At 38.2% G+C, this 72,089-nt stretch overlaps 3 protein-coding genes across 3 annotated transcripts; 1 reads left to right on the forward strand and 2 right to left on the reverse strand.

Moving 5' to 3' along the window:
• Positions 1-202: 202 nt before the first annotated feature.
• On the forward strand, positions 203-1,462 carry LOC138875016 (uncharacterized). Its single transcript, XM_070153821.1, has one exon. The coding sequence runs from the start codon at positions 203-205 to the stop codon at positions 1,460-1,462; it is 1,260 nt and encodes a 419-aa protein (XP_070009922.1).
• Positions 1,463-16,320: 14,858 nt separating this feature from the next.
• Positions 16,321-19,336, reverse strand: LOC104249242 (uncharacterized). Its single transcript, XM_070153822.1, has 3 exons — positions 18,733-19,336; positions 16,898-16,982; positions 16,321-16,363 (listed from the first exon to the last, which is right to left on the reverse strand). The coding sequence occupies exons 1-3, from the start codon at positions 19,334-19,336 to the stop codon at positions 16,321-16,323; spliced, it is 732 nt and encodes a 243-aa protein (XP_070009923.1).
• Positions 19,337-35,198: 15,862 nt separating this feature from the next.
• Positions 35,199-35,597, reverse strand: LOC138875017 (uncharacterized). Its single transcript, XM_070153823.1, has one exon. It carries the CDS (start codon positions 35,595-35,597, stop codon positions 35,199-35,201), a length of 399 nt encoding a protein of 132 aa, XP_070009924.1.
• Positions 35,598-72,089: the final 36,492 nt, after the last annotated feature.

Below are 72,089 nucleotides of genomic sequence, written 5' to 3' on the forward strand. Positions count from 1 at the left end.
TCTTACACACCAAAACTTCCCTAGACCTCGACCAAATTTTGACCGCGGACCTCCTAAACAATACACAACCATTGCTAAACCTATTGACCAGTTGTACGAGAGACTCAAAGCTGCTGGTTATGTCACACCCATCCCTGCTGCAACCCTTTAGAACCCTTCTCAGTAGGTTAACCCAAACAAATCTTGTGCATACCATTCTAGCATGAAAGGATACACCATTGACGAATGTAGTTCTTTGAAGGATAAGATCCAGGCTTTAATTGACAACAAGATTATTGTAGCGAAGGAACCCACTCCAAATGTCCGTAATAATCCTCTGCCAGACCACAAGGGTGGAGGTGTTCACATGATTGAAATAGAGGATGATTGGGATCCCGAGGGATCAATCGGGTTGATCGTAGAGGGTGATGACCCAAAGAAGCCAATAGTTACTCTTAATCCGATTGTAGTCCAGATGCAGCCCTCGGGGGACACTGTGGTAATTATGTCCGTGCTACTTGAGTTTGAAACAATGCCATCTGCAAAGACACCAGCGCTAATTGAGGTCGAATTTGTGTCTCCAGCAAATGCACCTACACCATTTGAAATTGTAGTTTTATCGCCCAAGGTACACACTCCATTCGGAGTAAAGATACACACGCCAATCCTAGTGCCGATGTCGACTATGACACTATTCCATACAAAGGCTATACCATGGGACTATACAACCGAGGCAAGGAGGAAAGGCAAGGTTAGGTTCGAGGAAACTGTTGCCGCACAGGGTATGACGAGAACTGGTAGGGTCTATACCCCGAAACACCTAGGTGAGTTAACCAAGCAGGCCTCTAACCGGTTACCCATCATTGAGACAGGTCCAGAGAATCTTTGGAGAAAGATACAAGCCAAGGAATACTCGGTCATCGACCAGTTGAATAAAACACCAGCGCAAATTTCCATCCTTGCTTTGCTACAAAATTTTGAGGCACACAAGAACGCTCTATTGAGGGTGCTGAGTAAAGCGTACGTGCCAAGAAACATCACTGGTAGGGAAATGGCCAACATGGTAGGACAGGTATTGGAAAGTCATAAAATTACTTTTCATGAGGATGAGCTGCCACCTGAAGGGTTGGGTCACAACAAAGCACTGCACATCACTGTGCAATGCGAGGACTACTTTATCACCAAGATCTTGATCGACGGGGGTTCTAGTCTCAACATTTGTCCGCTGGTAACACTCAAGAAGTTGGGCAAGGGACTGCACGAGATAAAGGATGGAGCCATAAATGTGAAAGCCTTCGACGGTTCCCAAAGGTCCACTATTGGGGAGATTAGTTTGTGTTTACAAATGGGGCCAACCTGGTTCGATGTTGATTTCCAAGTGATAGACGTGCCAACATCTTACAATCTGCTGTTTGGACGGCCATGGATTCATGTTGTTGGGGCCGTAGCATCAACACTACATCAGGCGGTAAAATTTGAATGAAATCACCAGGAGGTGATCATTCACGGTGACGGTAGCAACCCTATATATGGTTGCCAGATCATTCCGTCAATCGAGGGAAGAAGGAAGCTAGGTGGAGAGACTTACCATCACATCGAACGGGTAAATGTTGTTGACAAAGACAAATGGTGGGGTAACAAGATCGAGAGTATACTGAATTGGAGTGGGTACAAACCTGGCAAAGGACTCAGAAAGAATCTCCAAGGAATCGCTAAGCCCATAAAAATAAAAAAACACGGCACCACTTTCGGTCTAGGATATGAGTACACTTGGGAAGGATTCAACAACTGGTCGTCACCATGGCTCGGTCCTTACTATCTGCTAGAGCAGCCAATACCACATTTAGAGCAGACTTTCTAATCGGTCGATGTTATCTATGAGTCAGAAGAAGAGGAAGCACTGGCAGCGGTGAAGAACTTGTTCCTAGAAGACAATAACATAGACTGTTGTGTTGTTCTCGAGGAGGAAGGAGAGGAAGGCCCTTCTATACAGGGTGTAAGCAGAGGGGCACAACTCAATAACTGGACCATCAGGACGACCAGAGCCCGACGAGCCTTGGGGGAGCAAGGCTAAAACAAGCACTGTCTTATTTACTAAAAGATTTTTATTTCTCGCATGTTTTCAATTCCTGCAATAAGATCTCTAATGTTCAAAACGATTATGCAATTTATCAAAGTATTTTGACTTTTTTTATGAATCAACACTCATTATTATTTTTCTCTCATTACTTTACTTACACAACATTACTATTCCTTATCTTAATGAACCAATGACTGTGACATGCAACGAAACAACGCAACAAATGGACATAGATTCAGAGGAAGATGACATACCAAAAGAGATTGTTAAGGAGGTTGAGAATTTTAAGAACAGACCTAAGTCCAGCCTGGATGAGACTAAGATTGTCAACTTGGGAGATGCAGAAAACATCAAAGAAACACAATCAACATCCACTTATCGCCATCAGAAAAGAAGGAATACACAGAATTTCTAAGAGAATATGAGGACATATTCGCCTGGTCGTATGATGACATGACTGGCCTGAGTACGTCTATTGTGGCTCACAAATTGCCAACCGATCCGACATGTCCGCCGGTAAAGCAAAAACTCAGAAAATTCAAGCCTGATATGAGTCTAAAATCAAGGAAAAAGTCACCAAGCAGGTCAAAGCTAAGGTTCTCAGGGTAGTAGAATACCCTACATGGTTAGCCAACATCATGCCAGTACCAAAGAAGGATGGGAAGGTCCGAGTCTATGTCGACTACCGCGATCCCAACCGGAACAGTCCAAAAGACGACTTCCATTTACCAAATATACACATCCTGATCGACAATTGCGCCAAACAGGAGTTGCAGTCATTTGTAGATTATTTCACTAGGTATCATCAGATTTGGATTGATGAAGAAGATGATGAGAAAATGGCTTTCATTACGCCATGGGGAATGTATTGTTACAAGATGGTTCCGTTTGGGTTAAAGAATGCAGGGGCCACCTACATGATGGCCATGACCACCATTTTCCATGATATGATACACAAGGAGATTGAGGTGTACGTAGATGATGTTATCATCAAATCCAAGAAGGCTACTGATCACATGGAAGATTTGAGGAAGTTTTTCAATAGATTGTGAAGGTACAACCTGAAACAGAATCCCAGAAAATGTGCATTTGGGGTTCCTGCCGGAAAACTACTCGGGTTTATAGTGAGTCGCCGGGGAATAGAACTGGATCCATCAAAGGTCAAAGCTATTCAAGAGTTGCCACCGCCAAAGAACAAGAATGATGTAATGAGTTTATTGGGGAAACTTAACTATATCAGCCGGTTCATAGCACAATCTACAGTTATCTGTGAGCCAATCTTTAAGAGGTTAAAGAAGGACACTGCTACCAAATGGACTGATTACTGCCAAAATACCTTCAACAAAATCAGGAATACCTGTCAACACCACCAATCTTAGTCCCGCCTGAGCCAGGTAGACCCTTATTACTCTACCTTGCAGTATTGAATGGAGCTTTCGGTTGCGTTCTGGGGCAGCATGATGAAACAAGGAGGAAGGACCAGGCCATCTATTATCTCAGCAAGAAGTTCACCCCGTACGAGGGGCCCGATATTCTCTATTAGAATGCGCCTGTTGTGCTTTGACTTGGGTAACTCAGAAGCTAAGGCACTACTTCTGTGCCTATACTGCATATCTCATATCAAGGATAGATCCTCTGAAGTACATCTTTCAGAAGCCCATGCCCACCGGAAAGCTAGCCAAGTGGCAAATCTTGTTGAGTGAATTTGACATTGTCTACGTAACTCAAAAGGCAATCAAGGGACAGGCACTAGCAGATCACCTTGCTGAGAACCCCGTGGATGGATAATACGAACCCCTGAAAATGTATTTTCCTAACGAAGAGGTATCATTCATAGGAGAAGATATTGCAAAATCCTATGACAGTTGGAGAATGTTTTTCGACGGAGCAGCAAACTTCAAGGGAGTTGGCATAGGAGCAGTCCTCATATCAGAAACCGGTCAGCATTATCTGGTGTCTGCCAAACTCAGGTTACCGTACACCAACAACATGGCCGAGTATGAAGCCTGCATCCTAGGGCTCAAGATGGCTATTGACATGAACATTCAAGAGTTTCTAGTGATTGGAGATTCAGACTTGCTTATACACCAGGTATGAGAAGAATGGGCAAATGAGAACTCCAAGATACTTCCGTATCTGCATCATGTACAGGAATTGAGAAAGAGGTTCGCGAAGACGGAGTTCTAACATGATCTCAAAGTCCAGAATGAGTTCGCCGATGCATTGGCTACCCTATCATCCATGATACAACATCCAGAGAAAAACTTCATTGATCCCATTCTAGTAATGATCCATGATCAACCAGCTTATTGCACCTATGTTGAAGAAGAAGCAGATGGAAAACCTTGGTTTCATGATATCAAAGAATATTTAGCAAAAGGCGAATACCCAGAACTTGCAAATCCTACTCAGAAACGCACACTTCGGAGGCTGTCCAATAATTTCTTTCATAGTGGAGGAATCTTGTATAGGAGGACTCCTGATTTGGGACTATTAAGGTGTGTCGACGCAAAGGAAGCATCCAGGCTACTAGAAGAAATTCACGCTGGGACCTGTGGTCCGCATATGAATGGTTTTGTCTTAGCAAAGAAGATACTCCGAGCTGGTTACTTTTGGATGACTATGGAGACGGACTGCATCCAGTATGTCTGGAAATGCCATCGTTGCCAGATACATGAATACATGATAAAGGTACCTCCAAATGAGCTTAATGCAACAAGCTCACCATGGTCGTTCGCCGCTTGGGGGATGGATGTTATTGGACCAATCGAGCCCATCGCTTCCAATGGACACAAATTTATCTTGGTAGCAATCGACTATTTCACCAAATGGGTCGAAGAAACATCTTTCAAAGTAGTAACCAAGAAAGTTGTGGCAGACTTTGTCTGCGACCGCATCGTTTGCCGATTCGGGATTCCAGATTCAATCATTACTGATAATGGATCCAACCTCAACAATGACTTGATGAAATCTATGTGTGAAACCTTCAAGATCCGACACAAGAATTCTATATCCTACAGACCTCAAATAAACGGGGTCGTAGAGGCCACCAACAAGAATATCAAGAAGATACTAAGGAAAATAGTAGAAAAGCATAAGCAGTGGCACGAGAAGTTGTCATTCGCTCTATTGGGATATCGCACCACAGTCCGCACATCAACTAGAGCAACCCTCTATATGCTGGTTTATGGTACAAAGGCAGTCATTCCTGCCGAAATAGAAATTCCTTCCCTAAGGATCATACAAGAAGCTGAGCTCGACGACACAGAATGGGTAAAAAGTTGTTATGAGCAACTAGCCCTTATAGATGGAAAGAGAATGAACGCAGTTTACCATGGTCAACTCTATCTGAACAGAATGTCCAGAGGCTTCAGCAAAAGAGCCAAGCCGAGACAGTTCACACCAGGGCAGCTGGTGTTAATTAAAAATTTTCCTAGTCAAGATGAAGCCAAAGGGAAGTTCTCTCCCAACTGGCAGGGTCCATACATGGTTCACTGGGTTCTGATAGGAGGAGCCCTCATACTCGCAGAAATAGACAGAGAAGTCTGGCCAAAGCCAATCAATTCAGATGCAGTCAATCGCTACTATGTGTAATCTTTATGCTTTCTTATATGATATAAATTGAATTACGCCTGACCTGATTCCCATTTAAGAGGGGATACGTAGGCAGCCCTATGGGTTCGGTCACAATTCAATAAAATTTTCATTTCCCCCAGCAATTGGAAACTGGGGCAGAATTTTGAGGAGGACCCTTAAAATTCCGAAGGGATTTCAGCCAATCATCGCAAGCAACAGTCAGAAACATCAACCCATTAAACTGGGGCAAAATTTTGAGGAGGACCCTCAAAATTCCGTAGCAAGAGAGGTTGCAATGTCTTGAACCACGTCACAGTCATCGGTTTATCTAAAAGTTGTTTCTTAATTTTATACTTATATCATATTTCACAAAATCATGCATGTTTATTACTGAAATTGCCCTGTTTAGCAACACTACCCCAATGATACATACAGTATCACCAGATAAAAGCCGAGCAGATCAAGAAGAGCTAACAAGGATACGAACTAACCTCCCCCCTTTACAAAACTTATGATTTTTCTTTGGATGCAGGCACTTAGATTACGAAAGCATCAGACATGCTATACACTCACGAGACAAACACTGCTAAGGAATACAATTCTCAAAATTATTGCACTTACCAACATTTGCTATCTACGCATGCTGGTGATATTTCGTGTTGCACAATGTCCCCAGCAGTCACAATATCGCAACCTACTATCAGCTAAGAAAGCTCTATTACCGTTTGCTACCTTATTTCTTGCATAAGGCTACCATTCTGCCTTCCGAGACTAAACGCCGTCTCCATCTGCATTTTCTGCATTGTATAAGGCTACCATTCTGGCTTCCGAGACTAAACACTGTCTCCATCTACATTTGCATGGCTGAAAGATCGCCTCCTTATCTTCATTTTGCATGGCTGAAAGATCGCCACCTCTATATTCGCATGGCTGAAAGATCGACACCTCTACATTTGCATGGCTGAAAGATCGCCACCTCTACATTTGCATGGCTGAAAGATCGCTACCTCTACATTTGCATGGCTGAAAGATCGCCACCTACTACATCTCATGGGCTGAAAGATTGCCAAATTATCCAAAGGTGTCATTGTTCGGAGGCACCATTTTCATAGCCCGAGAATGCCATGTCATGGCCTGAGGACCCCTTTAATCTTTTGCATATCATTATTCAAAGGCATCATGGTTCGGAGACATCATCCTCATAGCCCGATAACATCATTTCATGGCCTACGAATCCTTTATTATACGCTTCATGGCCCAGGACATCATGGTCTAAGGACGTCATTCTAACCGTCCGAAGACAATCCTCACGGTCCGACGGGAAATGGCATCACGTTTAAATTAATGCACAATATATGCTTGTATTGCTTATTCGCAGGTAAATCGGCAAGCAACGACCATCTCGGCAGGAGCGGTTCCGCTCCATTTCCTGCAGCCATAGCAAACCTAAACATTTCCATAAACCTACCACACACCCGACCCTAGATATTGCGTTCGTTCTTGAAAAGTCTCCATCAGCATACTCCGCCGACGGATACAGAACTATATATGGCCTGATTCCTGTAAGACCAGGGATATGTAGGCAGCTTCGAAGCCAGGGCGCGGCCTAAACCTCCTCGAACCGTTTTGTTCGGTCAAAATTAGCCATCATATCTTTACCCGATAACTCTTTCATCCTTCCCAGGTAAATAGGGGCAGCTGTTGATACCCAATTTTTTCTTGTATATTTAATATGCAAAATAATTTCAAAATAGAATATGTATGCATATATAAGTATGTCCAAATATTTTATTATTTTTCCTTAATTTTTAATGATATTTAAATCGATTTATTGCCCTATTTATCCATAAAACCCCAATAATTATTCCCAAAATTATCATTTTGGTGATTTATTTATTGGATTCTCATATTTATGCTAAAATATAGGTAAATTTATTTTTTGCATACTTTTACAAAGTCATTTAGTATTTTTAAAGTTAAATTGTATATAATTACAACATTGGCCTCTTTTAAGATAAATTACATTTATATTCATAAAAATTAGGTCTGGTATTTCTAAATAGTTAATTATGTGTTATAAATTATTTTGGTACCTTTAATTTATTTTCAAAAATTAATTTATTATTTTTTATAAATTAAATAGGGAAAATTGGCTATTTAAATGTTAGCCCAATTTCATTTTGATTATGGCCCAATTCTGAACCCAATTAAACTCAATTGAAACCATTTGAACCCCCGACCCAATTCCAATTTAATCCGACCCAAACCTATCTTCATAACCCGCCCACTCGCCCGTTTTGATTCAGGCCGTTGATCATTTAGATCAACGGCCAACAACCATCCTTGCCTTTTTTAATTCAAACGACCCCTAGCCCTAGCATCATTTCCAAATTCTGCCGCCTCTGAATCCCTTTCTCTCTCAACTCTCTCTCAAATCCTCTCAAACCCTAGCCGTCGCCATCAACTACAACTCTAATACCTCCCCAAATCTATGGTTCCCAAAGTCATCGGAGACCTATATCCACCTGTCATAGCTTCTACGTGCTCGATTATTATGGTCTCGAGGCTAGATCTCGGAAGAGTTTGGTCCAAGCTTATTCGATTGCAGTTCATGACTGTTCTTCGGTCATCTCCGACTTTTTCTCCGGCTAGCCATGGCTATTCGAGTCAGACTCTTGACTCTCCTGCTTAGATCGTTGGTTTTCAAAGCCTTTCTCACCACTTGGGGTTCTTCTGAAACCTTAGCCTTTCAGGTTCCTTCAATTTCTTTTTAGATCTGTTTGAGATCTATGTTTGCTCTGAACTTCTCAGTGTTTTTCTCAAATTTTCTTTTAAAACTCTGCTTTCAAAACCCCTTGTCTTTTCGATTAGGATTTCTGTTAAGTTATTTCAAAATGTTTCTCTGATTCTTTGACATGTTTGGTTATATTTGCTTATATCGTTCTTCTACCTGAGTTTGCATGTTAAAACCCCTAATTTCTTTTAAATGTTTATTAAACGAATGTTTGTTTTCCTGAGTTTTGTCCGATTTGTTTGCTTATTCTCTTTTAAAATTCTCCTATTGTTGAAAATCCCAGGGTTTGGGTCTGAGACTGTTCGTTTAAGTGCATGACTCGATTTGAAGTTCTTTATTTCGAAATCTTTTGCTCCCTTTGTGTGATTCTTGTGATTGCTGGGTTTTTATCTTCTCTAAACCTCAAATATGCTCGAAACCCTAATTTTTCTAAAGGGGTTTTCCTCACCTGCTACTGTGAGACCTTCACATGCTTTTGATATTCTATGTTTTCTTCACTTCTTGACCTACTGGACTGCCATGCTTCGAACGTTGCTATCTACTGAATCTTTGTGCTACTGTTGAGTGCTATTTCTTCTTGCCAACAGGACTAGCCTTGCATGTATAATGTTTATGCACCCTATTTATATGATGAGTCTTCTTCTCTAACTAATTTTCAAACTCGTGACTAAGTTTAAACTTTTCCTTTGTGAGATTCTGATTTCACTCGCCTATTAAGGTTAATTGATTTCTTTTCCTATTTTGCCTTACTGATTCCTTTCAAAAATTAGAGTATCTCTGTACCTGGACTCGAATTGCTTACTTGTTATTTTACTACTTCTTTTATGGCAACTTTCAGCCTACTTTTTAATTGAATGTTTTCCTTATTTCGAACCTGTCACTTCCCGTTAAGCAAGTGACCCCTTAATTAAGGGCAATCACTTCTATAATTGATTCTGAATCATGATTGTTTCCATGTTTGTAGCTTATTACCTCTTTCTTACTCGTTTTCAAAAAAAACTATAAATACCCGTTACTTCTTCTCTTTCAAAACACGAACACTTTTAGTTCTGAACTCACACCTACACTCTAACACTCTCTCTTGCTTTACTATTACTTGTGCTACTGCCTGTTTAGCAGGCTAAAAGCCAAGGCTATATTTCGAAGTCCTGCTAGTTTTCTTTACTGCACTTTGCTTCTTTAACTTGTATGTTCTAATTATGTTTTTCAGCACCAACAACAACATGCTTACTTACTGATTTTGCATTCTTGTCTGCCTACTGCTTGTATTTAATTCAGTACCATTATTTAGCATGTTGTAATTTCCTTTCTCCTATTCTGAATCAATGTATTATGAATCCCAAACCTCTACCCCAATGTGATACTTGTGGTTAGTTTGGGGCATGACAGCATTGAATATTGATGAGCATGACCCAAACTTGATCCTCCTAGGATCATAACCTCCATGTTACCCTTATATGTTGTGTGTTCTGGTTGATTTACAAGCATGACATCACTCCCTATTGCTATGCATGCCCAAAATTAACTCATGCCTAAGTATATAAGCCCCCTTAAAATTGGTTCCCAAACCCCTGCCCCTTTGTGTGAAGTTATCAATTCTTTGAAGTGTTAATGGTTGACTCTCATCACCCTTTCCCTCTTATTTATTCCCTCAGTTCTTAGAACTCAGTTTCTGCACCTTTCACTCTCTTTTTGGACTTAAGTTCTGCCCCCCTCATGTGAGCCTTGCCTTGGGACCTATGAGCTCCCTCTGAACTTGGACACATGAGGGCTGGTATATTCATACTGCACTTGTCCCTATTCTGGTTATGAAACTTGGGTGTGAGCACTGCCCGGGGTCCTATTGAGGCCCTTAGGCAACTCTGACACACTCAAGGCTGAGAAAGGTTTTGGATCAATGGTAGTTTCAGTTGGTTTATCTCATAACTCAGAGAGGAAGTCAAGAATCAGGCTTCCTCTGGTTGTAACTTTTCTTTTTACTTTTTCTGATGTAATTTATTATTCCTGGTTTGTAATAATTTGTAATGAACATTTGGGGCTGGCTAGTGAAAAAAAAAGGTTGGGAAATTATGCATGCTCAAAGGTAGAAAACATGCATATATGACTACATTCTCTACTTGTTCAAATCGCATTTAGAAAACATGCCTATAAGACTGCTCCAATTCTGCATATTCACGTTACATTTAGAAAACATATCTATATGTTTTAAGGCCCAATTGGTTATAACCCAGTAGCATGCTGAAATCAGTAACGCATAGAAATCTTGCCTATAGGGGTTCTTAAACAAATTTGAGTCGTTCCATTCACATTCAATGTTAGATATCATGCCCATGTGGATTAGAGTCAGTAATAGTAGATACCATCATCTGCAGAATTTAGAACTAGTCTAATTTAAATTCGTGTATTCAGAACCTCTGTTTTATAATTCCCTTATTTCCAACAAGGTTTAGCAAACTTGCTTATAGGATTGCAAGCAGTACGTTTTGAGTTACACTGTTTCACCACCTTCTGAATTAAGTAGATATCATGACTATAGTACCCTGTCTAAACACTTAGGCTAGTCTAGAGTAATAACTGTAAAATTGAATCCGCCTTTGTTAATTGTTACAACCAGCAGGCTGGCCTGATTCGGACTTCTTATCTGAGTTATGTAATAAACTAATCTTCCTCAACAATTAACTTCCCTCGTCTTTATGTGCTTTAAATCAGATCTAAAAAGTATGTGCAAGTCATGCTAGTTATGTGCTTTTGTTTTGAGGAAGTATACATGAGTCTTTTGTCTGTTTACATGCTTCCTCTTTATATGCCATATTATCTATTTTTTTATGTCGCCTTAGATTTTTATCCTTTGAAACCAATCAGCCTAATATCCCCTCCCTTAAGAATAGTAGTCCTAAGTGCCTCGGGGACTGATAAGAATGGGACGGGTAATAGCATGCAAGTAATCGAGACCAATCCGCGCTGTAATACCTTAACGGGGTGGGAAGGATAAATATGGATATGATGCCGGTACGCTAATGCCACGTGTAACCCCTCTTTTGAGGAGTGATTACCGGGTATTACATTGATGTGATCCATATTTTTTGTAAACCTAGGACCCCCTTTCTTTATTTCCCCTTCTTTTTTTTAAGCATTGTAACTCCTTATTTAAAATCAGCTCTTTTAATTGCTTTTTCAAACTCTGTTTACTTTCAAACTATTGTGTATTGAAATCCCCTCTTATTTGAGCCTTATATGCTTATATGTTAATTGCACCCCAAATTCACAATAACTGTCTGGCCGGAAACCATACTAGTGGATCCTGAGGGGTGCCTAACACCTTCCCCTTGGGATAATTTCAAGCCCTTACCCAATCTCTGATTACCCAAACAAACTTATAATTGAATCTCTATTGGTATCGTAATGCACCTTAATCATTAGGTGGCGACTCTTCAAATGCAAAAACCCAGTTCCTTAAAGGAACGAGTTGTCCTTCCAAATGTCATAAACCCGATTTCGCGAAAAAAGGGGCGCAAAAAATCTATGAATACATTTGCAGTTGCTCCAGTGGCCATGAGTAACTTTTAAAATTTGGAAATCACCCTGTGTTTATGCAACTTTTCGATGATGCCAAAAGAGGGAAAAGATATTGTGTTTTATATTCTGAATAGTGATGTTATAACCTAATGAACCTGGTCCTTGATGATGAGTAAAATTTTCTAACTTTGCATTGATGTTGAGCTAAGTTCTGGCAGGGCCTAAGTTTATGAAAAGCACAGAGTTTGTCATCATCAAAAAAGGGGAATTTGTTGGCCCAAGGAAAGGTTAGTTTTGAAGACTGACAAAGAAACTAAGACATAAACCAGGTCCATCCTAGTAGAGCACAAATATGGACAGACTTAAGCATGTAAGATGCACGTGAAGGAGATAAACTTAATCTCCTGATCCTGTTCGAAAAGGTTGCATATTGGATAGGAGAAGGACTCCTTACTCAAAGAGAACACGGTTTAAGAAAGGGAAGGAGTTAGAGGTTGAGATAAACTAGAACTCTTCCACCAAGGAAGAGTAGCATGAGAATTCTAGTTAATCTCTATTTACTAACTCTATAAATATCAGTGTTGATTTCTTTTACATGTAACACACATAAGCAGAAGTTAAACGTGAATTGAGAGCAAAATAGCAAGGAAATTTTGCAAGAAGTTTGTGTGTGATTCAAGTGTGCAAACCTGAAGCTACTTGAACCAGATAGAAGAACTAGTTCCAAGTGTTTGTCTTTTATTCTAGTTCAATTGTAGTAAGTGTTTTCATATTGTACCTTTCAGCTTTATCTAGAAGCAATTGTATTAGGTACTCAGAGTTTTCAAGTTAGAGTTAACTTGAAGTTGTCACAACAGTTGAGGCTATGTGCTACAACGGGATTAGTGTTAGTCCTAGGTTTACAAAAGAGTTTTTGTAAATGCAGTTTTTGGCTCAGTAATTTTAGTGAAGAGTTTGGGAAAATCCTACTGGAAGGTAGGTCGTGGTTTTTTCACTTTTTGAGCCATGTATTTTCCACGTAAAGTACTTATGTTCTTTACTTTCCGCATTTACCATTTCTTCAATAGTAGGTTAAGGAACACGTAGAAGAACCAGGTTCTTCCATAAATAGCTTAAGCAAAAAATTGGTCACCACACAAATCACCACCCCTTCCTCTTGTGTGGTATTAAAGTATAAAACATCAACACGACTTGGACACAAGTAAGACATAGTTCCATACGCATCTGGGTTTTCCTTACTGAATCATTCAGCACGGACATGGGAATGACATTGAAATGTCCCAACTACTTCATAAGCTTATGTTTCATACTGCTAATAATAAATAAATCAAATAAACTTCCTTCGCTAAATATTCTTATTCAGCCTTTTGTTAAGATTATCCAACGTTTTTATCGGTACATATATGAGTCATTACATCTTAGCTCTTGAAATTATATACATATATAAATGATTCATCTAATTAAATACACTGCTATTTTACTTCTTCGAGAGAAATATGATTTCAGTCTGAAACTACATTAATATATTTCAGCTAAGTGCCATGTCCTTGTTCTCAAAGTTTTCCGTCCACGTGTTCACGTCAGTCATTTACCCCAAGTATATAATTCTTTTTCTTTTTTTGATAAAAACAATGTTAAAGCTACAAAAAAAGAAACGAAACTCAATTGTCCCACGTATATATTTCTGCTTCATAGCTATTAACTTGTCGATCATAAGCAGGTGCTCGTCTGCATTGCCTTATTCAGAGTTCTATGTCAGTTCTCGTAAATAGACTTTTTTGTAAGTAGATGACCTAACACATGATGCCTAGATGTTGATTGCTTTAAGGAGCATATATGCCAAAGAGGAGATCTGTATGTCATTTTGTAGCACAAGAGGTCAAAGATATGAAGCAGAAGTACATCATAATGTTTCATTAACCACTCTTAACACATGCTAGTTGTGAGGGAATTAAAAACTTTTCTGTATATATAAGACGACGGAACCTTGAGTAGTTATAAGTGAGGAATTATCAAATACATAACCAAATGTAATATCAAGAAAAAACCTATTATATAATATAGTAAAATCAAGAAATAAGGCGTACTATCACCAATGTAGAAAATAGCAGGTCATCGAAACGTAAACATAAATACCTACCAGTTAGTGAATGTATCACTCCCCAGTTGGCCAGATCTGAGATACCTCCCTGCAGCAAATTGTATCTGAAATTTTGTGGAGAGTCAGTTCATTACCCCAAATCAGCTCATGGATACCAACAGTTACCGAAAGAGAAAATATAATACCAACCCCAAAGCATCTCCTCAACTGACCCAGTTTTCCTCTCACTATGCCCTATTAACATAGTCAGCAAGATTGGAATTTGGTAAAATTTTCTTCATAATAGATTAATGAGGTAACAACTAACAACCCCCCCCCCCCCCCCCGCCCAAAAAAAAATCAAACACACGACGGGAAAAAGTAAAAACAATAAACATCATAAAAAGGAGAACAGGTTAAGGGAGGCAAAAAGCAACCCTGAGCCTTAAATTGCCTATGAGGCGAAGAAACTATAATAAAAGTTTCTATGTGAGCTTCACCAGATGGCCAAATAGACTACCCCTTGAACAACAACAAAAACATACCCATTGTGACCTCACAAGTCGGGTTTGGGGAGGGTGAGATGTACGCAGACCTTATCACTACCTTATTCCTACCTTGTGTGAGTTAGAAAGATTGTTTCTGATAAATACTCTGCTCAAGAAAAGCATTTTAAAACAAGTTTGAAAACTTCAAGAGTAAAATAGCTAAGATGAAAATATTGAAGGAAAGAAATATATTGATAGCAAAAATAGTAAATACAACCAAAGTAAAAGAAACAACAATAGTAAAAGAATTGAAGAATAAGATAAAATAATAATAATAATAATAATAATAATAATAATAATAATAATAATCTGATAAGGAGAAGAGGAAGCAGATAAGGTGCTTTAACTACCCACAGAGAGGAGAGAATCGCTCGACTATCTACTAACCTTTTATCATAATCCTCAACCTCCATGCTTTCCTATCTAAGGTCATGTTCTCGGTGAGCTAAAGATAAACTATATCATGTCTAATCACGTCTCCCCAATTCTTCTCCGGTCTACCTCTACCACTGCCAACTTCCCGCACCTTCTCACTGGGTCATCTGTGCTTCTCTTCACATGCCTAAACCATCTCAGCCTCCGTTTCCCATCTTGTCCACCACGAGGGCCACTCCCACCTTGCCCGATATTTATTCTTTCCTAATCTTATTCTCCTAGTATGCCCATACATCCATTTAAATATCCTCATTTTCGCTACTTTCATCTTATGAACGTGTAAGTTCTTGACAGGATAACACTCTACCCCATATAACATAGTTGATCTGAACTTACCTTTAAGTCTTGGTGATACATTTTTATCACATAGGACCCCGGATGTGAGTCTTTATTTCATCCACTCCACTCCAATTCGATGTGTGACATCATCATGATCTCCCCATTTTCTTGAATTATTGACCCAAGATACTTGAAGCTTCCTCACTCGAGGATGACTTGTGTATCAATTCTCACTGTACCACATTCGCCTCATGTGATGCATCACTAAACTTGCACTTATGTACTCTGTTTTAGTCATGCTCAACCTGAAACCTCTAGGCTCTAGGGTCAGTCTCCAAACCTCCAGTCTATTGTTAACTCCGTCGCGTGTCTTGTCAATCAATACTATGTCATCTGCAAATAACATACACCATGGTACCTCCCTTAAATATGTGGTGTCAATTCATCCATCACAAGGCAAATGAAAACGGGCTAAACACTGATCCCTAGTGAATAGACTATCCCTTTAACAAATAGAAGAAAAATCCTAAAATAAATCCTATTCCTGCGTATCTTCAAATAGTTGAAACAACATTAATATTTATGTTCATGACAATCATACATCCATTTGTAGGAAACAGATAGATTCTAGTTTACCTTCTTATCCAGAAGAACAAAGGACTAAACCCTAGCCACATCATTGAAATAAAGATATAAAAGAAACTCCAGCCCTGCACATTTCCCAAATGTGTAAAGAATGATATCTCTTAACATAATGATTCTCGGAGTTAAAGTTAGATACTCACCACATAGATGCATTAATTTATAAAGAAAATCTTCAGTTTCATGCACATTTGTGACATTTAACTCCTACATAAGTGAATCGTATGGAAGCACCTAGAAAGAATGCTTATTAGACACAACTTAGATAACATAGAGTATCAGCTAGAAGAAGTATTTTACAGGAACAACAATGTCAAATTATCGAAAGGTATCTGAGAGAGAGTAGGACAATACAAAAAAGTACTAAAAACGAAGATAAAAGATCAAAAACTTAACAATTATTTGAGGCAGTTATACCAGCAACAATGACATCTCTGAAATAATATGACATACAGAGATGACTGATCAAAAATATAAATATGATATGCACAGATTTTTGGCATTTGAGTGAAGTAGGCATAAACCAAGTATCAATGTTGCAATTCATTAATCATAGGTTGTCAACTCTACGATCTCAGCGACAATAAAATGTTAGAGTGGGTTGAGGTACTACTCATATCATACAACAAAGGGGAGGAGAAAGAAATGAAGTAATAGAGAAATTAGTCAAACTCAAAAAGGCTTAAGCAAACAATTTCAAGAGCATTCACTCAACTAGAGGTCAATTAACTGATGATAAATATATTGGAATCATCATCCAGGTTAGCTAAAAGCAACCAAAAATCAAGGGTTTTGACAAACAAGCACCAAAAAGCTTTGATGAGCCACTTGTCCCTTTTACTTATATTGTGACAAGTTGATATCAACGAATGAAGCAAAGGGATAAAAAGGATGGATCAACAGTTATCATAATCCCCCAAGAAAGCATTCTGATTTGGAGAAGTTGACTACACTTGAATGAAGTGTACCTTGCTTGTCTCAGCCAGGGTAAGCATGGAAGCTTCAGCTTGAGAACTTGTATAGGCACCAATTCAGGAAGACGGATAGCAATACCTATAAAACCAAACAAATTCACAAAAGATAAAGAGCCAAATGACAAATCTATAACACATGCAACAACAATTTAAGAGTATATAATTTCTACAAAATTGAATTGCTGAAACACAACCTGCAAGTCGACAGGGTTTATGGGTTTAAATTGAACAAATGGCATAGAAAAGGTAACTTGAGAGGAGCCTATAGGTTCAGTTACTTCAGTACATTAAGCAAATGAGACCACAAATTTTACTTTTTTTTAACTAACCGAAAACTCCTGTGGGCTAGCTGCTTCATGGTTCATAACTCGATGGACAATGGGTCTGCCCTATATCCTTTGCTAGTTAAATACCAGGCAGCAGGGTTCAAACTCTTCACGTGTACCAAACCCATGCATTATGTGTTGTGCTCTTACCATTGGACTGAAACACTAGGGGCACCAGACTGCAACTTTTTTAGAAGTCCAATACTTTATGTTGAATCAATGGATGAGCTTTTGAAGATCTGTAACGTCAATGCAAGTCAAAAACCATCTGAACTCAAACACTGATACAAACTTGTCTTCAATAAATTGAAAGGAACAGTAATATCAACAACTAGAAAACCATTTTTTCATATCCATAATGATATTCTGGCATGCCTATATGCTCCCAGTGTCACATTACCCAATATTAAATTTTACATTGTCAGCAAATAAAACAAGTTCTGCTAAAAAGAATAATGAGCGTCATGCTCTACAGGACATTATGAGTTCTAAAGATGGAATTTAGCAAACTGCAAAACAACTTTTTTTCTTGTTCTTTCTCTCTTTTTTATCCCGGGCTATGGGGGGATTTTTGCTGGAATCTTGGATAGAAGGACACTGCATAAGCTGTTTAGTCATCTCCTTAAAAGTCGTCACTAGAAATAGCCAATATTTCTAGTATCATAAGTATATCAATAGTTGTCAAGAGTTCTCTTGACTTTCCTTTCTATATAAAAGGATTACTCGGGTAGCCAAAAAGTTATTCCCTGTAGATGATTGTCTGTCACTTTGTGCAGAAGCTGACATGAAACTATAATGCTATATATGAGATCCTTATTTATGGAAGCTCATAAAATGTGCCTGAAAAGTTTAGCTCGCTTATCTGTAGTATGAAGGTTATTAGCTTGCTACTATAAGTGCTAAAGATAAAAGTCAGATTAATATTAGGCTCTACTGGCCATTCAAGCACAAAAAATCAAATTCTGAAGATCTAAATATCAGCATAGCTGAAATACTGAGATATAGTGCCAGAGTGAATAGTAAAAAGTCAAACATAATGGATATCCTCTCCTAGTCCTGTCTTCTTTTTATCTCTCAAGATCTTTTTTTTTGAAAATGGTAACTTTTCTATATTTCATATGTAGCAAAAACAATACTTAGGTAGTACTGAAACGATATATACAAGAGACTTTATCACTAACACTCTATACATTGAGTCTAAAATATCAATAATGATATTAGTATCATTTGTGTACATCAGATTACACCAAAAACGTAACAGCAAAATAAAGTTTAACTTGATCTTCTGCACTCCACTCTCCACATTCTCAAAACATCTGGAGTTTCTCTCTTTCCAAATTGTCCACCAAACATAAGCAGGTATAATTCTCCATCTAGTCCTGACCTTTGCATGTAGTCCTGCTTCCTCCCAACTTTTAAGAGTATCTATAACTTTCCCAAGCATGGTCCAGGAGATGACTTTGAGGTTAAGAATAATTCTCTATAGGTGAGAAATTGTCTTACAATGGAGGAAGAGATGATTAACTATTTCTGTTGTTTCCCTACACAAAAAACATTTAGAACATAAGATGAGGCCTCTTTTCATCATATTATCTTGTGTAAGGACATCTTCCTTAGCCAATAGCCACACAAAGCAAGCAACTTTGTAAGGAATTTTCGTTTTCCAGATGTGTTTCCATGTCCAATCAGCTATCTGCTGGTTGCAATGATTCATCCTTTTGTAAGATACGTTGACCTTGAATATACCCTTACTGCTACCTTGCCACCTTAGAACATCAACATCTTCTTCTAATCCACTAAATTGTTCTAGTACACAGAAGAAATCCACCACTCTTTGTGCTTCCCGATCATTGATATGTCTTCTAAAAATGATGTTCCATCCTTGAGGTGTCCACATCTTTGCTATAGTCCTTTGCTGATGTAGAGCCAAATTGAAGACTTCTGGAAAAGCCACATCCAATCTGCCAACTCCATGCCAATTTTCCTTGCAAAAGCTAGTCTTATTTCCATCATATACTTTGATTTTGGAGGAATCCCTCAATTCACTCCACAGTGATCTAATGGATCTCCATAGACTAACCCCATATGGTGTGACCTCCTTAGTCATCCATTTGTATTTCTGTCCATATTTTGCTTTAATAATGTTTCCCCAAAGGAGCTGATCTTCCTTGTTGAGCCTCCACAACTATTTCATTCTAAGAGTTTTGCTCTGAATCTTCAAGTTCCTGATCCCTAGGCCTCCAAATTTCTTGCCAACAGTAAGTGCTTTCCATTTCACTAAGTGGTAACCCTTCCTTTCTTTGTTCCCATTCCATAAAAGGTTCTTCCTGATGCTATCCAACCTATTAATGACCCCTATTGGAATGGAGAACAATGACATCATATATGTTGGAAGTGCATCAAGAACTAAGTTAATAAGAGTCACTCTGCAACCTAAGGATAGATATTGGGTTTTTCACCTAGCCAGTTTCTGTTCACACTTCTCTAACACATTGTTCCATATCCCAATTGACTTAGATTTAGCTCCCAAAGGCATTCCAATATATATTGTTGGTAAACCCCCACTTCACCACCCAAAACAACAACTAACAGGTCTATATTTGTGACTTCATTTATAGGGTACAAAAGCCTCTTCTTACAGTTGATATGCAAGCTAGAGATTCCTTCAAAAAGAACTAGAATCACCCTGAGGTGTTTCAGTTGATCTTCTACATCATCACAGAATATGAGTGTATCATCAGCATATTGCAAATGAGTCACTTCGAAACTATCATTGCCCTTCCTAGCTACATCAAAACCTTTTATCCACCCAAACGGATTGGCTGTTTTAATCATATTGTTGAGACCTTCCATAACAATCACAAACAAAAAAGGTGATAAAGGATCACCTTGTCTTAGTCCCCTTTCTGCTTTGAAGAATCCTGTTGGAGAGCCATTTACCAGAACTAAAAACCTGGTTGTTGACATGCAGAATTTAATCTAGTTTATCCATTTCTGGCAAAAAACCAATCTTTCTAGCATACACAGTAGGAAATTCCAGTTGACATGGTCATAAGCCTTTTCAATATCAAGTTTGCACAAGATACTAGGTTTCTTTTGTTTCAGCCTAGAATCCACTACTTAATTGGCTACCATTACAGCATCTGTTATCTGTTTACCTTTGATAAAAGCAATTTGTTGATATTCCACCAATTGTGAAATTACCTTTTTGAATATCTCTATCAGAACTTTGAAAACAGTTTGTAGATGCAACCTATCAAGCTGATAGGTCTGAAATCCTTTAGTTACTTAGCACCTTCCTTCTTTGGAATGAGAGCAATCAGTGTTGCATTAAAGATTCTTTCAAAAACTTCTTTGTCATTAAAGTCTTGAAAAGCATTCATGATGTCAGATTTCACTATCTCCCAGCTTTTGATGAAGAATCCCATAATGAAACCATCTGGGCTAGGGGCTTTATCTATTGCACATAGCTTCAAGCACCTTAGCACTTCTTCCTCTTCAAAATTACCCTGTAGAGCTTCCTTATCCTCCACAGTTAAGACTGGGCAATTGTTATAGTAGCATGCATGTCTCCATTGAGTAGTTTCTTTGTACAGCTTCTGATAAAAATCAACAATTTCCTCTTCTATTCTAGTTGGCTCCTATGTTAATTCTCCTTGTACCATCAATTGATCAATATTATTGAATCTTTTATGTGCATTTGCTACTTTGTGAAAAAACTTAGTGTTTTTGACTCTTTCTTTAAGCCATAGTGCCCTAGATTTCTATCTCCATGAGATTTCCTCATTTTTTATCAATTGCTCATACTCCATGAAAAGAGTTGCCTTCTTGATAGTTTCTTCCTCTGTTAAAATTCTGTCTCCGAGCACCTCATCCAGTTCAGCCAATTGACTTAGTAGTTTCTTCCTTTGCTGTCCTAAATTCCCTGCCTCACTTCACTTTTGCTCCACTCTTGGAGTTTTGATTTGAGAGCTTTTAATTTACAGGCCAATATAAAGTCAGGCTTGCCTGAGAAATTGAAAGAGCTCCACCATTCTTTAACTCTGTCATTGAAGCCAGCTGTTCCTAGCCACCAATTCTCAAATTTAAAATAATTTTTGTTTTTATTCCAAATTCCCCTTGAAGAGTTACTGGAGTATGATAAGATGCTAATCTTTGTAGTGGAATCTGTTTTATATTACTAAAAACTATCATCCCACTCCTCAGAAATCAGAAACCTATCTATTCTGGAAGCCTTGTCTTGATTATCCCCTTTCAACCAAGTGAAGTTACCATCTTCTAATCGTAGATCAATTAGGCTCGTGTCTTCAATGAAATCAGAAAATTCCACCATACCCCTTGTTCTCCTCCTACAATTCCTTTTTTCTGAAATGAATCTGGTGACATTAAAATCTCCACAAATAGACCCATTGTGATATCTCCCTTTCTGTAACTTGAATGGGTTGTTGTTGCTGAATGAGAAGAGGTTCTACCTCTTCCACTTCCCAATTCTCTATTTCTTTGATTGTATTTTGTTGATCTAATTCCAAAGATAGTTCTTGAATTCCCCTGGTCTCATATTCTCTCTCCTCCTTATCTTCTGCTACCCTAATTAAGTCTAGAGAAGGTCCCCCAAGAAAAGCTTCTATTAAGGCCTTGTTTATCTATGCACTTTTTCCATTAAAATCTGCACTTTGGGATTTTGCATACGCCAACTTTTGGGTGGAGTCAGATTAGATCTTGTGAGTTGGAATCTTTCAATTAATTAAAAATGACTTGGGGTGTAAAGTCTGGCCCAAAGGAGTTATTAAAGTCAGCCACTTTATTGGGCTTAGCTTGCTGGCCCTTTTTATGACCTTCATTAAAACCTAACACATGCCTCTCACGTGGACCTTTTTAAAAAATATTTTCACCTATCATAGAAGTACTACCCACGTGCTTTCTTGCTGTAAAATCCCTATAAAGAGGGGATTTTTGTACTTCATTGCAGTTGGTAGCCCTATTTGCCCGATAGATAAAGGTAGTACCTGGTTCTTGCACAGAATCTTCTTCTCCGATGCCCCCCTCTGCTAATTCCGGCGAGATTTCATATCTTGACTTGCTTTCCAGTCATCTTGGAATGTGATGGGTGATTCCGTTACAAGAGATGGATATATCTCTTCGGGAGATTCCTCCCATTGTTCCTTACCAAAATTCTGGATCACTTCAAGTGATTTTTTTAGCTCTGTTTCTTCTTCAGTGGCCACTCATCCTCCATAGGATTCACTTAGTTTTTGAAAATTTCTCTGCGACCACAGATGAAGGGGAATCCCTACTGCTTTGAGCCACGTTTCTTTGATTTCAATAGAATGCGGGGTACATCCTGCCATGGGATTCCACCATTCTAATTGCAACCTAAGCTTTTTCCATAACCACTGCCCTTGTAAGGTCCTTTCAGCCATGTATCTATTAGGGAATTGAAATAAGAACAAATCCCCACATATCTCATATATGTTTACCCCAATAACATTCTTCCAAGCTGAGGTTGACCACCTTCTAAGGTCAGCAAGTGTTGGTTTTTCTTTCACCTCTTCTTCAAAGCACCCCACTAGTCATCTCTTCAAAGGCCCATTGTCTTGTACCTTGACAAATTCAAGAATGTCAATATTTCCACTGTTGCAAGTCACCACTGCTTCCTGAAGACTCCTATTATGCCATTTGCTATCTTGTACAACCTTCTTATAGGGATAATTTATCTCAGTTAATCTTGGGGGAGCTACCACTGTCACTTCTTTTGAGTCTTTAATGAAGTTGTTGATCTTAAATGCTATATCTCATTCCAGCCTGCATTAAAGACTGGTTCAGGAATAATAAGTATTGATCTTCCTGCACCATTTAATGACAGAATACTCATGTATCTCCCATACACATTAAATTTTTTGGTGCATAAGTACTCTGTGGCCTGCTATGATATTTTCCAACTCATAACCACTCTATTCTAGTCCTTTGAGGCCTCTTTAAGTACAAAACAAATCATCTTTCTGCTCATAGTCGATCTGCTCATCATCTTTCGACATCTCTCAACCCATTCAAACCACTCTGTGTTTCTAGAAGACCACCTGATAATATCAAAAGATTTGAACCCAGTATTGGAGTAAATCTTGTTCTCCCCCATACAACAAGCTTGGGAAAAGGTCAATGTAGAAAGCAACCACAGAATATGATTCCTTGAACAAAGAAAAATAGAGAGGAAGAGAGGGAAATAGATTGTATCAGGAAAAAATAGAGGAAGAGGGAAGGGAAGGGTAGAGAAAAAGAGATATCTCCCGTGGAAGAAGGCCGAAGAAGGAGAGATTCTCCCTCCTAGAAGGGAGGAGAAAGAAAGGTCTCGAAAAGAGTGCCTGAGAGCATTTTTTTATAAATAATGCTTTGGAGTATTCTCTTCTCCCTTAATTCTATGCTTTTCTCAAGTCTCCTCTAAAGATACCCACCATCTTCCCATGCAAGGCAAGTCGTTTGCTCCTAGGTTCATAGGCTATTAGCATGAGTATGCTAGCTAACTTATATTTTTACGAGTTATCACGAGTAAGTCGACATCATCCTTCAGAAGGAACAAATAAAAGCTAAGAATGTCTTTCTTATGATACGAGATGAGGAAGTGCAACTTGCCTCTACACCATAGGCTTTAAGAAAAGTCAAACCTTGTATCTTTTTCTATTAGAAGTTGGTTGATGTAAGTAAACCTTTTTGCTAATAAAGGTCAATGGCTATTGAACACTGGCATTACATGTCATCTAAAAATTCTCTACAATGCGAAGGGAAGGCAGCTTGCCTGTGGCTATGTGGACATATTGGGTTTTGACATACCAAACTCTGACATGTCAAAACCCATTATGTCCAGCTGTTTGTGGATAGAGGGCATTGAAAGTCGATATAAATCATTATCAGTCTCAATTCCATTTTTTAACACTTCATGATCTTCAAATTATTAACCAAAAAAGAACAAACCTACATCATTTATTAAAACGTGCCAAAAAAAGGATCTAATGTACTTACCGTAATATGAGGTGAAAATGAAGAATAATTATATGATCATATAATTGCATCAGAAATAACGTTATTGAAAAAACAAACATAAAAATCAGATCAAGCCAATGGAAGATCCTTTGAACACAACCCCTCCCCACAAAAAAAGGAAGCAGTAAATGCCTTGTTAAAAGCTCTACAACATATAGATGATCTGAGATGAAAGAGACAATCGAAATAATGTTAAAAACAAAACAATGCTTACCTTTGTGGACACTCCATATTCCATGAGCAAACAAGCGAAGCAAATCAAGGTACGGTGAATTGTGGATTCCTTCAAGTTGCATATAGGTCCAATATAAAAGTTAAATTATCCAAAAATATGAGAGGGGTCCTCAAACATAACAATGATTGCCTACATAATGTACCAATATTTAATTATATCCAGCACAAATGTAATTTTTGAGGAGGTAAGGTTACCTATGTCCCCTTCCTGTATGTACGCTTTTTTAGTCCCTTAATGAACAAGGTAGGGGTCAATGCCTAACCCCCATCACCATGGGAGGTGAAAGCCTGGGTAAGTGGAGTTTAATTTCTTTTTAAAAAAACATAGTGTACCAATATTCTTATGAAGTGAACATAAATATGAAGAGAGATATAGTGACTCAAATTATGAATAAGAATCTCAATCTGTAAGAAGAACTAATTTGGAACAAGTGTTTCTATCATACTTTTCTTAATCTCATGACTTACATTTATATCCTTTTTTATTTTCCTTCTAACAAAATCTACTCCCACAATATGAATATATAATGCATGATTTCAGTTGAATCTTGTGATTTAATACTGTGCCATAATGAATTTTCAAGTCAAAACTATGGTGTGATAAAGTTTTCAGCGCAAACAATTTCAAGTCGTGTAACCTGACTTCCCAAAAATATTTTTTTTCCACTTCCAATTTTTCATCTAATCTCAGAAGGAACTGCAAAGAGAGGTTTCAAACACTTTTTTCTTTTGCAAGCTTGATGAGAACACGAAATTGTTGCCTCTTCATCTGTTGCACCTACTATGCTTTCTCCTGAATAATGAACCGAAATACCAATGTCTTCCGAATTTCAGGCTATTTTAGTTCTCTTCTTCTATCGTGCATATCCTGATTTCTTTCTCTTCTTTTTTAAATTCCAAAGGTTATTTGGTACTTCCATGCATATACAATACTTAACATTTGCAGCTATATATTCTTCCAGCGATTAAAGACATGAAGGTAGACCATACAAGTTTGTTTCAAAATTGGTTTTGACAGGTGAAAATTGATACCGACATGTAAATCGCAAGTCCATTTGACAACCTTTTTGACAAGTATGCTTTATACAAAAACTACAAGAGTTCAAATTGGCAAGAAATCAAAAGGCTTGAGCAAACAAACTCTCTTATTGGTCCTCCCATAGTACTGTCATCAGCTACAACAACAACAACATCTCAATTCAAGCAAGTTGGGGTCAGCTATGTTGCTTCATTTAAGCTCGCCTAAGTCCAATATTATAAACGTTTAGCTTCTTTAACGCTAGAAGTTTTCCACACTTCCTACAGACATATAAGTTTCTGACAAGGCTAACAAATGATGGACCTAAACTACACCTAACTTTTTTTACAACAGAGAAATCTTCGAGTGTCAATAACGCATGGTTCGAAACTCGGTGTGTAATGGGTCCACTCTTTATTTATTTTTCACTTAAATTTTAGGCTTTTGTATGATGTGTGCCTAACTCATATCATGTGTTGTACTCTTACATAAGACCAAAGCGCTGGGGCACCTAAACTATAATTAGACTAAAACTTAATCTCCACTAATTAGTATCGCCACACAAATATAAAGCTGCAGGACTAGATAAAGAGATCATAGACTATACACGTAAGATTAATGCGACACGGAACCCACCAACATTATGAGAGAGAAAAAAGGTCAACATGCTTCATCGGTAACCAAATAAATAACAGAAAAATAAGCATAAGAGTTTATGAACATCAATGTACCCAGGGATGTGGCCTAGAGGTTAATGAAGTGGCTTGAGAACCATGAGGTCTCAGGTTCAGATATAGAGCAAAAATACTAGGTGGTTTCTTCTTATTTATTCAAACATTTGGTGGATAAAGTTACCTTGTATATGTGAAGGTAGCAGCTACCCGTGAAATTAGTCGAGGCTGGTCCATACTCCACACAATTATTAAAAAAAGAGAGATTATGAAAACAATTAAGTAAAATTGAGGAATTGGAACCTGAAGAACATTGGGAAGGTAAAGAATCTGGTAGAAGGCGAAGAGAAAGGGATAAGAAGTGGCTTCCACAATAACATGCGACAGTGCAGAACTCTTGAGTGCTGATGATATATGCCTGTGTCACAAAGTGATCGATTTGCTCCGCTTGCTTTTGTTATATATCCACCAACTTTCACCATTTTAATTTCTCAGGAAAAAACACACAATTATAATATTCTAGATTACACCACTAAATTGGGTTCAAACTTCAATATCATTTACAAAGATAGAAATTTACTAGTATAAAATATACATATTTTATGTATATTATATATTAATTAAACAAAAAATATGTAACAAATGGCCAAACTTCTTACTGTATAATATGAACTAGAACTAATTTACAGATTCGGATAATAATTCAACACTAACTACTGAAATACAATGAGAAATATAAGGATTAGAGATTAAGAAGGGGAGATGAGAAGCTTAGACTCAAAGCAAAGAGATGAGAGGAACAGACATTTTCGTCTTCAACAATAGGCATAATCCCTTCTCTCTAACTGGTAGTCCTTAACAAATTTCTAAATGGACCTGGATCCCAAATAAAACTCTCCAAACCTTTGTTTATTAAATATTTTGATTTGGCCATCAGTATTTGACAATGACCTGTTTGCTCATTAAATATTACTGTATTTAGTATTGAATTACCTGTGAAATATTGAAACAATTGTTCGATGAGTATACATTTCAAGCGAACAATGATTTCTACTAGCAACAAAAACAAATTTTAATCTTTTCTCTGGGTGAACTTCATTCATATACACATGCAACTAACTTCCATACTTCCTTTTTTAACTTGAAGTGCTTTAAATACCTCATTCTCGACTTCAACCGAATATTGTCCAAACTCATTTGCTAAGAAGAAGTGTATATTTTTCATACATGCATGCATGTTATTATCATAATAAGTGGAGTATACGAAATTTAATACTCCACACCTGATAACTTCATAAGCTTATGTTTCATACTGCCAGTAATCAATAAATAAAATAAACTTCCTTTGCTAAATATTTTTATTCAGCCTTTTGTTAAGATTATCCAATGTTTTTATCGGTATATATAGGAGTCATTACATCTTAGCTCATGACATTATATACATATATAAATGATTCATCTAATTAAATACACTGCTATTTTACTTCTTCGAGAGAAGTATGATTTCAGTCTGAAACTACATTAATACATTTCAGCTAAGTGCCATGTCCTTGTTCTCAAAGTTTTCCATCCACGTGTTCACGTCAGTCATTTACCCCAAGTATATAATTCTTTTTGTTTTTTTTTGATAAAAAAACAATGTCAAAGCTACAAAAAAAAGAAATGAAACTCAATTGTCCCACGTATATATTTCTGCTTCATAGCTATTAACTTGTCGATCATAAGCAGTTGCTCGTCTGCATTGCCTTATTCAGAGTTCTATGTCAGTTCTCGTAAATAGACTTTTTTGTAAGTAGATGACCTAACACATGATGCCTAGATATTTATTGCTTTAAGGAGCATATATGCCAAAGAGGAGATCTGTATGTCATTTTGTAGCACAAGAGGTCAAAGATATGAAGCAGAAGTACATCAAAAAGTTTCATTAATTAACCACTCTTAACACATTCTAGTTGTGAGGGAATTAAAAACTTTTCTGTATCTATAAGACCACGGAACCTTGAGTAGCTATAAGTGAGGAATGATCAAATACATAACCAAATGTCAAATCAAGAAAAAACCTACTATATAATATAGTAAAACCACTCTTAACACATTCTAGTAGAACTTACCTTTAAGTCTTGGTGATACATTCTTATCACATAGGACCCCGGATGTGAGTCTTCATTTCATTCACTCCACTCCAATTCGATGTGTGACATCATCATGATCTCCCCATTTTCTTGAGTTATTAACCCAAGATACTTGAAGCTTCCTCTCTTGAGGATGACTTCTATATCAATTCTCAATCTTCCACATTCGCCTCATGATATGCATCACTAAACATGCACTTATGTACTTTGTTTTAGTCCTGCTCAACTTGAAACCTTTAGGCACTAGGGTCATTCTCCAAACCACCCGTCTATTGTTAACTTTGCCGCGTGTCTCGTCAATCAATACTATGTCATATGCAAATAACATACACCATGGTACCTCCCTTAAATATGTCTTGTCAATTCATCCATCACAAGGCAAATTAAAATGGGTTAAACGTTGATCCCTAGTTAATAGACTATCCCTTGAACAAATAGAAGAAAAATCCTAAAATAAATCCTATTCCTGTGTATCTTCAAATAGTTGAAACAACATTAATATTTATGTTCATGACAATCATACATCCATTTGTAGGAAACAGATAGATTCTAGTTCACCTTCTTATCCAGAAGAACAAAGAACTAAACCCTAGCCACATCAATTAAACGAAGCTCTAAAAGAGACTCTAGTGCTGCACATTTCCCAAACGTGGAAAGAATGATATCTCTTATCATAATGATTCTCGGAGTTAAAGTTAGATACTCACCACATAGATGTATTAATTTATAAAGAAAATAATTAATTTCATGCATATTTTTGACATTTAACTCCTGCATAAGTGAATCGTATGGAAGCACCTGGAAAGAATGCTTATTAGCCGCAACTCAGATAACACAGAGTATCAGCTAGAAGAAGTATTTTATAGGAACAGCAATGTCAAATTATAAAAAGGTGTCTGAGAAAGAGTAGGACAGTACAAAAAAGTACTATAAACGAAGATAAAAGATCAAAAACTTAACAATCATTCGAGGCAGTTATACCAGCAACAATGACATCTATCAAATTATATGATATATAGAGATGACTGATCAAAAAGATAAATATGATATGCATAGATTTTTGCCATTTGAGTGAAGTAGGCTATCACATCCCTCAAAATAGGCTAAGTGTATCTTAACACATGCTAGTGGTGAGGGAATTAAAAACTTTTTTGTATCTATAAGACCACGGAACCTTGAGTAGCTATAAGTGAGGAATGATCAAATACATAACCAAATGTCAGATCAAGAAAAAACCTATTATATAATATAGTAAAATCAAGAAATAAGGCGTAATATCACCAATGTAGAAAATAGTAGCTGGTCATCGAAACGTAAACATAAATACCTACCAGTTAGTGAATGTATCACTCCCTAGTCGGCCAGATATGATATACCTCCCTGCAGCAAATTGTATCTGAAATTTTGTGGAGAGTCAGTTCATTACCCCAAATCAGCTCATGGCTACCAACAGTTACTGAAAGAGAAAATATAATACCAACCCCAAAGCATCTCCTTAACTGACTCAGTTTTCCTCTCACTATGCCATATTAACATAGTCAGCAAGATTAGAATTTGGTAAAATTTTCTTCACAATAGATTAATGAGGTAACAACTAACACCCCCCCCCCCCCAAAAAAAAAAAAAAAACGAAACACACGACGGGAAAAAGAAAAAACAATAAACATCATAAAAAGGAGAACAGGTTAAGGGAGGCAAAAAGCAACCTTGAGCCTTAAATTGCCTATGAGGCGAAGAAACTATACTAAAAGTTTCTATGTGAGCTTCACCAGATGTCCAAATAGACTACCCCTAAAACAACAACAAAAACATACCCATTGTGACCTCACAAGTGGGGTTTGGGGAGGGTGGGATGTACGCAGACCTTATCCCTACCTTATTCCTACCTTGTGTGAGTCAGAGAGATTCTTTCTGATAGATACTCAGCTCAAGAAAAGCATTTTAAAACAAGTTTGAAAACTTCAAGAGTAAAATAGCTAAGATGAAAATATTGAAGGAAAGAAATATATAGATAGCAAAAATATTAAATACAACCAAAGTAAAAGAAACAACAATAGTAATAGAATTTAATAATAAGATAATAATAAAATAATAATAATAATAATAATAATAATAATAATAATAATAATAATAATAATAATAATAATAATAATAATAATCTGATAAGGAGAAGAGGAAGCAGATAAGGTGCTTAAACTACCCACAGAGAGGAGAGAATCGCTCGACTATCTAACCTTTTATCCTAATCCTCAACCTCCATGTTTTCCTATCTAAGGTCATGTCCTCGGTGAGCTAAAGATAAACTATATCATGTCTAATCACGTCTCCCAATTCTAATCCGGTCTACCTTTACCACTGCCAACTTCCCGCACCTTCTCACTGGGGCATATGTGCTTCTCTTCACATGCCTAAACCATCTCAGCCTCTGTTTCCCATGTTGTCCACCACGAGGGCCACTCCCACCTTGCCCGATATTTCTTCTTTCCTAATCTTATTCTCCTAGTATGCCCATACATCCATTTAAATATCCTCATTTTTGCTACTTTCATCTTATGAACGTGTAAGTTCTTGACCGGACAACACTCTACCCCATATAACAGAGTTGATTAGAACTTACCTTTAAGTCTTGGTGATACATTCTTATCACATAGGACCCCGGATGTGAGTCTTCATTTCATCCACTCCACTCTAATTCGATGTGTGATATCATCATGATCTCCCCATTTTCTTGAATTATTGACCCAAGATACTTGAAGCTTACTCTCTTGAGGATGACTTGTGTATCAATTCTCACTCTTCCACATTCGCCTCATGTGATGCATCACTAAACTTGTACTTATGTACTCTATTTTAGTCATGCTCAACCTGAAGCCTTTAGGCTCTAGTGTCAGTCTCCAAACCTCCAGTCTATTGTTAACTCCGTCGCGTGTCTCGTTAATCAATACTATGTCATCTGCAAATAACATACACCATGGTAGCTCCCTTAAATATGTCGTGTCAATTCATCCATCACAAGGCAAATGAAAACGGGCTAAACATTGATCCCTAGTGAATAGACTATCCCTTGAACAAATAGAAGAAAAATCCTAAAATAAATCCTATTCCTGCGTATCTTCAAATAGTTGAAAAAACATTAATATTTATGTTCATGACAATCATACATCCATTTGTAGGAAACAGATAGATTCTAGTTTACCTTCTTATCCAGAAGAACAAAGGACTAAACCCTAGCCACATCAATGAAACAAAGCTCTAAAAGAAACTCCAGCCCTGCACATTTTCCAAATGTGGAAAGAATGATATCTCTTAACATAATGATTCTCGGAGAAGTTAGATACTCACCACATAGATGCATTAATTTATAAAGAAAATCTTCAGTTTCACGCACATTTGGGACATTTAACTCCTACATAAGTGAATCGTATGGAAGCACCTGGAAAGAATGCTTATTATACACAACTTAGATAACACAGAGTATCAGCTAGAAGAAGTATTTTACACGAACATCAATGTCAAATTATCAAAAGGTGTCTGAGAAAGAGTAAGACAGTATAAAAAGGTACTAAAAATGAATATAAAAGATCAAAAACTTAACAATCATTCGAGGCAGTTATACCAGCAACAATGACATCTCTCAAATAATATGACATACAGAGATGACTGATCAAAAATATAAATATGATATGCACAAATTTTTGGCATTTGAGTGAAGTAGGCATAAACCAAGTATCAATGTTGCAATTCATTAATCATAGGTTGTCAACTCTACGATCTCAGCGACAGTAAAATGTTAGAGTGGGTTGAGGTACTACTCATATCATACAACAAAAGAGAGGAGGAAGAAATGAAGCAATAGAGAAATTAGTCAAACTCAAAGAGGCTTAAGCAAACAATTTCAAGAGCATTCACTCAACTAAAGGTCAATTAACTGATGATAAATATATTGCAATCATCATCCAGGTTAGCTAAAAGCAACCAAAAATCAAGGGTTTTGACAAACAAGCACCACAAAGCTTTGATGAGCCACTTGTCCCTTTTACTTATATTGTGACAAGTTGACATCAACGAATGAAGCAAAGGGATAAAAAGGATGGATCAACAGTTATCATAATCCCCCAATAAAGCATTCTGATTTGGAGAAGTTGACTACACTTGAATAAAATGTACCTTGCTTGTCTCAACTAGGGTAAGCATGGTAGCTTCAGCTTGAGAACTTGGATAGGCACCAATTCAGGAAGACGGACAACAATACCTATAAAACCAAACAAATTCACAAAAGATAAAGAGCCAAATGACAAATCTATAACACTTGCAACAAGAATTCAAGAGTATATAATTTCTCTCTACAAAATTGAATTGCTGAAAAACAACCTGCAAGTCCACAAGGTTTATGGGTTTAAATTGAACAAATGGAATAGAAAAGGTAACTTGAGAGGAGCATATAGGTTCAGTTACTTCAGTACATTAAGCAAATGAGACCACAAATTTTACTTTTTTTTAACTAACTGAAAACTCCTGAGGGCTAGCTGCTTCATGGTTCAAATTTCGATGGACAATTGGTCCGCCCATATCCTTTGCTAGTTAAATACTAGGCCGCAGGGTTCAAACTCTTCATGTGTACCAAACCCATGCATCATGTGTTGCGCTCTTACCATTGGACCGAAACTCTAGGGGCACCAGACTACAACTTTTTTAGAAGTCCAATACTTTATGTTGAATCAATGGATGAGCTTTCAAAGATCTGTAACGTTAAAGCAAGTCAAAAACCATCTGAACTCAAACACTGATACAAAGTTGTCTTCAATAAATTGAAAGGAACAGTAATCTCAACAACCAGAAAACCATTTTTTTCATTTCCGTAATGATATTCTGGCATCCCTATATGCTCCCAGTGACACATTACCCAATATTATATTTTACATGGTCAGCAAATAAAATAAGTTTTGCTAAAAAGAATAATGAGCGCCATGCTCTACAGGACATTATGAGTTATTCTAAAGATGGAATTTAGCAAACTGCAAAACAACATTTTTTTCTTGTTCTTTCTCTCTTTTTTATCCCGGGCTGTGGGGTTTTTTTTTGCTGAAATCTTGGATAGAAGGACACTGCATAAGCTGTTTAGTCATCTCCTTAAAAGTCGTCACTAGAAATAGCCAATGTTTCTAGTATCATAAGTATATTAATAGTTGTCAAGAGTTCTCTTGACTTGCCTTTCTATATAAAAAGATTACTCGGGCAGCCAAAAAGTTGTTCCCTGTAGATGATTGTCTGTCACTTTGTGCAGAAGCTGACATGAAACTATAATGCTATATATGAGATCCTTATTTATGGAAGCTTATAAAATGTGCCTGAAAAGTTTAGCTCACTTATCTGTAGTATGAAGGCTATTAGCTTGCTACTATAAGTGCTAAAGATAAAAGTCAGATTAATATTAGGCTCTACCGGCCATTCAAGCAGAATGAATATCCTCTCCTAGTCCTGTCTTCTTTTTATCTCTCAAGATCTTTTTTTTTTGAAACTGGTAACTTTTCTATATTTCATATGTAGCAAAAACAGTACTTAGGTAGTACTGAAACCATATATACAAGAGACTCTATCACTAACACTCTATATATTGAGTCTAAAACATCAATTATGGTATTAGTATTATTTGTGTACATCTGATTACACCAAAAACATAACAGCAAAATTAAGTTTAACTTGATCTTCTGCACTCCATTCTCCACATTCTCAAAACATCTGGAGTTTCTCTCTTTCCAAATTGTCCACCAAACACAAGCAAGTATAATTCTCCATCTAGTCCTGACCTTTGCATGTAGTTCTGCTTCCTCCCAACTTTTAAGAGTATCTATAACTTTCCCAAGCATAGTCTATGAGATGCCTTTGAGGTTAAAAATAATTCTCTATAGGTGAGAAATTATCTTACAATGGAGGAAGAGATGGTTAACTATTTCTGTTGTTTCCCCACACAAAAACATTTAGAACACAAGATGAGGCCTCTTTTCATCAGATTATCTTGTGTAAGGACATCTTCCTTAGCCAATAGCCACACAAACAAGCAACTTTGTAAGGAATTTTTGTTTTCCAGATGTGTTTCCATGTCTAATCAGCTATCTGCTGGTTGCAATGATTCATCCTTTTGTAAGCTATGCTGACCTTGAATATACCCTTACCGCTACCTTGCCACCATAGAACATCAGCACCTTCTTGTAATCCACTAAATTGTTCTAGTACACAGAAGAAATCCACCACTCGTTGTGCTTCCCGATCATTGATATGTCTTCTAAAAATGATGTTCCATCCTTGAGGTGTCCACATCTCTTCTATAGTCCTTTGCTGATGTAGAGCCAAATTGAAGACTTCTAGAAAAGCCACATCCAATATGCCAACTCCATGCAAATTTTCCTTGCAAAAGCTAGTCTTATTTCCATCAAATACTTTGATTTTGGAGGCATCCCTCAATTCACTCCACAATGATCTAATGGATCTCCATAGACTAACCCCATATGGTGTAGTAACCTCCTTAGTCATCTATTTGTATTTCTGTCCATATTTTGCTTTAATAATGTTTCCCCAAAGGAGCTGATCTTCCTTGTTGAGCCTCCACAACTATTTCATTCTAAAAGCTTTGCTCCGAATCTTCAAGTTCCTGATTCCTATGCCTCTAAATTTCTTGCCAATAGTAAGTGATTTCCATTTTACCAAGTGGTAACCCTTCCTTTCTTTGTTCCCATTCCATAAAAGGTTCTTCATGATGCTATCCAACCTATTGATGACCCCTGTTGGAATGGAGAACAAGGACATCATATATATTGGAAGTGCATCAAGAACTGAGTTAATAAGAGTCACTCTGCCACCTAAGGATAGATATTGGGTTTTTCACCTAGCCAGTTTCTGTTCACACTTCTCTAACACATTGTTCCATATCCCAATTGCCTTAGATTTAGCTCCCAAAGGCATTCCAAGATATATTGTTGGTAAAGCCCCCACTTCACCACCCAAAATAGCATCTAACAGGTCTATATTTGTGACTTCATTTATAGGGTACAAAAGCCTCTTCTTACAGTTGATATGCAAGCTAGAGATTCCTTCAAAAAGAACCAGAATCACCTTGAGGTGTTTCAGTTTATCTTCTTCAGCATCACAAAATATGAGTGTATCATCACCATATTGTAAATGAGTCACTTCTAAACTATCATTGCCCTTCCTAGCTACATCAAAACCTTTTATCCACCCAAACAGATTGGCTGTTTTAATCATATTGTTGAGACCTTCCATAGCAATCACAAACAAAAAAGGTGATAAAGGATCACCTTGCCTTAGTCCCCTTTCTGCTTTGAAGAATCATGTTGGAGAGCCATTTACCAGAACTAAAAACCTGGTTGTTGACATGCAGAATTTAATCCAGTTTATCCATTTCTGGCCAAAAACCAATCTTTCTAGCATACACAGTAGGAAATTCCAATTGACATGGTCATAAGCCTTTTCAATATCAAGTTTGCACAAGATACTAGGTTTCTTTTGTTTCAACCTAGAATCCACTGCTTCATTGGCTACCATTACAGCATCCATTATCTGTCTACCTTTGATAAAATTAATTTGTTGATATTCTACCAATTGTGAAATTACCTTTTTGAGTCTCTCTATCAGAACTTTGGAAAACAGTTTGTAGATGCTACCTATCAAGCTGATAGGTCTGAAATCCTTTAGTTCCTTAGTACCTTCCTTCTTTGGGATGAGAGCAGTTAGTGTTGCATTAAAGCTTCTTTCAAAACCTTCTTTGTCATTAAAGTCTTGAAAAGCATTTATGATGTCAGATTTCATTATCTCCCAGCATTTGATGAAGAATCCCATAGTGAAACTATCTGGGCTAGGGGCTTTATCTATTGCACATAGCTTCAAGCACCTTAGCACTTCTTCATCTTCAAAATTACCCTGTAGAGCTTCCTTATCCTCCACAGTTAGACTGGGCAATTGTTATAGTAGCATGCATGTCTCCATTGAGTAGTTTCTTTGTACAGCTTCTGATAAAAATCAACAATTTCCTCTTCTATTCTAGCTGGCTCCTCTGTTAATTCTCCTTGTACCATCAGTTGATCAATATTATTGAATCTTTTATGTGCATTTGCTTCTTTGTGAAAAAACTTAGTGTTTCTAACTCCTTCTTTCAGACATAGTGCCCTTGATTTCTATCTCCATGAGATTTCCTCATTTTTTATCAATTGCTCATACTCCATGAAAAGAGCTGCCTTCTTGATAGTTTCTTCCTCTGTTAAAATTCTGTCTCCGAGCACATGATCCAGTTCAGCCAATTGACTTAGTAGTTTCTTCCTTTTCTGTCCTAAATTACCTGCCTCACTTCACTTCTACTCCACTCTTGGAGTTTTGATTTTAGAGCTTTTAATTTACAGGCCAATATAAAGTCAGGTTTGCTTGAGAAATTGAAAGAGCTCCACCATTCTTTAACTCTGTCATTGAAGCCAGTTGTTCCTACCCACTAATTCTCAAATTTAAAATAATTTTTATTTTTGTTCCAAATGCCCTCTGAAGAGTTACTGGAGTATGATCAGATGCTAATATTTGTAGTGGAATCTGTTTTATATTACTAAAAACTATCATCCCACTCCTCAGAAATCAGAAACCTATCTATTCTGGAAGCCTTGTCTTGATTATCTCCTTTAAACCAAGTGAAGTTACCATCTTCTAATCATAGATCAATTAGGCTCATGTCTTCAATGAAATCAAAAAATTCCACCATACCCCTTTTTCTCCTCCTACAATCCTTTTTTCTGAAATAAATCTGGTGATATTAAAGTCTCCACAAATAGCCCAAGGGCTTTCCATCAATCCCCTAACTGCGCATATCTCATCTCACACTATCCTCCTCTTAATATAATTATTTGGAGCATATACCCCAGTTACATGGCATGAGAAGTTCTGAAAATGTGCCAGAAACTAGCAAGTCATAGTGTGCTACCCGTTTCCAGAACTTCCCCCTCCCAGCTTCTACAATCCCACATCATCAAGATACACCGTCTAGTGCCACTAGCCTCTAAATGAGAAAAACTGATCCATCTACACCCCCCTCATACACTTGTTTGATAATCTCTCTAATATCCCATTATAATTTAGTCTCTTGGAAGCATATGATGTCTGCCTTCCAATCAACTACCAAACTCTGCACTATTCTTCTTTTATCCCTATCGTTCAATCCCCTTACATTCCATGACACAATTTTGAAATGCATGGAACCAGTGTAAGAATCTTCCCCCCTACCCCACTCCTTTTCCCCTCGCTCTTGAATTTAACATCAAAAGTAACTATCCCTTTTAGTTCATGTTCCCCTTTGAATCTTATCTTCTTACACACACTATCAGACTCCATCCTTCTTGCTTTCCTGCAACTATCTACTTGTAGAAGCAATTCCAATACCTCCTCTTCATGCCCCTGGAAATCTAACCCAAGTAATTTGCCCAACTTGATTAAATTCTTTTAGACCCATTGTGATATCTACCTTTCTGTAACTTGAATGGCTTGTTGTTGCTGAATGAGAAGAGGTTCTGCCTCTTCCACTTCCCAATTCTCTATTTCTCTAGTTGTATTTTGTTGATCTAATTCCAAAGATAGTTTTTGAATTCCCCTGCTCTCATATTCTCTCTCCTCCTGATCTTCTGCTGCCCTAATTAAGTCTAGAGAAGGTCCCCCAACAAAAGCTTCTGTTAAGGCCTTGTTTATCTCTGCACTTTGGGATTTTGCATGCGCCAACTTTTGGGTGGAGTCAGATTCTAGAGCTTCAGTAAAAGGATCTCTGAATAGATCTTGTGAGTTGGAATCTTTCAATTCATTAAAAATGACTTGGGTTGCAAAGTCTGGCCCCAAGGAGTTATTAAAGTCAGCCACTTTATTGGGCTTAGCTTGCTGGCCCATTTTATTACCTTCATTAAACCCTAACACATGCCTCTCACGTGGACCTTTTTAAAAAATATTTTCACCTATCACAGAAGTACTACCCCACGTGCTTTCTTGCTGTAAAATCCCTATAAAGAAGGGATTTTTGTACTTCATTGCAGTTGGTAGCCCTATTTGCCTGATAGGTAAAGGTAGTACCTGGTTCTTGCACATGATCTTCTTCTCCGATGCCCCCCTCTGCTAATTTTGGCGAGATTTCATATCTTGACTTGCTTTCCGGCCAGCTTGGAATGTGAAGGGTGATTCCGTTACAAGAGATGGATATATCTCTTCGGGAGATTCCTCCCATTGTTCCTTACCAAAATTCTGGACCACTTCAGGTGATATTTTTAGCTCTGTTTCTTCTTCAGTGGCCACTCATCCTCCATAGAATTCACTTATTTTTTGAAAATTTCTCTGTGACCACAGATGAAGGGGAATCCCTACTGCTTTGATCCACGTTTCTTTGATTTCAATAAAATATGGGGTACATCCTACCATGGGATTCCACCATTCTAATTGCAACCTAAGCTTTTTCCATAACCACTACCCTTGTAAGGTCCTTTCAGCTATGTATCTATTAGGGAATTCAAATAAAAACAAATCCCCATATATCTCATATATGTTTACCCCAATAACATTCTTCCAAGCTGAGGTTGACCACCTTCTAATGTCAGCAAGTGTTGGTTTTTCCTTCGCCACTTCTTCAAGCACCCCACTAGACATCTCTTCAAAGGCCCATTGTCTTGTACCTTGACAAATTCAAGAATGTCAATATTTCCACTGTTGCAAGTCACCACTGCTTCCCTAAGACTCCTATTCTGCCATTTGCTATCTTGTACAGCCTTCTTATAGGGATAATTTATCTCAGTTAATCTTGGGGGAGCTACCACTGTCACTTATTTTGAGTCTTTAATGAAATTGTTGATCTTAAATGCTATATCTCATTCCAGCCTGCATTAAAGACTGGTTCAGGAATAATAAGTATTGATCTTCCTGCACCATTTAATGACAGAATACTCATGTATCTCCCATACACATTAAATTTTTTGGTGCATAAGTACTCTGTGGCCTGCTATGATATTTTCCATCTCATGAACACTCTATTCTAGTCCTTTGAGGCCTCTTTAAGAACAAAACAAATAATCTTTCTGCTCATTGTCGATCTACTCATCATCTTTCGACTTCTCTCATCCCATTCGAACCACTCTCTGTTGCTAGCAAACCACCTGATAATATCAAAAGATTTGAACTCAGTATTGGAGTAAATCTTGTTCTCCCTCATACCACAAGCTTGGGAAAAGGTCAATGTAGAAAGCAACCACAGAATGTGATTCCTTGAACAAAGAAAATAGAGAGGAAGGGAGGGAAATAGATTGTATCAGGAAAAAATAGAGGAGGGGGGAAGGGAAGGGTAGAGAAAAAGAGATGTCTCTGGTGGAAGAAGGCCGGAGAAGGATAGATTCTCCCTCCTAGAAAGGAGGAGAAAGAAAGGTCTCGAAAAGAGTGCCTGAGAGCATTTTTTTTATAAATAATGCTTTGGAGTATTCTCTTCTCCCTTAATTTTATGCTTTTCTTATGTCTCCTCTAAAGATACCCACCATCTTCCCGTGTAAGGCAAGTCATTTGCTCCTAGGTTCATAGGCTATTAGCATGAGTATGCTAGCTAACTTATATTTTTACGAGTTATCACGAGTAAGTCGACATCATCCTTCAGAAGGAACAAATAAAAGCTAAGAATGTCTTTCTTAGGGTACGAGACGAGGAAGTGCAACTTGCCTCTACACCATAGGCTTTAAAAAAAGTCAAACCTTGTATCTTTTTCTATTAGAAGTTGGCTGCTGTAACTAAACTTTTTCGCCAATAAAGGTCAATGGCTATTGAACACTGGCATTACATGTCATCTGAAAATCCTGTGCAACGCGAAGGGAAGGCAGCTTGCATGTGGCTATGTGACCTCATACCAAACTCTGACATGCCAAAACCCATTATGTCCAGCTACTTGTGGATAGAGGGCATTGAAAGTCGATATAGATCATTATCAGTCTCACAAATTCCATTTTTAACACTTCATGATCGGCAAATTATTAACTAAAAAAGAACAAACCTACGTCATTTATTGAAACGTGCCAAAATAAAGGATCTAATGTACTTACCGTAATATGAGGTGATGATGAAGAATAATTATATGATCATATAATTGCATCAGAAATAACGTTATTGAAAAAACAAACATTAAAATCAGATCATGCCAATGGAAGATCCTTTGAACACAGCCCCTCCCCACAAAAAAGGAAGCAATAAGTGCCTTGTTAAAAGCTCTACAACATATAGATGGTCTGAGATGAAAGAGGAAATCTAAATAATGTTAAAAACAAAACAATGCTTACCTTTGTGGACACTCCTTATTCCATGAGCAAACAAGCGAAGCAAATCAAGGTACGGTGAATTGTGGATTCCTTCAAGTTGCATATAGGCCCAATATAAATGTTAAATTATCCAAAAATACTAGAGGGGTCCTAAAACATAACAATGATTACCAATATTTAAATATATCCAGCACAAATGTAATTTTTGAGGAGGTAAGGTTACCTATGTCCCCCTTCTATATGTACGCTTTTTTAGTCCCTTAATGAACAAGGTAGGGGTCAATGCCTAACCCCATCACCATGGGAGGTTAAAGCCTGGGTAAGTGGAGTTTAATTTCTTTTTAAAAAAATATAATGTACCAATATTCTTATGAAGTGAACATAAATATCAAGAGAGATACAGTGACTCAAATTATGAATAAGAATCTCAATCTGTCAGAAAAACTAATTTGGAACAAGTGTTTATATCATACTTTTCCTAATCTCATGACTTACATTTATATCCTTTTTTATTTGCCTTCTAACAGAATCTACTCCCACAATCTGAATATATAATGCGTGATTTCAGTTGAATCTTGTGATTTAATATTGTGCCATAATGAGTTTTTTCCACTTCCAATTTTTCATCTAATCTCAGAAGGAACTGCAAAGAGAGGTTTCAAACACTTTTTTCTTTTGCAAGCTTGGTGAGAACACAAAATTGTTGTCTCTTCATCTGTTGCACCTACTATGCATTCTCCTGAATACTGAACCGAAATACCAATGTCTTCCAAATTTCAGGCTATTTTAGTTCTTTTCTTCTATCATGCATATCCTAATTTCTTTCTCTTCTTTTTTAAATTCCAAAGGTTATTTGGTACTTCCATGCATATACAATACTTAACATTTGCAGCTATATATTCTTCCAGCGATTAAAGACATGTAGGTAGACCATACAAGTTTGTTTCTAAATTGGTTTTGACAGGTGAAAATTGATACCGACATGTGAATCGCAAGTCCATTTGACAACCTTTTTGACAAGTATGCTTTATACAAAAACTACAAGAGTTCAAATTTGTAAGAAATCAAAAGGCTTGAGCAAACAAACTCTCTTATTGGTCCTCCCATAGTAGTGTCATCAGCTACAACAACAACAACATCTCAATTCAAGCAGGTTGGGGTCAGCTATGTTGCTTCATTTAAGCTCGCCTAAGTCCAATATTATAAACTTTTAGCTTCTTTAACACTAGATGTTTTCCACACTTCCTACAGGCATGTAAGTTTCTGACAAGGCTAACAAATGATGGACCTAAACTACACCTAACTTTTTTTACAACAGAGAAATCATCGAGTGTCAATAACGCATGGTTCGACACTCGGTGTGTAATGGGTCCACTCATTTATTTTTTTCCACTTAAATTTTAGGCTTTTGTATGATGTGCCTAACTCATATCATGTGTCGTACTCTTACATAAGACCAAAGCGCTGGGGCACCTAAACTATAATTAGACTAAAACTTAATCTCCACTAATTAGTGTCGCCACACAAATAGAAAGCTGCAAGACTAGATAAAGAGATCATAGACTATACACGTAAGATCAATGTGACATGGAACCCACCAACATTATGAGAGAGAAAAATGGTCAACATGCTCCATCGGTAACCAAATAAATAACAGAAAAATAAGCATAAGAGTTTATGAACATCAATGTACCTAGGGATGTGGCCTAGAGGTTAATGAAGTGACTTGAGAACCATGAGGTCTCAGGTTCAAATACAAAGCAAAAATACTAGGTGGTTTCTTCTTATTTATTCAAACATTTGGTGGATAAAGTTACCTTGTATATGTGAAGGTAGCAGCTACCCGTGAAATTAGTCGAGGCTGGTCCATACTCCACACAATTATTAAAAAAAGAGAGATTATGAAAACAATAAAGTAAAATTGAGGAATTGGAACCTGAAGAACATTAGGAAGGTAAAGAATCTGGTAGAAGGCGAAGAGAAAAGGATACGAAGTGGCTTCCACAATAACATGCGGCAGTGCAGAACTCTTGAGTGCTGATGATATATGCCTGTGTCACAAAGTTATCGATTTGCTCCGCTTGCTTTTGTTATATATCCACCATCTTTCACCGTTTTAATTTCTCAGGAAAAAACACATAATTATAATATTCTAGATTACACCACTAAATTGGGTTCAAACTTCAATATCATTTACAAAGTTAGAAATTTACTAGTATAAAATATACATATTTTATGTATATTATATATTAATTAAACAAAAAATATGTAACAAATGGCCAAACTCTTTACTGTATTAATATGAACTAGAACTCATTTACAGATTCGGATAATAATTCAACACTAACTACTGAATTACAATGAGAAATATAAGGATTAGAGATTAAGAAGGGGAGATGAGAAGCTTAGACTCAAAGCAAAGAGATGAGAGCAACAGACATTTTCGTCTTCAACAATAGGCATAATCCCTTCTCTCTAACTGCTAGTCCTTAACCAATTTCTAAATGGACCTCGATCCCAAATAAAACTCTCCAAACCTTTGTTTATTAAATATTTTGATTTGGCCATCAGTATTTGACAGTGACCTGTTTGCTCATTAAATATTACTCCCTCCGTTTCAATTTATGTGAACCCATTTGACTGGGCACGGAGTTTAAGAAAAGAGAGAATACTTTTGAACTTGTGGTGTAAAATAAGACACATATATTTTTTGTGGTTATAAATCATTGCATAATGGTAAATTATTTCCAAATAAGGAAAGGGGTCATTCTTTTTGGCACGGACCAAAAAGGAAATAGGTTCACATAAATTGAAACGGAGGGAGTATTTAGTATTGAATTACCTGTGAAATATTAAAACAATTGTTCGATGAGTATACATTTCAATCGAATAATGATTTCTACTAGCAACAAAAACAAATTTTAATCTTTTCTCTGGGTGAACTTCATTCATATACACATGCAACTAACTTCCATACTTCCTTTTTTAACTTGAAGTGCTTTAAATACCTCATTCTCGACTTCAACCGAATATTGTCCGAACTCATTTGCTAATAAGAAGTGTATATTTTTCATACATGCATGCATGTTATTATCATAATAAGTGGAGTATAAGAAATTTAATACTCCACACCTGATAACTTCATAAGCTTATGTTTCATACTGCTAGTAATCAATAAATAAAATAAACTTCCTTTGCTAAATATTTTTATTCAGCCTTTTGTTAAGATTATCCAATGTTTTTATCGGTATATATAGGAGTCATTACATCTTAGCTCATGACATTATATACATATATAAATGATTCATCTAATTAAATACACTGCTATTTTACTTCTTCGAGAGAAGTATGATTTCAGTCTGAAACTACATTAATACATTTCAGCTAAGTGCCATGTCCTTGTTCTCAAAGTTTTCCATCCACGTGTTCACGTCAGTCATTTACCCCAAGTATATAATTCTTTTTGTTTTTTTGATAAAAAACAATGTCAAAGCTACAAAAAAAAGAAATGAAACTCAATTGTCCCACGTATATATTTCTGCTTCATAGCTATTAACTTGTCGATCATAAGCAGGTGCTCGTCTGCATTGCCTTATTCAGAGTTCTATGTCAGTTCTCGTAAATAGACTTTTTTGTAAGTAGATGACCTAACACATGATGCCTAGATATTGATTGCTTTAAGGAGCATATATGCCAAAGAGGAGATCTGTATGTTATTTTGTAGCACAAGAGGTCAAAGATATGAAGCAGAAGTACATCAAAAAGTTTCATTAATTAACCACTCTTAACACATTCTAGTTGTGAGGGAATTAAAAACTTTTCTGTATCTATAAGACCACGGAACCTTGAGTAGCTATAAGTGAGGAATGATCAAATACATAACCAAATGTCAAATCAAGAAAAAACCTACTATATAATATAGTAAAATCAAGAAATAAGGCGTAATATCACCAATGTAGAAAATAGCAGCTGGTCGTCGAAACGTAAACATAAATACCTACCAGTTAGTGCATGTATCATACTCCCCAGTTGGCCAGATCTGAGATACCTCCATGCAGCAAATTGTAGCTGAAATTTTGTGGAGAGTCAGTTCGTTACCCCAAATCAGCTCATGGCTACCAAGAGTTACCGAAAGAGCAAATATAATACCAACCCCAAAGCATCTCCTTAACTGACTCAGTTTTCCTCTCACTATGCCATATTAACATAGTCAGCAAGATTAGAATTTGGTAAAATTTTCTTCACAATAGATTAATGAGGTAACAACTAACACCCCCCCCCCCCCCCAAAAAAAAAAAAAAACGAAACACACGACGGGAAAAAGAAAAAACAATAAACATCATAAAAAGGAGAACAGGTTAAGGGAGGCAAAAAGCAACCTTGAGCCTTAAATTGCCTATGAGGCGAAAAAACTATACTAAAAGTTTCTATGTGAGCTTCACCAGATGGCCAAATAGACTACCCCTTGAACAACAACAAAAACATACCCACTGTGACCTCACAAGTGAGGTTTGGGGAGGGTGGGATGTAGGCAGACTTTATCCCTACCTTGTTTCTACCTTGTGTGAGTTAGAGAGATTGTTTCTCATAGTTACTCGGCTCAAGAAAAACATTTTAAAACAAGTTTGAAAACTTCAAGAGTAAAATAGCTAAGATGAAAATACCGAAGGAAAGAAATATATTAATAGAAAAAATAGTAAAGATAACCAAAGTAAAAGAAACAACAATAGTAATAGAATTAAAGAATAAGATAATAATAATAATAATAATAATAATAATAATAATAATAATAATAATAATAATAATAATAATAATAATAATAATCTGATAAGGAGAAGAGGAAGCAGATAATTAAGGTGCTTAAACTACCCACAGAGAAGAGAGAATAGCTCGACTATCTACTAACCTTTTATCTTAATCCTCAACCTCCATGCTTTTCTATCTAAGGTCATGTCCTCGGTGAGCTAAAGATAAACTATATCCTGTCTAATCACGTCTCCCCAATTCTTCTCCGGCCTACCTTTACCACTGCCAACTTCCCGCACCTTCTCACTGGGGCATCTGTGCTTCTCTTCACATGCCTAAACCATTTCAGCCTCCGTTTCCTATCTTGTCCACTACAAGGGCCACTCCCACCTTGCCCGGTATATCTTCTTTCCTAATCTTATTCTCCTAGTATTCCCATACATCCATTTAAATATCCTCATTTCCGCTGCTTTCATCTTCTGAACGTGTAAGTTCTTGACTGGACAACACTCTACCCCATATAACATAGTTGATTAGAACTTACCTTTAAGTCTTGGTGATACATTCTTATCACATAGGACCCGGATGTGAGTCTTTATTTCATCCACTCCACTCCAATTCGATGTGTGACATAATCATGATCTCCCTATTTTCTTGAATTATTGACCCAATATACTTGAAGCTTCCTCTCTTGAGGATGACTTGTGTATCAATTCTCACTCTTCCACATTCGCCTCATGTGATGCGTCACTAAACTTGCACTTATGTACTTTGTTTTAGTCCTGCTCAACTTGAAACCTTTAGGCTCTAGGGTCATTCTCCAAACCTCCCGTCTATTATTAACTTCACCGCGTGTCTCGTCAATCAATACTACGTCATCTGCAAATAACATACACCATGGTACCTCCCTTAAATATGCCGTGTCAATTCATCCATCACAAGGCAAATGAAAATGGGCTAAACGCTAATCCATAGTTAATAGACTATCCCTTGAACAAATAGAAGAAAAATCCTAAAATAAATCCTATTTCTGTGTATCTTCAAATAGTTGAAACAACATTAATATTTATGTTCATGACAATCATACATCCATTTGTAGGAAACAGATAGATTCTAGTTCACCTTCTTATCCAGAAGAACAGAGAACTAAACCCTAGCCACATCAATTAAACGAAGCTCTAAAAGAGACTCCAGTGCTGCACATTTCCCAAACGTGGAAAGAATGATATCTCTTATCATAATGATTCTCGGAGTTAAAGTTAGATACTCACCACATAGATGTATTAATTTATAAAGAAAATATTCAATTTTAATGCATATTTGTGACATTTAACTCCTGCATAAGTGAATCATATGGAAGCATCTGGAAAGAATGCTTATTAGCCGCAACTCAGATAACACAGAGTATCAGTTAGAAGAAGTATTTTATAGGAACAGCAATGTCAAATTATAAAAAGGTGTCTGAGAAAGAGTAGGACAGTACAAAAAAGTACTATAAACGAAGATAAAAGATCAAAAACTTAACAATCATTCGAGGCAGTTATACCAGCAACAATGACATCTCTCAAATAATATGATATACAGAGATGACTAATCAAAAAGATAAATATGATATGCATAGATTTTTGGCATTTGAGTGAAGTAGGCTATCACATCCCTAAACCCGGACCCGGTCGTGATGGCGCCTCTCGTGAAGACAATGCCAGCCAACACTTTCCATATCCAATTATTAACGGTTAAACCATAAAAAACAAATCTAAAGTACGATAAGATAATCCAAAGTTGACAGATAATAGCATAATTCACGAAAAATAACCCAACACGGCCCGATACCGGGGTGTCACTAGTCATGAGCATCTAGCAAAACGGGATACTCCAAATGTAACTACAGAGTTTAATACATAAAACTAAATGATCAGCACAAAGGAGCGGGACCAGATACACTTGAATCTGCACAAAGGGTGCAGGGAGTAAAGTGAGTACTCCAACTCAGTGAGTAATAATCATAAATAAAGACTAAAAGCAGGAAATAACGTATAGCATAAAGCATGCTATAATGAAGCATTAAAACCATTTAAAATAGTAAACCAGTAAAAGATAGGTAAAATCCTTTAACTCCAAATTTACTTCATGAAAAGACTTTTTCAACAATTAAGCATGGTAATTGACAGGAAATTAAGAAAAAGATAAACACATAAAGATTCGTCCCTCGGGCACAGTATCAACAAATCCGCCCCTCGGGCAACATCTCAGAACAATACCAGCCCCTCGGGCTCAATCTCAGAACAGTACTAGCCCTTCGGGCTCAATCTCAGATCACAATGGGTACCCGTGCTCACTAGGGGGTGTACAGACTCCTAGAGGGGCCCCTTATGGCCTAAGCGCAATATCAAGATACCTCGTGGCCTCATCACTAGGCCCTCGACCTCAAATTAATCAATCCACCTCGTGGCGTACAAATCTCAGGCCCTCGTCCTTATAATCAGTATCAAATGTTTCCTCACAACAAAGGCCTCGACCTTACTCAGTCAAAATCCTCGCAAGCCCCTCGGGCAACAGTAAAACGGTGATTCTCAGTTCAGTTATCATTTAAAAGATCATTTGAGTATTTAAAACATAGTAAACATGGCTGAGTATGAAAACAGTAAAATATATCATGACTGAGTTCAAGTATAAAGTCAAAACAGTGAGAAAATACCAGTAAAAATCCCCGAAGGGTTCAAATAGATGGCTCAAGGCCCAAATATGGCATTCGGCCCAAATCATGATGATAGCAAATAGATTTCAGTCAAATACGCGGTAAAATAGTCATTCAGGACGGACTAAGTCACAATCCCCAACAGTGCATGACCCCACGCTCGTCATCAAGCATGTGTGTCACCTCAATATAGCACTAAGATGTGCAATCCGGGGTTTCATACCCTCAGAACATCATTTACAATCATTACTCACCTCGAATCGGTCAAATCTCTAGCTCGCGACGCCTTTGCCCCTCGAATCGGCCTCCATTCGTGTCGAATCTATCCAAAATCAGAACGAGGACGTCAAAATATTCTAAGGGAACGAAGTCCAAGCGAAAGTAATCGAAATACGATACAAATACCTAAATTACCAAAACCCAACCATCGGGCCCACGTCTCGGAATTCGATAATTTTTACATCAATAGATTCCTTCACGAGTTCATACATATCAAAAGTTCTAAAATCCGACCTCAAATGGCCCTTCAAATCCTCAATCAAATGTCTAAATTTCCAAGCCCTAGTTCTTCAATTTTTTTGGCTTAATTTCCATGATTATTTAGGTGGAATTCACATTAGAATCGAGTTTTAAGTCCAAGAATCTTACCTCCAAGTGATTACCCTTGAATCCCTCTTACATCCCCTTCAAAAAGCTCCAAAAATGATCAACAATGGAAGAAATAAACCCCAAAATCACGGACAAGACGATCTTTTAAACCTTCTGCCCAAGCCTAAAATCCTTCTTCGCGAACGCGGTCAACGCCTCGCGTTCACGAAGCACAAAATGACTTTGACCAAAAAACTCCTCTACGCGAATGCGACATGCCCTTTGCGAACACGATGGTTCCTCAGACTTACTCTTCGTGAACGCGATGAACAACTCAACCTCAAACCCAGCTGACCAATTTCGTCTATGCGAACGCGCTCCCCTTCTCGCGAACGCGAAGCACAAATATCCAGTCCTTCGCAAACGCGAAGGCTTAAGTCCACCCTTCATAAACTGACCCTTCACGAACGCGAGGACCCACTCACGAACGCGAAGGTCTAAATCTTCTGCAACACACAACAGTTTTTCTACAGTTTTAAACATCATGAAATGGTTAGATTGACCACCCGAAACTCACCCGAGGCCTCCGGGACGTCAACCAAACATGCCAACATATCCCATAACCTCATTCAAACTTGTTCCAATCTTCGGAATGCTCAAAACAATATCGAAACACCAAATTCGCATCGGATTCTAGCCTAAGAATCCCAAAATCTTCTAATTTACGCTTTTGATAAAAAAAACTCCACCAAACCACCTCCAAATGTCCTGAAATTTTGCACACACATCCCAAATGACACAGCGGAACTACTGCAACTCTCGAAATTCCATTCCAACCCCTATATCAAAATCTCGCCTACCGACCAGAAATTGCCCAAAATATCAACTTCGCCAATTCAAGCCTAAATCTACTCCGAACCTCCAAAACTCATTCCGATCGCTCCTAAGTCCCAAATCACCCCCTGAAGCTAAACGAACCATCAGAACTCACATCCAAGCCCTCTAACACATAAGTCAACATCTAGTTGACTTTTCCAACTTAAGCTTCCTCAAAAGAGGCTAAGTGTCTCAAACCTTACCAAAATCATTCCGGATTCGATCCGACCAACCCAGTACCACATAACACGGATACACAAAGCATAAAGAAGAAGAAATGGGGGAAACTGAGCGGTAACTCAAGAGATGACTGGCTGGGTCGTCACATCCTCCCCAACTTAAACAAACGTTCGTCCTCGAACGAGTCAAGAAACATACCTGAAGCCTCAAACAGGTGAGGATATCTGCTCTACATCTCCCGCTCGGTCTCCTGTAGCCTTCTCCACGGGCCGACCTCTCCACTGCACTTTTACTGAAGCTATATCCTTTGACCTCAACTTTCGAACTTGATGACCCAAAATAGCTACTGGCTCCACATCATAAGTCAAATCATCATCCAACTGAACCGTGCTGAAATCCAAAACATAAGACGGATCCCCAATATACTTCCGGAGCATAGAAACATGAAATACCGAATGCACATTCGACAAGCTGGGTGGAAAGGAAAGCTCATAAGCCACCTCCCCAGTCCTCCGAAGCACCTCAAAAGGCCCAATGAATCACTGACTCAATTTCCCTTTCTTCCCAAATTTCATAACACCCTTCATGGGTGAAACCTTCAACATAACCTTTTCACTAACCATGTAGGACACATATCGAACCTTCGTGTCAGCATAACTCTTTTGCCTCGACTGCACTGTATGAAGCCTCTCCAGAATCACCTTCATTTTCTAAGGCATCCTGCACCAAGTCTGTCCCCAATAGCCTAGCCTCACCGGGCTCGAACCAACCAACTGGAGATCTACACCGCCTCTCATACAAAGCCTCATATGGAGCCATCTAAATACTCGACTGGTAGCTGTTGTTATAAGAAAACTCTGCAAGTGATAGAAATTGATCCCATGACCCTCCTAAATCAATGACGCAAGCACGCAACATGTCCTCCAATATTTGAATAATGCGCTCGGACTACCCGTCCGTCTGAGGGTGAAAAGTTGTGCTCAACTCAACCTGAGTACCTAACTCTCGCTGTACAGACCTCCAAAACTGCGAAGTAAACTGAGTGCCCCTATCTGAAATGATGGAAACTGGGACATCATGCAAATGCTCAATCTCCCGGATATAGATCTCTGTTAACCGCTCTGAAGAATAGGTAGTACATACAGGAATGAAGTGCGCGAACTTAGTCAGTCGATCCACAATCATCCAAATAGCATCGAACTTCCTCAAGGTCTGTGAAAGTCCAACAACAAAGTCCATAGTGATCCTGTCCCACTTCCACTCTGGAATATCCATCCGCTGAAGCAAGCCACCCGGTCTCTGATGCTCATATTTCACCTGCTGACAATTGAGACACCGAGCTACAAATCCCATAATGTCTTTCTTCATTCTTCTCCACCAATAATTCTGCCTCAAATTCTAATACATCTTCGCGGCACCTGGATGAATGGAATACCGCGAGCTATGGGCCTCCTCCAGAATCAACTCTCGAAGCCCATCCACATTGGGCACACGAATCCGGCCCTGCATCCTCGACACCCCATCATCACCAATGGTCACATCTCTAGCATCATCATGTTGAACTCTGTCTTAAGGACAAGCAAAAGCGGATCATCATACTAGCGCTGTCTGATGCGATCATATAAAGAAGACCGAGAAACCACACAAGCCAATACCCGACTAGGCTCCGAAATGTCTAACCTCACAAACCAATTGGCCAAGGCCTGAACATCAACTGCAATAGGTCTCTCCCCAATTGGAATATATGCCAAACTCCCCATACTCACTGCCTTTCGGCTCAAGGCATCAGCCACCACATTGGCATTTCCCGGATGGTACAATATAGTGATATCATAATCCTTAAGCAACTCTAACCATCTCTGATGCCTCAAATTAAGATCCTTCTGCTTGACCAAGTGATGGAGGCTACGATGATCAGTGAACACCTCACAAGACACACCATACAAGTAATGTCTCAAAATCTTCAACGCGTGAACTATGGCAGCCAACTCTAAATCATGAACGGGGTAGTTCTTCTCATGGGACTTCAACTGACGAGAAGCATAAGCAATAACTCTACCCTCCTACATCAATACACAACCAATTCCAACTCTCGAAGCATCACAATACACGGTATATGAACCTGAAGCAGATGGAAAAACTAACACTGGAGTTGTGGTCAGAGCTGTCTTGAGCTTCTGAAAGCTCTCCTCACACTCGTCCGACCATACAAATGAAGCACCCTTCTGGGTCAACTTGGTCAAGGGCGATGCGATAGATGAGAATCCCTGAAGAAAATGGCGATAATAACCCGCCAAACCAAGAAAGTTGCAAACTCTATGGCTGAGGACGGTCTGGGCCAACTCTGAACTACTTCTATCTTCTTCTGATCAACCTAAATACCCTCGCTGGACACCACATACCCCAAGAAATCCACTGAACTAAGCCAAAACTCACACTTGGAGAATTTTGCATAAAGCTTCTCCTCTCTCAATCTTTGCAACACAACTATCAAATGCTCCGCGTGCTCCTCCTAACTATGGGAATATACCAGAATATCATCAGTGAAGAATATGACAAACGAGTCAAAAGAAGGCCGGAACACATTGTTCATCAAATGCATGAACGTTGCTGGGGCATTGGTCAGCTCAAAATACATCACCAAGAACTCCTAATGACCATATCGGGTCTTGAAAGTTGTCTTAAGAATATCCGAGTCCCTGAACTTCAACTAGTGATAACCTGAACAGAGATCAATCTTGGAGAACACTCTCGCTCCCTGAAGCTGGTCGAATAAATTATCAATGCGAGGCAAAGTATACTTGTTCTTAATTATTACCTTGTTCAATTGCCTATAATCAATGCACATCCTAATAGTGCCATCCTTCTTCTTCACAAGTAGAACCGGCGCACCCCAAGGTGACATGCTAGGCCGAATGAACCCTTTATCAAGGAGTTCCTGAAGTTGCTCCTTCAACTCCGCTGGTGCCATACGATATGGCAGAATAGAAATGGGCTAAGTGTCCGACACCAAGTCAATACCAAAATCAATATCCATGTTCGGGGGCATGCCCGGTAGGTCTGCAGGAAACACATCAGGAAAATCCCTCACAACTGGAACAAAATCAATACTAGGAGTCTCAGCACCGACCTCCCTCACAAAGGCTAGATACGAAAGACAATCTTTCCCAACCATACGTTGGGCTTTCATGAATGATATCACTCTACTAGGAACATAATCAGTCACACTTCGCCACTCAATCCGTGGCACACCCGGTATAGCCAATGTGACTGTCTTAGAATGATAATCCAGAATAGCACGACACGGAGATAGCTAATCTATGCCCAAAATGACATCAAAATCCACCATACGCAATAATAAAAGATCCACACGGGTCTTCAGACCCCCAATAGTCACCATACACAACCAATATACACGGTCTACAACAATAGTATCGCCCACCGGGGTAGATAAATGAACATCTGAAGCAATAAACTCACAGGGCGTACCCAAATAACGAGCAAAGTATGATGACATATAAGAAAATGTGGAATCGGGATCAAACAATATAGAGGCATCTCTGTGGTAGACTGAAACAATACCTGTAATAATAGCATCTGAAGCAATAGCATCGGGTATGCCTGGAAGTGCATAGAAACGAGCCTGACCGCCACCTGATCGACCTCCCCCTCTAGGGCAACCCCTAGTTGACTGACCTCCACCCCTAGCTAGCTAGGCCAGTGGTGGTGAAGTAACTAGCGCTGAAGCTGATGACTGACCCCTCTGCTGAGATGAGCTCACAAGATGATGAGGGCACTGCCTCCACATATGACCCATCTCACCACACTCATAACAACTCCCAGGTGCTGGAGAAGACGACTGAAGGGAACCCATCGCACCGGAGTGACTAGCAAATGCACTCGGCATAGAAGAGCCCTGAACTGATGGAGCACGGTACGAACTCTAAGATGGAATGGCACTAAGTGATGACTGGCCCTTATGAGAACTGTAAAAACCATGACCTAATGACGCCCCACGATAACCTGGGGGAGCTGGCTGAGCATGTCTGAATAGACGGCCTCTGCCGTGCTGAAACTAACCTCTTGAAGGAGTACGACTGTAACTACCAGATCCTCGAGGCCTCTTGGCCTCCTCTTCTTGCACTCCTGGCGACGAACTAACTCAATCTCCCGAGCAATGTCTACAACCTCCTCAAAGGTAGCACCAATCACCCTCTCCTTGGTTATGAGAATACGAAGCTGATAAGTGAGGCAATCAACAAACATCCTAATCCTCTCTCTATCTATTGGAACCATCCAAATAGCATGACGAGCTAACTTAGGGAACCTCATCTCATACTGCATCACAGTCATCTCTCCCTGACGCAACCACTCAAACTCCCTACGCAGCTCCTCCATGCGGGATTGCGGCACATACTTCTCCAGAAAGAGAATGGAGAACTGCTGACAGGTAAGGGGTGCTGCACCAACAGGCCTACGCCTCTCAAAGGCCTCTCACCAAGTTAAGGCAGCTCCCGAAAACTGATAAGTAGTGAACCCGCTATACTAAGCATCATCTAACACTTATCTAAGAAACCCTGTGCATCCTCTCCCTCTGCACCACTGAAGGTCGGAGGCTGCAGTCTACCAAACCTCTCCAACATATGATGCTCATCCTCCGGCATAGCAGGAACTATATAGTCCTGAGCAGCTGCAACCGGCTGGGCTGGATGTGCCCCCGGCGTCTGTAGTCCCTGCACGACCTGCTAAGGTGTGTGAACTAGGGAGTCTGATTGCCTCCCCTGGCCTGAGAAGTAGTTGCGGCTGTAGTGGCTGAAACCGCCTGAGCTAGGTCAGTGCAAACTGATAAGATCTGAGCCAAGGCCTCCTGAAGACCCAAAATCACAATGGGCTAGCTGGTGCCTGAGCTGGTGCTGCTGGAGCATCCATAATTGGGACCTGATCCTGAACTGGGGCAGCTGGTGGATCTGCAGGTGCTGCCCTAGTTGCTCTGCCCCTACCATGACCACGACCGCGTCCTTGGCCTCTGGTAGACATAGCCGGTGGTACTGGTGGTCGTCCATCCTAACTGGTAGCGTATGTCCTCACCATCTGTGAGAGAATAGAATAACAGAAGTTTAGTACTCGGATTAACAAAATTCGCACGACAAGAATTTCAAGAATATGAAGTTTTTCCTAAAGGTTTTGCAGCCTCTCGAGGATAAATACAGACGGATCCGTACCGATCCCGAGAATCTACTAAATCTGCTCATAACTCGTGAGACCTATGTAACCTAGGTTCTAATACCAACTAGTCACGACCCTAAACTCGGACCTGGTCGTGATGGTGCCTCTCGTGAAGACAAGGCCAGCCAACACTTCCCATATCCAATTATTAACGGTTAAACCATAAAAAATAAATCTAAAGCACGATAAGATAATCCAAAGTTAAGAGATAATAGCATAATTCACGAAAAATAACCCAACACGGCCCGATACCGGGGTGTCACTAGTCATGAGCATCTAGCAAAACGGAATACTCCAATGTAAATACAGAGTTTAATACATAAAACTAAGAACATGAAGGACTAATATAGGGAAGAGCTCCGGGCTGCGAACGCCAACAACTACCTAGAGACTCCTCAGATCCGCCTGAGCCGGAAATGATCAACACTCGGGAGCGGGACCAGATACGCTTGAATCTGCACATAGGGTACAGGGAGTAAAGTGAGTACTCCAACTTAGTGAGTAATAATCATAAATAAAGACTGAAAGTAGGAAATCATGCAAGGCACAAAGCATGCTATAATAAAGCAGTAAAACCATTTAAAACAATAAACCAGTGAAAGATAGGTAAAATCCTTTAACTCAAAGTTTACTTCATGAAAAGCCTATTTCAACAATGAAGCATGGTAATTGACAGGAAATTAAGAAAAGGATAAACACATAATGGTTTTCCCTCGGGCACAATATCAACAAATTCGCCCCTCGGGCAACATCTCAGAACAATACAAGCCCTTCGGGCTCTATCTCAGAACAGTACTAGCCCCTCGGGCTTAATCTCAGATCACAATGGGTACCCATGCTCACTAGGTGTGTACAAACTCCTAGCGGGGCCCCTTACGGCCCTAGCGTAATATCAAGCCATCTCGTGGCATCATCACTAGGCTCTCGGCCTCATATCAATCAAACCACCTCGTGGCGTACATATCTCAGGCCCTCGGCCTCATAATCAATATCAAATGTTTTCTCATAACATAGGCCCTCGGCCTTACTCAGTCAAAATCCTCACAAGCCCCACGGGCAACAGTAAAATAGTGATTCTCAGCCCAATTGTCATTTAAAAGATCATTTAAGTATTTAAAACATAGTAAACAAGGCTGAGTACGAAAACAGTAAAATATATCATGACTGAGTTCAAGTATAAAGTCAAAACAGTGAGAAAATACCAGTAAAAATCCCTGAAGGGTTCAAATAGTTGGCACAAGGCCCAAATATGGCATTCAGCCCAAATCATGATGATAGCAAATAGAATTCAATCAAATACGCGGTAAAATAGTCATTTGGGATGGACTAAGTCACAATCCCCACTAGTGCATGACCCCACGCTCCTCAACAAGCATGTGCGTCACCTCAATATAGCACTATGATGTGCAATCCGGGTTTTCATACCCTCAGAACATCATTTACAATCATTACTCACCTCGAACCAGTAAAATCTCTAGCTCGCGATGCCTTTGCCCCTCGAATCGGCCTCTACTCGCATAGAATCTATCCAAAATCAGAACGACAAAATATGCTAAGAGAACGAAGCCCAAGCAAAAATAATCAAAATACGACACAAATCCCGAAATTACCAAAACCCGACCCCCGGGACCACGTCTCGGAATTCGATAATTTTTACATCAATTTATTCCTTATCTCCCCACAAGTTCATACATATCAAAAGTTCTAAAATCCAACATCAAATGTTCCTTCAAATCCTCAATCAAAGGTCTAAATTTCCAAGCCCTAGTTCTTCAATTTTTTTGGCTTAATTTCCATGATTATTTAGGTGGAATTCACATTAGAATCGAGTTTTAAGTCAAAGAATCTTACCTCCAAGTGATTTCCCTTGAATCCCTCTTCAATTCTCTTCAAAAAGCTCCAAAAACGACCAACAATGGAAGAAATAAAGCCCAAAATTGCAGACAAGATGACCTTTTAAACCTTCTGCCCAGGCCTGAAATCCTTCTTCGCTAACGCGATCAACGCCTCGTGTTCGCGAAGTACAAAATGACTTTGACCAAAAAAATCCTCTACGCGAACGCGACATTCCCATCGCGAACGTGATGGTTCCTCATACTTACTCTTCGCGAACGCACTCCCACTCTCGCGAACGCGATGAACAATTCAACCTCAAACCCAGCTGACCAATTTCCTTTGCGCGAATGCGCTCCCCTTCTCGCGAACGCGAAGTACAAACCACCTCCGAATGACCTAAAATTTTGCACACACATCCCAAATGACACAACGGAACTCTTGCAAATCTCGGAATTCCATTCCGACCCCTATATCAAAATCTCGCCTACCAACCGGAAATCACCAAAATATCAACTTCACCAATTCAAGCCTAAATCTACTCCGAACCTCCAAAACTCATTCCGATCACGCTTCTAGGTCCCAAATCACCTACCAAAGCTAATCGAACCATCGGAACTCACATCCTAGCCCTTTAACACATAAGTCAACATCTACTTGACTTTTCTCACTTAAGCTTCCTCAAAAGAGACTAAGTATCTCAAACCTTACGAAAATCATTTCGGATTTGATCTGACCAACCCGATACCACTTAACACGAATACACAAAGCATAAAAAAGCAAAAATGAGGAAAACATAGCGGTAACTCATGAGACGACTGGTCGGGTCGTCATATAGGCATAAACCAAGTATCAATGTTGCAATTCATTAATCATAGGTTGTCAACTCTACGATATTAGGGACAGTAAAATGTTAAAATGGGTTGAGGTACTACTCATATCCTACAACAAAAGGGAGGACGAAGAAACGAAGCAATAGAGAAATTAGTCAAACTCAAAGAGGCTTAAGCAAACAATTTCAAGAGCATTCACTCAACTAGAGGTTAATTAACTGATGATAAATATATTGCAATCATTATCCAGGTTAACTAAAAGCAACCAAAAATCAAGGTTTTTGACAAACAAGTACCACAAAGATTTGATGAGCCACTTGTCCCTTTTCCTTATATTGTGACAAGTTGATATCAACGAATGAAGCAAAGGGATAAAAAGGATGGACCAATAGTTATCATAATCCCCCAAGAAAGCATTCTGATTTGGAGAAGTTGACTACACTTGAATGAAGTGTACCTTGCTTGTCTCATTCAGGGTAAGCATGGTAGCTTCAGCTTGAGAACTTGGACAGGCACCAATTCAGGAAGACGGACAACAATACCTATAAAACCAAACAAATTCACAAAATATAAAGAGCCAAATGATAAATCTATAACACATGCAACAAGAATTCAAGAGTATATAATTTCTCTCTACAAAATTGAATTGCTGGCAAAGAACCTATAAGTTGATAGGGTTTATGGGTTTAAATTGAACAAATGGAACAAAAAAGGTAACTTGAAAGGAGCCCATAGGTTCAGTTACTTCAGTACATTAAGTAAATGAGACCATAATTTTTACTTTTTTTTAACTAACCGAAAACTCCTGAGGGCTAGTTGCTTCCTGGTTCAAAAATCGATGGGAAATGGGTCTGCCCCCAAACCCTTTGCTAGTTAAATACCAGACAGCAAGGTTCAAACTCTTCACGTGTACCAAACCCATACATCACGCGTTGCGCTCTCACCATTGGACCGAAACCCTAGGGGCACCAGACTACAACTTATTTAGAAGTCCAATACTTTATGTTGAATCAATGGATGAGCTTTCGAAGATCTATACCATCAAAGCAAGTCAAAAACCATATAAACTCAAACACTAATACAAACTTGTCTTCAATAAATTGAAAGGAACAGTAATCTCAATAACCAGAAAACCATTTTTTCATATCCGTAATGATATTCTGCATGCATATATGCTCCCAATGACACATTACCCAATCTTAAATTTTACGTGGTCTGCAAATAAAACAAGTTCTCTTAAAAAGAATAATGAGCTCCATGCTCTACAGGACTATATGAGTTATTCTAAAGATGGAATTTAGCAAACTGCAAAACAACTTTTTTTTCTCATTCTTTCTATCTTTTTTATCCTCGGGGGTGGGGGGTGTTTTGCTGAAATCTTGGATAGAAGGACACTGCATAAGCTATTTAGTTAGCTCCTTAAAAGTCGTCACTAGAAATAGCCAATGTTTCTAGTATTATAAGTATATCAATATTTGTCAAGATTTCTCTTGACTTGTCTTTCTATATAAAAAGATTACTCGGACAGCCAAAAAGTTATTCCCTACAGATGATTGTCTGTCACTTTGTGCAGAAGCTCACATGAAAGTAAAATGCTACATATGAGATCCTTATTTATGGAAGCTCGCAGAATGTGTCTGAAAGGTTTAGCTCGCTTATATGTAGTATGAAGGCTATTATCTTGCTACTATAAGTGCTAAAGATAAAAGTTAAATCAATATTAGGCTCTACCGGCCATTAAAGCACAAAAAATTAAATTATGAACATCGCTGAAGACCTAAAGATCAGAATAGCTAAAATACTAAGACAAAGTGCCAGAGTGAACAGTAGAAGGTCAAATAGAAAGGATATCCTCTCCTAGTCATGTCTTTTTTTATCTCTCAAGATCTTTTTTTTAAACTGGTAACTTTCTATATTTCATATGTAGCAAAAACAGTACTTATGTAGTACTAAAACCATATATACAAGAGACTTTATCTATCACTAAGACTCTCTATATTGAGTCTAAAACATCGATAATGGTATTAGTATCATTTGTGTACATTTGATTACACAAAAAACATAACAGTAAAATAAAGTTTAACTTGATCTTCTGCATCCATACTCCACATTCTCAAAACATCTGGAGTTTCTCTCTTTCCAAATTGTCCACCAAACACAAGCAGGTATAATTCTCCATCTAGTCCTGTCCTTTGCATGTGGTCTTGCTTCCTCCCAACTTTTAAGAGTATCTATAACTTTCCCAGGCATGGTCCAGGAGATGCCTTTGAAGTTAAGAATAATTTTCCATAAGTGAGAAGTTATCTTACAATGGAGGAAGAGATGGTTAACTGTTTTTATTGTTTCACCACACAAAAAACATCTAGAACATAAGATTAGGCCTCTTTTCATCAGATTATCTTGTGTAAGGATAGTTTTCTTAGCCAATAGCCACACAAAGCAAGTAACTTTGTAAGGAATTTTTGTTTCCCAAATGTATTTTCATGGCAAATCAGCTATCTGCTGGTTGGAATGATTCATCTTTTTGTAAGCTGTGTGGACCTTAAATATACCCTTACTGCTGCCTTGCCACCATAGAACATATGCACCTTCTTGTAATCCACTAAATTGTTCTAGTACACAGAAGAATTCCACCACTCTTTGTGCTTCCCAATAATTGATATGTCTTCTAAAAGTGATGTTCCATCCTTGAGGTGTCCACATCTCTACTATAGTTCTTTGCTAATGTAGGGCCAAATTGAAGACTTCTAGAAAAGCCACATCCAATATACCAACTCCATGCCAATTGTCCTTCCAAAATCTAGTCTTATTTCCATCAAATACTTTGATCTTGGAGTCATCCCTCAATTCACTCCACATTGATCTAATGGATCTCCATAGACTAAACCTATATGGTGTAGTGTCCTCCTTAGTCATCCATTTGTCTTCTTGTCCATATTTTGCTTTAATATTGTTTCCCCAAAGGAGTTGATCCTCATTGCTAAGCCTCCACAACCATTTCATTCTAAGAGCTTTGCTCTGAATCTTCAAGTTCCCGATCCCTAGGCCTCCAAATTGCTTGCCAACAGTAAGTGCTTTCCATTCACCAAGTGGTAACTCTTCCTTTATTTGTTCCCATTCCATAAAATGTTCTTCCTGGTGCTATCCAACCTATTGACGACCCTTGTTGGAATGGGGAACAAGGACATCATATATGTTGGAAGTGCATCAAGAACTGAGTTAATAAGAGTCACTCTGCCACCTAAGGATAGATATTGGGTTTTCCACCTAGCCATTTTCTGTTCACACTTCTCTAACACATTGTTCCAGATCCCAATTGACTTAGATTTAGCTCCCAAAGGCATTCCAAGATATATTATTGGTAAAGCCCCCATTTCACCACCCAAAATAGCAGCTAACAGGTCAATATATGTGACTTCATTTATAGGGTACAAAAGCCTCTTCTCCCAAAGCCTCTTATGTGATCTTCTTCAGCATTACAGAATATGAGTGTATCATCAGCATATTGTAAATGAGTCACTTCTAAACTATCATTGCCCCTCGTAGCTGCGAGCACGTGATTTTTGCCCTATATGAGAAATACTCCCAAAAACTGCAAAATAAAATGATTTTCCTTGGTGTGCAATTTTGTGAGATTTTGTGATATTTTTGGATAATTATTTGTATTTGTCTGTACTTGCTTATTTGTTAAATTAATAAAAAATACAAAAATATGTCGCATTTTGCATGTAGGATTTAATTCTACAATTGTTAGTAATTAAATTAGTTTTACAAAAATTAAAAATTACAAAAATTACAAAAATAGGCATCTTTTGCATTTTTAGCATTTAATGTCCAAATGAACAATTTTATGCTTAATTATTACTTAATTGTGCGTTAATTGTTATTGGGAGTTAATTTGCGCTTTTATAACTTAATTTAGTTCTTAATAATAATTTAAGTATTTTTATAATTTAGTTTTAGAAAATAAAAGAAGAAAAGAAAAATACAAAGAAAAATCGGATTGGGCCATTTCTTCAAATTTCAACCTCAGGCCCAAATAGTTGCCCAATCTTCCCCACGACCCAGTCCACTTCAGATCGGGTCGACCCGGTCCGCCCCATTAACCCAAATACCCAACACCCTTCTTCATTTTTCAAAACACAAAACAAAAACAAAAAAACAAAACAAAACAAAAACCCTAAAACCTAAAACTAACCCATCCGCCCCTTCCCTATCTTCTTCTTCCCCAAACTCAAAAACTCCTCCAAAGCTCCAAGCAAGCATCCATGGCTACCTCCCCATACACAACAAAACACGCACACACGCAACAGCCCATCCATGGCTGCTGCTTCTTCGTCTTCCTCGTCGCATAACTCGCCATGGCCAGTCGACGCTCGTCGAGGCTCGTCGACGCTGCTCTTCCTCCTAGCTCCATAAACCAGTCGTAAAACCAGCTCCAGTTGCACGAAAATGGTGGCTCAAACCCGTCGTGCTTCATCTTCCTCACCATCGTCAAGCAGCAGCTGCTGCGTTATCCAAACAACCCTCGGACGCCGCTGCTTCTCCTCCTTCCTCCGAGCTGCGGCTTCATCGTCCAAACCCCACCGTCGCCGCTGCTTCTTCTCCTTCCTCCGAGCTGATGGCTGCTCGTTTCTGCTTTGATCTGCTTGCATGACTGCTGCGGCCAGCCATAGATCGAGGTCGCAGCTGCTGTAACTTCATCGCATTGCTGCCCACGAGCAGCTTAATTCGTTTCAATTGTTTGCTGCCACCATTTCGTTCGGTTAAGTTTTAGTCGAGGTCGTCGAGCATCGTTTCGAGTTCGTCAAGTTTACAAGGAAGGTGAGTTCGTCGTTGAGTTAGTCGTTGAGTCCGGACAGATTTATTCCCATTTGAGGTTCGTCGAAACAGTCCATACAATCGAATTCGTCGTTGTTCATCTCCGGTTAGTAATTTTTGAGTTTTATTTTGTCCGTATTTTGTTTTGATATTTTCGAACCTAAAATCGGCAAATGTTTGTTTTGTTCATGTAAAATCGGTAGATATTTGATTTTTGGTTTTGTTCATGTTCATGTGTTCTTGTTAAATTAATTTTTCAGATTTCAAATGAAAGATTAATTAATTGTTTTCATGTTATTTCATGTTTGTATTATTGTTTATGTAAATATTTGTTAGTCTAATGTTTGTTGGATTCAAATTGAAATTTAATTAATTATTTCTTCAATTTGTTTCATGTTGTTATGTATTTTCCAGAAATTAGTAATGTTGTTTGAATCATGTGAATCTGTCATGTTTTGTTGCTCAAAAATAGATTTAATTCATGTTCATCTTTGTTTGAAGTTCATGTTTAAATCCAGTGATTTAATGTGAGGTTATGTTTGTTTTTGGTTTTTGATTCGTTGATGAATCATGCGTTGTGTCGTTTGTTTTGTTGTATCCTTGCTCATACATTCATGGTCTAAATTAACCAGGATTGGTTCCCGATATGGTTAATTCATTCCGTTAATTTTGAGTTGTGTTGTTCATCGTGTTCATGTGAGTTGTTGTTGAAGATTGTTGAGAAATTGGTCATCTTGACTATATTTTGGTTAAGTTATGATTAATTGATTGTTTAGAGCTGAGGGGGTAGTTTGGTAAATTGCATTGCATTCGGGGGTAGATTTGTAATTGCAATAAGGTCGGAGGGGTAGTTTGGTAATTGAACATTATTTTGATTCTTTATGTTAAGCATGGGGGACAAATATAATGGGGTGGGGTTTTTGATGTACTTGTTTAATATAATGGGGGACAAGACAAAACATAATGGGGAGGAATCTTGTACTTGTTTAATGTAGGCATGGGGGACATATTGTAATGGGTTGGTAATGTGGCATTTATTTAATGTAGGCATGGGGGACAAAGTTTTAAAATAAAGAAGACATTTAATAGTGGGCCAAAGCATGCCATTGGGGGAATAATTTTGGGGTTAGGAATTGAAGACTTGTCTTGCTATATATAGAGTGATTCTTGACTTGAAATAGGGGAGAGTTTTTAGGACTTGAATGAAAAAACATTAAGGAAGACTTAGAGATTATTGGGAGAATATTTTTGAGAGTAATACATTCTGGAGAATTTCAAGAGTGTTAGAGAGTAAAAGAGAAAGACAACTTGAACTTCTACTTGAATAAATTCCGTTTGTCTTTTCTCAAGTGTGATTCAAAGTCAGAAACTACTGCATCTTGTATCTTTTCTCGCTTCTGCTTTGACTGTGATTGCACTTTGGCATTGCTGATTTTTCAATCCGTTGCTGGGTTATTCTACTGGTTGTTACTGGTTTGCGGTGTTGCTGAATCTGCTGTTGCTGTGGTATTATTGCTGCTGACTCTCCTTCTTTTGTTCTTGTACTGCTGTTTCCAGGTACACATTTGTACAATCTCGGCTTGAAGCAAAAAATGAAATATTAATCAGGCTTTGTTCCTGTTGAATTCCTCCTGTTTAGATTTGTGGTTGAATATAATTTTCTTTTCTTTGTATAAAAATGTAGTTGAATGATTAATGAGTAATGAGGTTGCATATGTATAATTTCTTCATCTAATAATGTTAGTTTAAATTAATCGGAGAATAATTAATTTGTTTTTGATATTATTATGTATCTATCTCATGTTCTAGCATTAGTAAATAACAGAATGAAAGCAGTTTTTCTTTGTACAAACTCGATCGCAATTTTTCATTCGCATTAGCCGTAAACTAATAACTAATAAGTTACGTTTTTCAGCATGTAAATAATTAAGAGATTTTCTTTTATTTTAGAGACGAATTTAATAGAAAATATAGTCACTGTAGGTTTATCCTTAAAATAAAAATGAGACGAGCCTCGCCAAATAAATCACACATCGCTGGGGCCCTCAATAAATACATAAGCATTTACTAGACTTTGGATTTGGCCGTTTAATGAACGTTCACGGCCTCTTCCTAAAATAACAATACGTTAGTCTCTTTAGGACGCGCCTTAATAAATCTTACCTTCTTAAACTCGGGTGCACATTTATGTGACCCAAATCCAAATCTCAACGGAGTCGAAATGTGTTTCTAATCACGGGTACATTGATTGTGACGTGATTCGAGATGCGTGTCCACGACGTTGCAAATTCCTTTAAAAAATAAGAATGAGATGAGTCTCGCCAAATAAAAATACAAAATTGTGGGGCCCTCAGTAAATATTTGCTTTCAAATTGCTTAGATTTCGGGATAGACCGTTTTAGAAAAATTCCACGGTCCTACCCAAAATAAATACTCTAGTCGCCTTAGGCGCGCCTTTAATAATTTAATTTCCTTAAACTCGGGTGCACATTGATGTGACCCAAATCCAAATCTCGACGGAGTCAAAGTGTGTCGACGACCACGGGTACATTGATTGTAATTGTCACGACCCAAACCGAAGGGCCGCGACGGGCACCCGGTGCCTTACTCAACCGAGTACCAACGTAACATATCTTTCTTATCATGTTATCATGAGTAAATGAGCTAGAAAACTCGTCCTGAGATAACAAGAATAAAACATAAGGGAATAGTCAACATATGAAGACCCAACATGATATACAAACTAATATATGTGACATACGGGCCTATAAGGCCGACATGACCATTAGTAAACTCGAAACATAGGCCGACAAGGCCATACAATTATCCATACACCTGACATATGTCTACAAGCCTCTAAGAGTACATAAAATCATAAAGGTCGGGACAGGGCCCCGCCATATCAATCAATACATATCCAAAGCATACTGACCAAATAGGCAACTCCGGAGCAAGTGGAGTGCACCAACACCTTCGCTGAGCTGATAGCCTACTAGGAGGACTGTCAACCTATCAATCGGGACCTGCGGGCATGAAATGCAGCGTCCCCAGGCAAAAGGGACGTCAGTACGAATAAAGTACCGAGTATGTTAGGCAGGAAAGCATAAACAAGAACAGTAATGTAAAGAGAGAGATAAAGGAGATACAACCTGTAACATCAGAGTGCCTCTGGGGGTTACTGATATGAAATGCATAATACATATATATACATAAACTTTTTAAAACATTCGCCTCTGTGGGCATCATCATCATATCGTACCCGGCCTCAAAGAGGACTCGGTAAAAGCGTACCCGACCATCATAAGGTTCGGTAGAATCGTACCCGGCCACGTGGAGCTCGGTAAACCCAACTGATCAGTGGTTGCACAATAGGTGCCGTACCCGGCCGACTATAGCGCGGCTCGGTAGAGTAAAATAGATACTATATATAATGCATGCTAGACTCATGGAATCATCTTCTAAACCTTTTGGAGTGACTTAAGAACATTATGGACATCCCTACCATCAATATGAACCTTAGTAGGATTTAAGGATCATACACACTTGTTTAGAATAATTTTATAAGGAAAGAACAACATGGACAACCTTAGTTGCTAGGAGTAGAGTCATTATGAAATAGCGTATCGTTTATGTTCATTTCATTTTAGACCATGCCAAAAGAAAGAAGAAAGTGCCTTAACATACCTTAAACCCGTTGAGTCCTTAATCCCTTCCAAGCAACTCTTCAAACAAGTCAACTCAATCTATCATAGTATAAGGAGATTCAAAATCAGTGCTGAGCAAAGGCTAAGTCTATAACTTAAGCTAGTAGCTCGTTTACGTAAATTTGGGCAGCATCTCCATTGTAACAAGGGCCTCCTCCAATACCATATACCAACAACAATGACCAGAGCAATCCATCAATACATAATTATCAATATCAAGACACCATATAACCACAACAAGTCACAACTACATTACGACGAGCGGCAAACTCCGATTGGAATCCGTATACCCCTTATCAATCCTTATAGACTTCTTACTTCAACATAAAAGTATCATTAACTTGATAATGAAGTCATTAATCAATGATTCCAGCCTTATACCATATATTTATAACAACGAAAATAATCCACAACTTCAACTATCCCCAACTAGAAACTTTATTCACTAGTTCATGTCTAGCCCATCCATTTAACTTAATCAATATCAAGATAACCTTAGGCACAAGCAAGAACACAATATACATACCTCCTACAGTAACTTCAAGTCAAAATCCAAGTTATATTCATTTTACAACAACCCTTAATAGCAATACAACACCATAGAAGTGACTTAAGCTAGTCCAAGTATTATCTTATAGTTTATCATCCTAACAACTTAACCAACATACAAGCAAGCTTAAGCACAATTAGTAGGTTGTTATACTCACCTTATACAGCAGCAACAACTTGGAATTTCATCCAAATACAGCCCACAACAATCCTCAATGACAACACAACCTCAAAGAGGTGTTGTTCTTCACTAGAACTAAGTTTTGATGTTGAAATATGGTGTAATCACTTTGGAATCACTTCAAACCCTTGTGATATATGTTTAGGAGGGTTAGGAGAAGTTTGGAGACGAACTTTAGTTGAAAAATGAGCAAAAATAGGCGTCCAAATCGTTTATAAATTGAAGTAGGTCAACCACCGCCTAAGTGGGTCCCATTGGGAGCTGCTTGCGCGGTCTCGCGAAAATGCGAATATCTCTCTACTCCGATGTCTTATTGACAAACGGTTTAATGCGTTAGAAACTAGACTCGTAGACCTTCAATTTGGTAGGTAGAACACCCCATTATTCCAAGTATATTTGGAGAAATTCTCAGATACATTTGACCTAAATTTCAGCAAATTTATGAATGTAACTTGTGATGACCTTTGCCAACTCTTGTTCCACAACTTGCTTGCCTTCAAAATGTAGAAAATGAATATCATACGACTAAAATAACTCATAGAATAACCTCCTTATCATGTTAATAACCCTAGTCTCACCCCAAAGTACATGTTATAACATTCGAAACTTGTCGACTTTCGACGAAACTTATTTTCTTCAATTGGTTTAGCTTCTAAGATTTCCAACCCTCTTGGTAATCGTTATTCATGATCTTAAATATTTGTAACCTCCAAGGTAACATTATTAACTTACTTTATTTGCTTCCAAATAGAATCTCATTTCCGAGCTTACATCAATGACTTACGATGTACTCTCACGTATGAAAACTTGGGGTGTAACATCATTCCCCCCTTTGGAACATTCGTCCTCGAATGTTGACTGATGCACTTATCAATTTCATAAACTATGGCTCTTACGAATACTTTAATGTTCATCTTGCCATCTAAGCAACAGTTTTGTGAATAAATCCAAACGCTTGGGCATTCCCCCCTTTTAGGCCTCTTTGTCACGCCATGACATGTGGTCGGAATTTTTCCAACATCGTAACATTTGCTACCTTATATCATGCAGTATGTACGACTGTGTCCTTATATGAGTGCCTAGCGACTCGTCTTCCCTTTTTCCTCCATCTTTTAGCCAATCTATAAGCCTCACCGTATGAACATATACAGAATTATGAAAAGTTGTCCCTCTAGGCATCTATAGGTGTATTGATGTCTTTCGCTTGGTACTTTATCGAACTTAAGACTATTGCTATCTCTTGTTTCATAGCCTTGCATATCTATCCTTATGGATTTACTACATCTAGGCAGGTTATACTATACCATAAAACTTACTTCGTTTTATAATTACCGAGACTTGCTACCCAACTCCAGGTTACTCTCTCGCTGCTTATCCTATATGTATAAATCTAAGTCCTTTAGTGCTTCCTCATTTTTATTCATCTTAAGAATAACAAACAAATCTCATCTCATACTTTGGAACTTGTACCCATCTATTGTTTATTCACCTTAATGTTGATCTATAATCTATCACTGATAACTTGCAACCTCTTACGTAATACACTGTCACTAGGGCTCACATCTTATTGGGGAACATCTGAAGTGATTTTCCTGATCCACCTAGGGATAATACTATACTTCAATAACCATATTTCATTGCATCCCAACGCGATTCATCTTATGGGGGTATTCTAATCCCGTGCAATTAATGAAATCCCTTTCTCGTTAAATCATTACTCAATCAAAGGCCTAAGAATCATCCTCTTATCTATCACAATTACACCCTTATTCTACCGCCAGGGCAACATTCCATCTCTTCTAAATGCACCTAGTCTTAGACTCCTCTGGGTTCATTCAGGCTGTATAGAGTTTTTTATTCATATGGAAATCATCAGCTCCCTTGTTTTGATGGGTTTAATCCCGAGGACATACATATTCTCGTCACCTTCTCACTCATCTTTTCATATCCTTACTCCTATCTACCTAAAACCTTGTTGCTCTACAATACTTTACCTTAGGACCTACACCGATCTATTTATACTACTCCCAACCTTCCTTTAACTTGATAGCACCATAAATTTCCTTTTGTGCCTTCTCAGTTGTCCTTAAATGTAAGCAATTACTTTTGATGGTCGTTCTATCACTTGTTGCATGAATACTTGGCTTGTCCTTTTTGCCCACGAATACTATAATTTCTTGTACCTTATATGATCTCAAACATCACCTTTGATAGCTTCTTTTTTTACCATTCATTAGCCATGATAGGTGCCACTTTCTTATGGAGTGTATACAATATTGTAGTGAGACTGTTGTTACAGGATCATTTACTCTCTAGCTCACTATGCTTAGGTGGAAACCTTCTTCCTTATTTCCTCAACTAGTCTTTCATTGTAGTACTTAGGGAGACCTTCTGGCTCTTGTAAAGTTGCGAGCTTGATATATCGTACACCCGAAGGTAATTTTCGTTATTCTTACTTGCCTATAATAATCCTTAGTTACATAAATTTATGCCTTTGTGCTCGTAGGGTTACTTCTAAGCTCAAATTTTTATTGTCTCCTTAGTGACACTCTCTCTTATTTTCATAAACCTTTAAAAGTGGTACCTTTAATTGCCTCAACTCCTATCTGAATTTTTTTCAAATGATTGCGATCTTGTATCTGCGAGACTAAATTCATTATGCTGCAGTTCACTACATTTATCTTGCATGATCTATTGATTTATCCGTGACCTCTTGTCTAGCCATAACTGGGCTCTTCCTAAATCAACTACTAATTACTCGTTGGTCCATTCCCATATATATATATATATATATATATATATATATATTTATTCTGCATAATCCCTCTTGGGATATATCCTTTGTCTTAACTTATCTCTCACCACTAGCTCCAGATGTATCAAATGTCCATTCATACTTATTTATCAATAACATCCTGGCCGGAAACTTTTACTGCCTCTCCCCGGTGTCGTGCTTGTATAATGTTCTGGATTCGCAACATATCTGCAGGAACTGAATAAATGCAACATCATCCCTTTCTCCTTTTTACCACATTCTTCCTTTACCATTCCATAGTTAACTGAACCGCTTAACTCCGACTTAATACCATATCACACCATATTCCCCCCTTCAGGGGAGTACTAAGATTTAGTACTACGACGATCTACCTATACTTGTTTTACCTTTTCATATTCGGCGTCTTTTCACATTATCAATGAACCTTAATCACCTTATGGTAACCTTCTGTACCAGGGATAACTAAATTTCTTACGCACGAAGGTGACACCTACGGTAACTGGCACATTTAGTCCCTTAAGATTAACTCTGCTCAGAGTGCTTGCTTTAGGTAAGCGACTTCCTAAATAACCTTTAAAGGTTATTCGTCTGTTGTCTATTCTATTATTGTTTGGAGCACGATCTTTGAAATTCTCACGATGTCGACCATTATCAAATCCTCCGGGCCCTAATTCATGTTCGGTTTTATCTTGTTCACCAGCCCATACTGATTTTTATTACTCTGGGGTCTAACCTTTCCTCCTGGTAATCACGTTGAAGTCACCAACTCATTTCTCGAAATAAAAATATGATTTTATGGCTTATACTCTTTTATTGCCTTAAGGCTTGTCACCTCTTGTATTTTCCTTCACTTTGACTATAGACTCTGTCATCGTGTCATATTTTGATTTACTGTTATCACCCCTATATCACATCTTACTCATGATGCTTCATTTATTTTCTTCTTATTCTCCGGATAATATTCTTTTTGTCTATCACTTTATTCTGAAAACTTCAACAAAAAGTTCTTTCCCTATAAGCTCCCCTAGCTTCATCTCATTAGAATGCCTAACATTCTTTTTTTTTACTCGGGGCTAGAGTCATACTAAGGTAAATATTTGTCCCTTCTAGGATCCCACTGCCTATATTCTGAAATTTTTGAATATTCCAGTATTCGTATCTGATTGTACTACTCTAGAGTTCACCATCTGGGTGTCTTAGAAGGATATCTTTTACCACATTTGTACCATCTTTCGGAAACATTGGTTAATAATAACAACCTATCCACAATTTTTGGGTTACTCTAACTCCAACTGGATCCTGATATCCCATCTTTCTCTTAAATAATATCTGTTAGCTCCCATAGAACATAACTGAGATGGGTGTGGCCAATTGTACTTACCTCTGTCATTGATGAAGGTACCAAAATGCTTATATTTCTCTGCCTGATTTGAAAATATTGATAATCTTCATTATCTGGGTGCCTTGTACCCCTCTTCACCTTACTTCTTTTACTTGTTGAAACTTGTATCTAGCTTCTGAATCCCTCATAGATTTTCACCATATTCGTGAATAGATATCCTTGCCTTAAGGCTCCTTATTAAGAAGCATACACATCTTAGTACACACACGATCTGTTGAAGACCTCATATTTACTCATCATAAGTATGATGTGAAATCGAGTTCCTCTGACTCAACTCTTTCACATCCACATGTAATCTCTTACCAACTATCTTTGTGGAAGTAGGTATCGTTGTATTATGACTAAAGTCGAATTTAGGAGTTTGAATTCTTACAACTGAGCTCTACTGCACGATCTAGAGTAAGAAGAAAGAGTGACAGACCTAAATGCCCTGTAGCCTCCTGCTTATAAGTGTGGTGCACAACACACCCATAAACAAGACTCTACTAGACACGGCTTGTAGACTCCCTAGGACAGAACTGCTCTGATACCACTTCTGTCACAACCCAAACCGAAGGGCCGCGACGGGCACCTGGTGCCTTACTCAACCGAGTACCAACGTAACATATCTTTCTTATCATGTTATCATGAGTAAATGAGCTAGAAAACTCGTCCTGAGATAACAAGAATAAAACATAAGGGAATAGTCAACATATGAAGACCCAACATGATATACAAACTAATATATGTGACATACGGGCCTATAAGGCCGACATGACCATTAGTAAACTCGAAACATAGGCCGACAAGGCCATACAATTATCCATACACCTGACATATGTCTACAAGCCTCTAAGAGTACATAAAATCATAAAGGTCGGGACAGGGCCCCGCCATATCAATCAATACATATCCAAAGCATACTGACCAAATAGGCAACTCCGGAGCAAGTGGAGTGCACCAACACCTTCGCTGAGCTGATAGCCTACTAGGAGGACTGTCAACCTATCAATCGGGACCTGCGGGCATGAAATGCAGCGTCCCCAGGCAAAAGGGACGTC

Source organism: Nicotiana sylvestris, chromosome 8 (genome assembly GCF_000393655.2).
Source record: "Nicotiana sylvestris chromosome 8, ASM39365v2, whole genome shotgun sequence".
In the NCBI taxonomy this organism is placed as follows: Eukaryota; Viridiplantae; Streptophyta; class Magnoliopsida; order Solanales; family Solanaceae; genus Nicotiana; species Nicotiana sylvestris.

What these genes read in the sequence shown, in the direction of transcription:
- LOC138875016 (XM_070153821.1), top strand. Translation starts at nt 203, where the DNA reads ATGAAAGGATACACCATTGACGAATGTAGTTCTTTGAAGGATAAGATC.
- LOC104249242 (XM_070153822.1), bottom strand. Translation starts at nt 19,336, where the DNA reads ATGACTAAGGAGGTCACACCATATGGGGTTAGTCTATGGAGATCCATT. An exon ending in TAATCATCTCTTCCTCCATT is followed by an intron (nt 16,983 to 18,732) that starts GTAAGACAATTT and finishes TTGGTTTTATAG; the next exon opens with GTATTGCTATCCGTCTTCCT. An exon ending in CCCTGGCTGAGACAAGCAAG is followed by an intron (nt 16,364 to 16,897) that starts GTACACTTCATT and finishes ATATTATTTCAG; the next exon opens with AGATGTCATTGTTGCTGGTA.
- LOC138875017 (XM_070153823.1), bottom strand. Translation starts at nt 35,597, where the DNA reads ATGGAAGGTCTCAACAATATGATTAAAACAGCCAATCTGTTTGGGTGG.